General features: G+C 45.4%; 1 protein-coding gene across 1 annotated transcript; it reads right to left on the bottom strand.

Annotated features, from left to right (window-relative positions):
• Positions 1-20,707: 20,707 nt before the first annotated feature.
• PMEL (premelanosome protein) lies at positions 20,708-32,997 on the bottom strand. Its single transcript, XM_040422160.1, has 12 exons — positions 32,883-32,997; positions 29,149-29,280; positions 28,821-28,967; positions 28,598-28,738; positions 28,356-28,517; positions 27,705-28,082; positions 26,968-27,387; positions 26,512-26,664; positions 26,328-26,421; positions 25,993-26,198; positions 25,317-25,404; positions 20,708-21,060 (listed from the first exon to the last, which is right to left on the bottom strand). Exons 1-12 carry the CDS (start codon positions 32,944-32,946, stop codon positions 20,913-20,915), a joined length of 2,133 nt encoding a protein of 710 aa, XP_040278094.1. The 5' UTR covers positions 32,947-32,997; the 3' UTR covers positions 20,708-20,912.
• Between the last annotated feature and the right edge of the window lie 28,416 nt (positions 32,998-61,413).

The following is a 61,413-nucleotide window of genomic DNA, read 5'->3' as shown; positions in this document are numbered from 1 at the left end:
ATCGCCTAAATACGGTAATTGCGTCTCTCATACACCCTGACCAAGCTGGCTTTATGCCAAATATGTCCACAGCTGTGAATATTAGGCGCCTGTATTTAAATATCCAAGCAGGCCAGGTCCACACCTCGAATGCGGCCAAAGCATTTCACAGTGTAGAATGGCTGTATTTCTGGTCTGTACTCCGGAAAATGGGCTTCGGCCCTGAGTTCATAAAATGGATACAATTATTACCGTATATGCTAGTCCCAGAGCGTCAGTAAGAGTGAATGGTAATCTATCAGACCCATTCCACATTTATAGGGGGACTAGACAAGGGTGCCCTTTGTCACCATTATTATTTACGGTGGCAATAGAGCCACTAGCTGAAGCCCTTAGAACCGCGGGCCTAGTAAAAGGCTTTCAATATGGAAATCTTACTGAAAAAGTCGCACTGTATGCGGACGACTTACTGTTATTTATTTATTTTCTCAAATCTTTATTTTAAGTTTGACAATTTCATCATCAATCGACAAGACAATTGCAGAAATAAAAACAATGAACAGTAAAGATATACTCCATTATCCTAGGCAATCACATATTTTGTCAGATACAATTCAAATAAATTGCATAGTTAGCTGTAGACGCAACTCAAATATAAGATGTGCCATAGTCTTGGACCACTGGATAGCCCATGTTAATGTGTACTCCGATTCCCATGCGGATTGAATTCCATGAGATCCCGGTCAACTCCACTTCTGCTAACTCCTTTAAAACTCCAGTAAAAAGCATTCCCTTACCAGTCCCTCAACCGCTGTAATTCTTATACCATTCAGACCACCTTTCCCAGACTAAAATAAATTTGTCATGAGAGAGAGTCTCCCAACTAGTCAGTTCTTCTAACTGATAAATCTCCTGCACCTTAAACACCCACTCTCTCAGACTGGGAATCTCCTTGGATAACCAATACTTTGGAATGAGCAACTTTGCCGCTGCAATCAATTGAGCAGATAATGAATTTTTGGCTAACTTATAATGACTATTAGGAATATTGAGCAGGGCCACTAATGGATTGATGGGGGAGCTAATCTTACATATCTTCTGGACCTCCATCGACACTAAATCCCCAAATTTTTTTATTTGTGGGCATGACCACCATATGTGGTACATGGAGCCCGTAGTTTCCCCACATCTCCAGCAATCGGCTGATATTGATGGGGTAATGGAATGCATCCTATCCAGAGTTTTATACCATCTCGTGACTATTTTAAAAGCATTTTCCTGGATCTTAATACATCTTGAATAACCATGAGAATGGGCAAGTATTCTTTCAATGATGTCATCCTCTAGAGAAATTCCAAGATCTTTTTCCCACTGTACAACAAATGATGGTTTGGAGTCAGAATCAATCTCCAGTATTTTATTATAGAGTTTCGAGACAATGACCTTCGTGTGCATTGATTGACTCCATATTGCGTCATACCATGTAGGGGTATAACTACTCGTGGTGTGTAGCAAATACCAAGCACACACCTTCCGAAACTGAGAATAATGGGTTGCGGCCCATGGGATGTGCTTGAACCTGACTCTCAAAGTCTGGATGGTGGGAACTAATCTATTTTCTAAGATATCACCAATCGCCACATCTCCTAGTGCTGCCTATAGCCCCATATCATCTTGAAAATCGGCTTGATGTAAGTAGGGAATATACCCAATAGGAGTGAAGGGCGATAGGCAACTGGAGGGATGTAAATGTTTCTCCAGTCTAAGCCAGCTATCCATCATACCTCTTAAGGATAAGGGGAGATTATTCCAGTGTATGGACCTCTTACATGGATCCCATAGTATAGCTAAGTTACTCGGCCCCAATATCTTCCTAGCAATCTGACAACCTAATTTAGTGTTTCGGGGATTTGTTACCTCTGAGTGTAATCTCATTTGGATTGCCCCATAGTATCCACTAATATCAGGCAATCCAAAGCCTCCTTTGTATCTGGGCAAAATCAATCTCCTATATGCTAATCGGGGTTTCGCCTGATTCCAGACAAACATGGAAAACGTTTTCCGTACTTGAGCCAGATAGTGGCGAGGTAGGACTATAGGCAAAGTCTGCATCAAATACAGAAATTTAGGGAGAATATACGTTTTCAGCACATTCTTCCTCCCTAACCAAGTTAAAAATGGGACTTTCAGTTCCTTTAATTGGGCTTTAATGTCAGCTAATAACTTGGGATAGTTTTGTATGAACAAATGATCAGGGTTTCTAGTTATGTGTACTCCCAAGTAACATATACTATCTGGATGCCATTGAAAGGGGTAGTTAGCCTTAAGTTGAGCTATGGTGGTTTGGGAGATATTAATTCCTAATGCTACACACTTAGATAAATTAATTTTAAAATTGGAAAGATCCCCGAATACATCCAACTGTTTCAGTAAAGCTGGGAATGCTTCTAATGGATTGGATATTAATAAAAGCATATCATCGGCAAATGCCGCAACTTTGTGGATCTGAGAACCTATGCTAAGCCCCTAAATGTCCCCATCTTGTCTTATTGCCTGAAGGAAGGTCTCTAAACACAATATGAATAGAGTAGGTGACAATGGGCAACCTTGACGGGTTCCATTTCTTATTTCAAAATGTGGCGTGAGTTTCCCATTGATACGTATCCTTGCCGTGGGAGAGGAGTACAGAGACAGCACAGCGGCTACAAATTGAGGGGGGAAGCCAAATCTATATAATGTGGCTTCCATGAACTGCCAATCCACCCTATCAAAAGCCTTTTCGGCATCAGTGCTCAAGAAAGTGAGCCCCTTCCCATGTGACAGGGCATACTGCTGAGCTTGTAATACCCGAAATGTACTGTCTCTGCACTCTCTACCCCCCACAAAACCAGATTGTTCAGAGGAGACTAATTCCTTAAGCAAGGACGCGACCCTATGTGCTAAAATCTTAGCCCAAAGTTTGATGTCTGCATTAAGCAGTGATATTGGCCTATAGCTAGCAGGTAGGGCCGGATCCTTGCCTGGTTTGGGCAGCACCGTAATATGCGCTTCGAGAGATTGTCTGGGCAAAGGTATTCCTTGCAGAAGGGCATTGAAGAGGGAGACAAGATGAGGACCTAATATGGGGAGGAACTTCTTGTAATAAGCTACTGTTAGACCATCCGGTCCCGGGCTCTTACCTTTGGGAATAGTTTTTAGCACTTTCTCTACTTCACCTAATGTTATAGGAGCTGTCAACGCTTCCTTGTCCGCTCCAGACAACATGGGTAATTTAAGATTCTTCAAGTAGGTCGCCATCTTATTACAATTTTCCGTAGAAACTTCACTAGGCTCATCTTTTCTTATATTATATAAATCGTGATAGAAGGTTGTGAACACTTTATATATCTCGTTATCATCTGTAGTTAACGCACCGTCCGCAGTTCTCATTTGTTTAATAAATGACTGCTCTGTTCTCTTTTTAATCATTGCCGAGAGTATTCTACTACCCCTATTCCCATGTACATAATGCTTTTGTTTAATTCTTAAATATGCATTAGCGGATCTAATGTTGAGTAGAGATTTCAAGTCTTGTCTAAGGGTGACTAGTGACTCAAAATCTTTCACTGCCAATGACTTTTTGTGCGATTTTTCTAGCTGAGAGATTCTGGACAATAAATCCGTCAACCGTTGCGTGCGTTCTTTTTTAAGATGTGATCCCAAAGCTATAAACTCCCCTCTTATCACCGCCTTATGCGCTTCCCAGGTGATCGTGGGTGTTGTCTCAGAGTTCACATTTATTTCAAAATAATCTCTAAATTTTTTCGAGATATCATCTACTTGTGATTTTGTATCTAATAACGTATGGTTCAATCTCCATGACCACTCTTTCCCACTCACCTCAGGAAGCGCAATGGCGCATTGCATCATGGCATGGTCAGAAACCGTTATGTTATCGATATTTGCTGACTTGACTAGGGTTAGATGCTGTTCAGGAATAAAAAGATAGTCAAGTCTTTGATATGACTTGTGAGGATTTGAGTAAAAAGTATAATCCCGTCTGTCCCCTTGTAGTGAACGCCATACGTCTACAACATGTAAGTCTCTCAAACGGGTTTTCAGAGCTTTAAGTGCCCTGAACGAGACAGCTGACCTCTGTGACGAAGAATCTAGCAATGGGTTTAAGACTATGTTCAGATCACCTCCTATGAACACCCAACCAAAAGAGAACGCGGCTATCTTGTCCAGAATCTCTAAGAGCCAACTCACTGGTTTCACGTTTGGGGCGTACAAGTTGCACAATGTAATTTTTGTGTGCCCTATTTCACAATTCACTAGTAGATACCTGCCTTCCGGATCTATCAGTTGGGAATGGAACGTGAAAGGTAAACCTTTTTTTAGGCCAATACTAACTCCCTTGGAAGCTGATTTATCTGAGCATGCATGATACCAGTGGTGAAACGAGAAACTGCTTAAATTGGGTATACCGCGAGACGTAAAATGAGTCTCCTGTAACATTATTATGTCAATTGCGGCATTCTTAATTAATCGGAAAGTACGGCTCCTTTTGACAGGGCCATTACAACCATGCACGTTAAAGGTTGCTATATTAAGTACTAGAGGCGCCATTTTTATGACCTATAGGAAGAAATTGCGTTGCATGTGACACATGTGACCAGGAATGGAGTAAAACATTAAATACATGAAGAAAGTAAACCAACGGTAAACCAAATAGGAACCACATGACAAATACGATAACCGCCTCGTCTAGGACGTAATTCCTTTCGGTAGGTGGGGAAGGGGGTGATCAGTTGTCAATAGTATATCCTGATCGGCCTAGATCCCCTCTCAGCCCAATTGGATAAACTAAAATGACAATGACAATTAACCACCCAGTATCTATCTACGAACTCCTTTAAAATGGATGAATTAGATTCAATTGAAAATAGCAGTATTAACTTATGACTTTAGGACAGTATCTCCTGGCTTCAATAGAGTATTAAAGCCTAGCATATATATAGCGTAATACTAAACTAGTACAAAACAAGAAAAGCAATGCATCAGCATAGCGGTTATTCAAACAAGAGAATGAACGGCAGTAAAGCAAACCCGGCTGAACCCAACAGCCTGTACGTCCTGAGATCAGGTGTCCATTTCTCTGTTCACTGCCTTCTTGCTACGGCCTGATCTTTGCTGCTTTGGTTCCATCCAGGGCGATATTTTAGGTAAAGGTGGCAACTCTTCCTCAGATGCCACAGGTAACCATGATGGGACTTCAACAGGCGCTATGTCCGTCATTTCCCAGAACGGTGTCAGATCTGCAGGAGTACGGACAGTAAACCGACGGTTCCCTGCAGAAATCAGTAAGCCAAAAGGGAATAGCCACCGATAGAGAATCTTTGAAGCACGCAAAAGATCTGTCAACGGCTTCAGCAACCTTCTTTTTTGTAGTGTGGAGGCTGCCAAGTCCTGGAAGATCTGTATGTTCCTGCCCTGCAGTGTTAATTCTCCCTTCTCCCTCGCCTTATGCAGAACATCTTCCGTATCTCTGTAACTTAGTAAACCACATATAATGTCCCTGGGATTTTCAGATTCTCCTGGTTTGGGTCTCAGCGCCCGATGTACTCTTTTAATTGTAATGCCTTTAGCTCTATCTGGACCCAATAAAGAAGTGAATAGTGAGTCCATAACTGCGAACAAGTTCTCACTGGTATCGGCCTCAGGGAGACCTCTGATTCTTATGTTGCGCCTTCTATTCCTATTTTCCTGGTCCTCCATCTGGAGTAACAGGCTGTTCATGGCTTTGGTGTGTGAGCCTAATGAGCTTTTAACCGCAGTGTTAAAGACAATCATGGCTTCTTGGGTTTGCTCCAGGGATTCTACTCTATCCCCAATATGGCGAACCTCTTCCTTTATAGTGGTTAGATCGGCCGCGATCGGAGCCAAAGCCTTTTGAAGAGCACTCTCCAAAAAGTCTCTGTTAAGAGCCGCCGGGTCTCCCCCTGCGTGTGATCTGCTCACCTCACACGATCCATCAAGTGCTGCTTCGCCATAAGCGTCTCCGGCCTCTTCTTCCTCCTCGCTACGTTTCGGCGCCATTTTGCTTGAGCGTGCGAGCATCTGAGTAGTCGACTTCTGGAGATACTTCTCCATGTCGGTATGCTGCGGATGGTCTCTCCTCTGCTCTCCGGTGGATCTAGATGCGTCCTTCGGTTGAATCTTCATCTCTTTAGTCGGGTGGTGCTTAGAAAAGTGCTGAAACGGGATCTAGTGGCAGGAGCTCTGTTCTCAAGCAGCCGCCATCGAGCTCGGTCAGGCCACGCCCCCCCAGAGCCGACTTACTGTTATTTTTGGAGGATTGGGAGACATCCCTTCCGGAAGCCATTAAGGTTATAAATGATTTTGGCCAACTATCTAGATTAACCATAAATTGGTCGAAATCCGTCATAATGCCCTTGTCTAAAAAAGAGAATCCGACTCCGCTAGTGGCACCAGAACTCAAAGTCGTTGCATCTTTTAAATACTTGGGGTTGAAAATATCTACTGATACTCGAGAATATGGAGATCTAAATTTGGTACCTCTACTTGAAAAGTTCAGAAGTAAAATGCAAGCGTTAAAATGCAAGCCAATTGTTATATCTTGAGTGGCGGTGAGTGGCTTACTATGCTTTGGCCAAAATATAAACCAATGTCTCATCCAGCATGGAGGGCAGAGTGCTGGATGCAGTGTGCGATCACATTTGCATTTTCCGTTTGTGTATGTAGTTCGCCATAGTGATGTGCACCTGCAGGCAGGTTGTGCGGACTCAACCCCTTATATTTTTTTCTTTGTAGCATATATTGGAGGCGTGGCGATCTCCTTTGAGTCAAGCACACCTGACCAGTTAATCTGTCCTGGAGGCTGGTTTTAAAGTCAGTATAAAACTGAGTCTGCTTATATAGAACCTACCATTAGCCATCTGGCTCCAGGAGAAGTATATGGTGGGTTCAGCATGCATGTTGGTACTTGCATCCCTGGATCCGATGAAAGCTGTAATGGCACCGGACGGGGTTACAAGCAAACTGTACTTGGCTTGCATGCTGACCTGCATTCCCTGGATTTTATGTGGCTGTCATGGCCCATGAACAGGTAGGAACAAGAGTTAGGGACCACTCAATTGAGACGACCTTGACGCGGTGAGTGGCTTACTATGCTTTGGCCAAAATATAAACCAATGTCTCATCCAGCATGGAGGGCAGAGTGCTGGATGCAGTGTGCGATCACATTTGCATTTTCCAATTGTTATATCTTGTCCATAATGCACCAACATGGATCCCACTCACACATGGGGGATTAGCCTAAAACACATGGGGGATTAGCTATACCAGACCCATGGGTATATTATGTCGCGGCCCAACTGCAACATATCAGGAGTTGGGGAGATAGTGAAAACCTAAACAAGACGGGGAGAATTGTGAAACACCTTATAGGAAAACAATGTCTGCTATCAGCCTTAGAGGATGGTACCTTCTATGATAGAGGCACGCAATATCAGATATTAGGAGTGATACACAAAATATGGTGGAAAGCCAGGTCTATGGCCAAAATAACAGGATATACAACATATACACCAATATGGCCAAACTATATGTATAAAGAAATAGGTAAAGTATCAGAAACAAAGATTTGGGAGAGGTACGGTCTTAATAGGATGGCTCAGTTATTCTCTAATAATACCCTAAAAGAATTTGCACAACTACAACAGGAATTTAATATACCACATAGATCCTGTTATCTTTATTTACAGCTCAGACATGCAATACAATTGCAAGTAAAACAAGAAAGTATTGTTCAGGCACCAAAACATAGTATTATAGACCTCACCACAACACAGGGGAGCACAAATGGGGTGATATCTCTCCACTACAAGACCCTGATGGAAATGCAACATAAAAATAGGCCATTAGGATTGTATGGGAAATGGAAGTCTGACATTGGGGATCTGACTGAGGATTTATGGGATGAAGTAATGCAGAACTTTCAAACAATGGCAGTGAGCGAAGCACAAAGGGTATCACAATTGTACTTGATGCACAGGGTATACAGAACCCCGGTTCTGTTAAAAAAGATGGGATACAGAACAGATGACTGCTGCCCAAGATGTAATTGGCATAACGCAGACCTAATCCATCTAATGTGGAATTGTCCAAAACTTAGGAGATACTGGATAGATATTGTGGAATTGATAAATACTGTGTTCAAAACAAATATAGATGTTACACCACTTAGGCTATGTTCACATCAGCGTTCAGCCTTTCCGTTCTCCTGCTCCGTTATAGGAGAAGGAGAATGGAAAGGACGGATTCGGCACATAACTGAGCCGAGCAGAGCCTACGGACCCCATAGACTATAATGGGGTCCGTTATGTTTCCGCTCAAAAGATGATTTTGAAGCGGAGACAAAAGTTGTGCATGCAGGACTTTTGTCTCCGCTCCAAAATCATCTTCTGAGCGGAAACCTAACGGACCCCATTATAGTCTATGGGGTCTGTAGGCTCCGTTCGGCTCAGTTATGAGCCGAATCGGTCCTTTCCGTTCTCCTGCTCCTATAACGGAGCAGGAGAACGGAAAGGCTGAACGCTGATGTGAACAAGGCCTGACGTGTTTTAGGATGTGTTAAAGTACAGCCAGGAATGGCAAAGAAAAAAACGGCCATTATGCGTATTTTATATCAAGCCAGAAAAAGTATTGCACAGCACTGGATAGATCCACAACCGCCAACACTGCAAGAGCTAGTAAACAGGGTACATACCTTGGTAAAGTTAGAAAGATATGTCTATCAGAAGAGAGGATCGGTCAAAATTTTTTAGATAATATGGTTCTTGTGATTAAGATATTACAACACTATTTAAAAGTATAATGGGTAAAATGCACCAATACTACTGTATGCTAGATTAATCACTGCCTGTTCGGAAGTATGGATGCTAATTACATGTTTGATGGGTGAAATGTGATTATGAGGTCCGTTGATGACGGAGTGAAGACTGGTGGTCACATGAGACATACAGAAGAGGGCATGTTAATGATGTATGGTATTACAAAGAACACCACGGAGATGATTCTGGACTTTAATTGGTTGCAGGACTGAAAAAGGGGTTGTTATTGTAATAATATAATGTTTTTTTACAAAACCTTAATAAAAAATATCTGATTTAAAAAAATAAAAAAAACACTTTCAGTTTGTGGCCCTCCCGTTTGGAATTTCTTCGGCCCCACACACATTTACCAAGGTGGTGGTTTCCGTGGTGGCAGCTCTAAGACTTCAGGGTCTGAGCATTATTCCATACTTGGACGACTGGCTCTTCAGAGCCCCTTCCCAAGCGATCCTGTCCCAACACATTCAGCGAGCTGTAGCCTTCCTCCACCAGCTAGGATGGATAATCAACTGGGACAAGTCCCAGCTCCTACCAGCTACCTCAGTGAAGTTCCTAGGATTCCTGGTGGATTCAGTGGAAATGACTTCATCTTACTCCCGAAAGAAGGCTATCTGTTCAGAATTCAGATCGCTCTCTCTCAGTACTTCGAAAGGTAACCATTCGTACTGTGATGAGAATGTTGGGACTAATGTCATCAACCGCAGAGGTGGTTCCTTGGGCATTATGGCACCTACGTCCGCTACAATCGGAGGTACTAGCCAAGTGGAATCACAGTCCGTTGGGACTAAATTCCGTGCACTCCCTGTCTTATCGGGCCCGGTCCTCCCTAAGATGGTGGACCCATCTCGAGGACGGCAAGTCCCTGATCCAACCAACTTGGATCATACTTACCACAGATGCATCCCTAGTAGGCTGGGGAGCACATCTTCTAGACAAGACAGTCCAAGGAATCTGGACACCTCAAGAGAAGTTATTATCATAGAATCTCCTAGAAATCAGGGCGATCAAGCTAGCCCTTTTTCATTTCGCTCCATGCATTCAAGGCAAAGCGGTGAGAGTACAGTCAGACAGCATGACCGCTGTAATGTACATCAACAAGCAGGGAGGCACAAAGTCTCCTGAGAGAGATAGGTGTGATATTGGATTGGGCAGAATTGAACCTCACCCACTTATCAGCCGTCTACATTCTTGGAGTTCACAATATGATAGCAGATCGCCTGAGCCGAGGTCTTCCAACCGGGGAGTGGTCTCTCCATCCAGATATCTTCAAGGAGATAACGCTCATGTGGGGAATGCCAGAAATTGATCTCATGGCAACGAGGTTCAACACCAAGGTGGAGAGGTATTGCTCCCTTTACAGGGAGGACAACCCAGTAGCAATAGATGCACTGTCAATCCCATGGAGGTTCGGGCTGGTCTATATCTTCCCTCCAATTTCCTTGATTCTGAGGGTATTGATGAAAATCGGGCAGGACCAAGCGTCAGTCATCGCCATCATTCCATACTGGCCGAGAAGATCTTGGTTTACCCAACTCATTCAAATGAGTCGGGGGCAATTTTGGAGGCTTCCCCCAGAGAGAGTACTGGTGTACTCGGGGGACACTCAGACCTCCTCAAATCTTCAAATGTTCAACCTGACAGCCTGGAGGTTGATCAGTCCCTTCCAAGAATAGAAGGGCTATCAGGGTCTGTCTTGAGAACCCTAGAGCACTCCAAATCTGAGGCTACCAACAGATCTTATTCAAGAATTTGGAAGATTTTCTCAACTTGGTATTCCAGTCGTCAACTGTCATCCACTGATGTGTCCATACCTACCATCCTACAGTTCCTGCAAGATGGTCTGGATAAAGGGTTGTCACCTTCAACCCTCAGAGTGCAAGCTTCTGCGATCTCAGCCTGTCTCAATAGGTCCATTTCTCAAGGACCCCTTTATCAAGAGGTTCCTTAGGGGAGCTTCAAGGTTAAAGCCTACGATAATTAAACCTATCCCGGTATGGGATTTAACGGTCGTGCTCAGGGGATTATCATCTCCCCCCTTTGAGCCTTTAGAGGAAGTGGAGCTCAAGTTTCTAACCTGGAAAATGACCTTTTTATTAGCCATCACTTCTGCAAAACGAGTTAGGAAACTCCAAGCTTTTTCGGCTTTTGAGCCATATACCAAGTTCCTGCAAGACCGGGTGCTGCTCAAGTTTTTACCTACCTTTGTTCCAAAGGTGCCTTCATTCAGCAATATCAACCAGGTGATTTCTCTTCCAGTTTTGGCTCCTCTCCCCTCCTCAGAAGAAAGGGGGCTCCATACCCTCAATGTTTCGAGATGTCTCAGGATTTACCTGGAACGGTCCAAGGTATTTAGGAAGGATGAAAACCTCCTTATCCTTTTTTACGGTACCCACAAGGGTAAGAAGGCCTCTAAGTCCTCCACCAGTCGATATATTAAAGAGGCAATTCGGGAGTCTTATGTGTCTCAAAGTTTGGAGCCACCTGAGTTTGTGAAGGCCCACTCTGCACGAGCGGTGGCTACTTCCTTTGCAGAAAGAAGCTAGATTCCGCTGGATGTCATCTGTAAGTCGGCTTCTTGGAGTTCTCACTCCACTTTTATCTCACACTATAGAGTGGATTCTAGGAATAGATAGCTATTCCTGATTTGGCTGGACAGTATTCTCTCCTGCCAGGCATGAGAGCCCTCCCATGGGGGTTTCTACTTGCTAATCCCCATCTTTGCCACTGGTAAGGACGTAAGGGAATCATTAATATCTAATGATAATTTGTTTTCCCTTAGTCCTAACAGTGGCACACAAATCCCTCCCCCCCCCCCTTATTTGCTTTAGTGTTGCCTTTTTTTCTGCTTGTAACTACACAAGGGGACTGGGGTTTGATTCTCCTCTTTATTGGGGTGGGAGGGTCTTGGTAATTGCTTAATTACTTTAACTTGTCAATACAATTTTCACCTGTCCTAACCAGTCCACAGGGGCAGAATACCCCATCTGTTAGGACTAAGGGAAAATAAATTGTTAGAAATTTATGATTCTTATGAAAAGGCCCTGGGTTTGTGGAACTGGAATGTTTGTCAGAGGCCTTCACCAACAAGTCAGCCAGAGTGGCACCAAACAAAGTTACCTTCACAAGGCATGGCACAAAGTCTACTTTTTGACCCTTATAAAACAAGACTTTAGACCTCATGCCCACAACCGCATATTCTGTCCTTGCAGAGCGGATGAGGACCCCCAATGCCAGGAGCAGACTACATTGTGCCAACTGTAAAGTTTTGTGGAGAAGGAATAATGCTGTGGCCTAGGCCCCTTAATTCCAGTAAAGGAAAATCTTAATGCTTCAGTGTACATTTTGAAAATTATATGCTTCCAGCAATGTGGGAAAAGTTGGGGTAATGCCCTTTTGAATTCCAGTAGGTCTATGTCCCAGTGCACTAAGTGAAGGGTTAAATTGAATTAGCTGTATAATCTGTATTTAGGACAGGAGGTTGGGTGACATCATATTAAAGGGTGACTATATTTACATGTACCTCCTGTCTCTATAAGGAAAAGTTTCTAGTCAGCAGTATTATAACAAGAGCTGCCTGTCTGTATAAGGAACTGCTATTGTAATGAGAGCTGCAGCTATTCTTGTATGTATGCATGGATGTATACAAGACCCTGTACGACAAGCAATAAATAGAACTGTTAGTGACAAATGCAGTATGATGTCAGTGACAAGTTCTCCAGACGTCTGTCTTCAGGGACAAAGGAAGGAATCAAGGTGCATTGATAAGGAAATTACCCTTTCAGTTGGGAGCTCGTCCGTGGAATAGAAAATACAGGAATTCGGTAAGCAACGGAACATTCCTGTCTAACGACTGGGGACATTCGATACTTTCCGTAAAATTTTCTGTTGCTTCTATTTTGAATCTGCTTTAGACACTCTGAAAGCTATGGTAGCTATCTTTAGGCAAGATAGAATGAAAGGACTGGTGACTATCTTTAAGATAGACTGTAAATAGACTACTGGCCAAGTCTAATAGATAAATTCTTTGGGGAAGTATTTATCAAAGATATCCTTTTGGGAAGGATACACCAGAGGAATTTTTTTGGGAAGAATTCAAACAGATTCTGCACCTTGATTTCTCTTGTCACCCACTGTCTATTGCTTCTTTTCTGTCGCTTTATGTTATGAAGCATTAAGCACTTTTTATGCTGAAGGTAAGCAGCAATTGATACTGTGACAAATAGGTCCATAAAGGCATGATTGCACGAGTTTGGTGTGGAAGAACATGACTGGCCACACAGAGCCCTGACCTCAACCCCAAACACCTTTCAGATGAAATGGAACAGAGCCAAGACCTCATTTAGCATGTATCTGACCTCACAAATGTTCTTCTGGATAAAAGGGAAAAAATTCCCACAGACTGACAATGTTATAGAAAGTCTTCCCAGATGAGTGGATGCTGTTAAAGCGGACCAACCTCATAATAATGCCTATGGAGTTAGAGTTCCAATACTTTCGTCCATATATTGCATCTCCAGGGCTATTTATGAGGTGCTATTTTCTATGCAGGGATGGAAGGGGGTTAAACAAGGGCTGTCCAACCGGTGGCCCTCCAGCTGTTGCAAAACTACTACTCCTAGCATGCTATTAGGGCATGCTGGGAGTTATGGTTCGGCAACAGCTAGAGAGCCGCAGGTTGAGCATCCCTGGGTTAAATAGAGCTAATTGCAATGCATTCTGGGAGTTGCAAAAATTGTCTGTTACAGTAAGCTTTCTTCAGGCTAAAGCCGCCCTAAAAAGGGTTGACCACTTTTGATGAATGTGTATGTAAGATCACTATATTACACTAATACAGCCTTTGCTGAATTTGTGCCATTTTCTGTATAGATAGGCTCCATTCTTAGCCAAGTCTTTTGTGTTGTCCACACAGAGGTTTGTCCATAACATGGCTGCTGATGAATGGACGTGTGACCAGGCAAATTACTCAATTTTCTTCATTATAAATGCCTCTTGCACACAACCGTATGCCCTCCAGGATATGGCCTGCTCACAGACCGTATATGTCCCGGAGCGGCATTGATCATGTGCACAGGAGCACATAGCATCATAGATTACAATTATGCGGTGGACATCGGGTCGCTTGCGGGACAATAGTCCCATGGGCCGCCCGACGTGCACAGCATCATTGTAATCCATGATGCTGTGTGCTCCCGATCAATGCTGCTTCAGGACATGGGACATATACGGTTGTGTGCAAGAGGCCTTAGAATGGAGAAAATTAAGTGATTTGCATGGTCACATGCCTGCGCAGGATCAATGCTGCTCCGGTACCTATGGACCGCTAACGGACCGTATGTCTCAGAGGGCAAATGGTTGTGTGCAAGGGCCCTAAGGCCTAGTCCACACTACAATGATTTCCATCAGTGATTTTTAAACCAAAACCAGGCATGAAGACTCCATTGATAAGGTGGAATTGAAAGATCTGCACTTGTTCTGCGTTTTGGACCCACACCTTGTTTTGGCTTAAAAAAAATAATAATCACTGACCAGACACTGAAGTGTGAACTAGGTCTAAGGGTGCCTTCACACTATGCAGATTTTGTGGCAGAAAATTCCATGGACCATAACGCAATGCCTTTAGAGGCATTCTGTTATTCATTCCATCATAATAGAAGTCTATGGCCTGCATAACGGATCCGTCCTGTTATGCAGGAGAGGACTCTCCTGCATAACAGAAACGACAGATCCGTTTTGCAGCCCATAGGACTTCTATTATGACGGAATGAATAACAGAATGGCTCGAAAGGCATTCAGTCATAGAATTGCGTTATGAATTCCGTTACCACGGACCATAACGCAATTCTGCTTTTACCACCAAACAAAGCATAAACAAATGTCAAAATACTTCAATTACTCTTACCGGTAATATGTTTTCCATGAGCCCATGACAGCACCTGTGAGAGATCCTCCTCCTTCCGGACAGGAAACAGGAACTTCCCAGATCTTTAAATTGGTCCCATGCCTTCCACCTTCAGTATTTGACAAGATTCCTGGGACCAGCAACACACCTATATATAGTGAAAACTAACAACATAGGCGAGAAAACATAATAGAAAAAAACTCTGCGCCAAATATATGCCAGGCATATCTCTTCTTTGGCACCATACTAAAGAGTAAATTTCTCTCTTTTTTTTTTTTTTTTTCATCATCATTCTTTATAAAAAATATTATTATTTTATTTCTTTTTTTTTTATATTAAGGGAGGGAATTATGTAGGTGCTGTCATGGGCTCATGGAAAACATATTACCGGTAAGAGTAATTGAAGTATTTCCATTACGCCCCATGACAGCACCTGTGAGAGACTAGACTAGATAACTATTAGGGAGGGACTACAGCCTGCAGCACCTTTCTCCCAAAAGACATATCCTGCACAGATGAAAGGTCCAACCTGTAGTGCTTGTAAAACGTAGAGGGGGAACTCCACGTTGCAGCCCTGCAGATTTGTTCTATGGTAGCACACCCTTTTTCTGCCCAGGAAGAGGCTACTGCCCTGGTGGAATGGGCTGAAAAATCTGAAGGGACCTGACAATCTGATAGTGAATATGCCAAACCTATCGCTCTCTTGATCCATCTGGCTAAGGTACGGCTTGTAACCTTTGAGCCCCTGTTCTGACCCTGAAATTGAACAAAGAGTTGCGGGGTCTTTCTAAAGTCCTTCGTAGACTCTAAATACGCACAGACACACCTTCTAACGTCTAAAGTATGAAAGGATCTTTCTCCTTCATTCTTTGGGTCCTGACAAAAGGAAGGGAGAACTATCTCCTGAGACTTATGGAATACCGACACTACTTTGGGCAGGAATGCAGGGTCTGGTTTGAAAACAATCCTATCCTCCAGAATCTGAGTATATGGTGGGGAAGAGGACAAGGCGGACAGCTCTCCTACTCGTCTGGCAGATGTAATGGCCACTAAAAATACGGTCTTATAGGACAACATCTTTAAGGGGATGTCCCCCAGAGGCTCAAACGGAGCCTTGGTTAGAGCAGAAAGAACCAGGTTAAGGTCCCATGGGGCTGACTTAGATTTAACTATAGGACATAGTCTAGAGGACCCCCTAATGAACCTTTTGACCCAAGGATGAGTAGCCAATCGAAAGTCAAACAGGACACTCAGTGCTGAGACCTGCACCTTGAGAGTACTGGGTTTAAGCTTTTTGTTAAGGCCTTCCTGCAAAAAGTTCAAAATTAACGGGATGTTGGGTGAGTTCAAGTCTAAGCCTGGACCTGCAAACCGAAGGAAGGTTTTCCATACTCTCAGATAGATTTCGGAGGTGACTTTTTTCCTACTAGCCAGGAGAGTCCCAATGACTTGTTCTGATAGGCCTCTACACCTGAAGAATGTCCTCTCAAAATCCAAGCTGTCAGGTGGAGGTTCTTGACTTCCGGATGACGTAGAGGGGCCCGATATAATAGGTCCTGTCTTTCTGGAAGCACCCAGGGATCGACTATTGATAGTCTCCTCAACCAAGCAAACTAAACTCTTTTTGGCCAGAATGGTGCTATTAGTATCACTGTAGCCTGTTCCCCCCTGATCTTCTGGATCACTCTGGGCAATAGGGTGATGGGAGGGAAAGCATAGACTAGGCCCTTCAGATTTATCATCAGCCTGTTGGGCTTGGGGACCAGAAATGGGGTTGAATAAAAACCCTCTCCTTGTTCGTCCTTTGGGACTGGAACAAGGACTACCTTCTCCAGGAGGTTGTTTATTTCCTCCGAAGGTGTCACCTGTTTTGGAGGATTTTGGTTTAATAAAGTAATTTTGAATGTCCTGGGTGGTAGTCTCTTGAAGTCTAGGCGATAGCCTTCCCTTATAACATCCTTTATCCAGGCGCTTGCGGTAATATTTCGCCAGGCCGGAAAAAATAAGGAAAGACGACCGCCTAATTGGGGTCTGGCGTCATTGTTGAGTGGAACTTGATGTTTGAGGTCTGGATTTAAACAGCACACCTTTGGATTTATCAGAACTCCACTCCCTCCTTATCTTTTGATCCCCAAAACCTTTCCTTCTTTCATTGATGCGAAATGGCTTCCCCTGTTTAGGAAATGACGGTGCTGGAAATACTTTTTTCTTATCAGATGCCTTATCCAAAATATCATCTAAGGCTGACCCAAACAAAAAATCTCCTTGGCAAGGGAGGGCACAGAGCTTAGATTTTGAAGCTACATCGCCCTTCCACCCTTTCAACCATAACGACCTTCTGGCTGAATTGGACAATGCAGCCGCCCTAGCGGAAAGCCTCAATGCATCAGCAGAGGCATCAGAGATGAAATCCACTGCACTGGACATAGTTGGTATAGCCTCCAGCAGCTGATCCCTAGGAGTCTTGTTCTCTATATGAGACTCTAATTCCTCCAACCAGAGCTTTAATGACCTTGCCACCGAGGTAGTCGCTATATTTGGTTTAAAGGCAGAAGTGGAAGCTTCCCAATTCTTCCTTAAGTACGCATCAGCCCTTTTGTCCATGGGATCTGTAAGGGACCCTAAATCCTCAAACGGGAGAGCTGACTTCTTATTTATCTTAGCTACGGAAGCGTCTACCTTCGGTACCTCCTGCCAAGCTGATACTTCTTGATCGTCAAAGGGGTACTTTCTCCTGACCGCTCTAGGGATAAAGAATTTTTTATCAGGCTTCTCCCATTCGCGTCTAATCAGGTCCTTGATACAGTCCTGAATGGGGAACACCCTAGACCTTTTAGGCTTTAGGCTCTCAAACATCAGCTCTGGTCTAGACCTGGACTCCTTTTCTTCCTCAAGCTCCATCGTGGATCTAACTGCCTTCAATAGTAGATCTGTATTTTCCGCTCTAAATAACGGCTTCCCTGTCAAATCTTCAGAGGAGGAATCTGAGTCTGCAATAGCGCCCTCCTCAGACCCAGAGTCCATAGAATCCTCCACTATCGCCTTTTGGGCCCTCTTATGCCTGGATGAGCTAGGCAGGGATTTTTTAAACTCCTCCACAGAAGAACGTACTTCATTTTTAACTAAATCTTGGATACTTTGCAATAAAGATGGCGACTCCTCTGCCACTAACTTATCCAGACATGATTGACAACATGTTTTTGGGTAAGACTGATCCAACTTCCGCTTGCAAATTCCACACTCTTTAGCTCTTTTGTGGGAAGCTTTCTTTGGGGCTTCTTTAACCTGCATTTAATAAAACAGCCCAATCAGTCTAACCTGACCATAATAACTCCCCGAAGGGAGATGGTGGGGGTTAACCCCTCTTACCCCCAGGAGTACCATGCTTGGTTCCGAAAGCTGCTCCTGTCTGACGGTGCGCTGTTGTACTTCCCCCTCTTCTTGCATGATAATGCTGCCTCAAGGGGGGCCAAAGGAGGGCTGCAGGTGCCGCCTGGCGTCCGGTCAGTATCTGCCTGCTGCTGCTCCCTCCACGCTGGCTGGCCTGCGCTCCCTTTTTCAAATGGGCCGCGCAGCGCCCGCCATGTTTAAGCTCCTCCCCTTCCGGCCAGTGGAACGCACGCGTCACCTCCGGTGCGACGCGCACGCCCAGCCTCAATGAGAGGAGAAGACAAACCTCCCCCCTCACGCCGCAACTTCGCCGGCAGGCAGGGTCCCAAGGCAGCAACAGGATTCCCCCCATGGCACCGAAGAAGGGAAAAAAAACAGCAGACGCTAAATTCTCACAGTAAGGCTACATTCACACGTCAGTATTTTTCTACATCCCGATTTTCGGTCCGTTTTTTTGCGGATCCATTGTTCCTGAAAAGGTTTCCGTATGTCATACGTTTTTTGCGGATCCACAAAAAACGGAAACATGTGAAAACTCAAATCCGACAGTATATTCTAACAGAGGCGTTCCCATGGTGATGGACGCTTCTAGTTAGAATATACTGAGAACTGTGTACATGACTGCCCCCTCCTGCCTGGCAGCACCTGATCTCTCACAGGGGGCTGTGATCCGCACAATTATTGTGCGAATCATAGCCCCCTGTGAGAGATCAGGTGCTGCCAGGCAGGAGGGGGCAGACCCCCTCCCTCCCCTGTATTAAATGTGACTAGTGCGGGGCCCTCCCCCCTCTATATTCATTGGTGGCCAGTACGGCCTCACCTCTTTCCCCCCCCCCCCCCCCATCATTGGTGGCAGCGGAGAGTTCCGATCGGAGTCCCAGTTTAATCGCTGGGGCTCCGATCAGTTACCATGGCAGCCAAGACGCTATTGCAGTCTTGGCTGCCATGGTTACTTAGCAATAAATACAAGCATTATACTTACCTGCGATTGCGAGCTGCGATGTGTGTCCGGCCGGGAGCTCCTCCTACTGGTAAGTGAAAGGTCTGTGCGGCGCATTGCTTTTAGCACAGACCTGTCACTTACCAGTAGGAGGAGCTCCCGGCCGGACACACATCGCAGCTCGCAGGTAAGTATAATGCTTGTATTTATTGCTAAGTAACCATGGCAGCCAAGACTGCAATAGAGTCTTGGCTGCCATGGTAACTGATCGGAGCCCCAGCGATTAAACTGGGACTCCGATCGGAACTCTCCGCTGCCACCAATGATATGGGGGGGGGGGGGGGGAAGAGGTGAGGCCGCACTGGTCACATTTATTAATACTGGGAATCCGCACTGGTCACATTTAATACTGGGGAGGGGGGGGTCTGCCCGCTGCTGCCTGGCAGCCCCTGATCTCTTATAAGGGGCTATGATATGCACAATTAACCCCTCAGGCGCAGCACCTGAGGGGTTAATTGTGCAGATCACAGCCCCCTGTAAGAGATCGGGTGCTGCCAGGCAGCAGTCATGTACACCGTTCAGTATATTCTAACTAGAAGCGTCCCCATCACCATGGGAACGCCTCTGTTAGAATATACTGTCGGATCCGAGTTTTTCACGAAGTTAAAAATCTGATCTGTAGAAAACTTACTGGGAATCTGCACTGCTGCACTGGCCACCAATGAATATAGAGGGAGGGGGGCCGCACTGGTCACATTTAATACTGGGGAGGAAGCCTAATTTCCAGGAACGGAATCCGCATAAAACGGATGACATACGTAATGACATACGAATGTCTTCCGTTTTTTGCGGATCCATTGACTTTGCGGAAAATAGGACATGTTTTATATTTTTTCGGACATGCGGAACGGAACAACGGAAACGGACAGCACACATTGTGCTGTCCGATTTTTTTCCAGGACCCATTGAAAATGAATGGGTCCAGATCTGTTCCTGAAAAAACAGAACAGATCAGGAAAGAAAAAACGGACGTGTGAATGGACCCTAACCAGTAGATCAGTTTTATTCCAACTGTGCTTCCGGTGTTTGTAGTCAGTAAGGGGAGACAAGACAAACTGCCATGTAGAGGCAGCCAGCAAACCATAGGATTCCACGGTTGATTTGCATGTTAAAGTGGCCTAAATTATGTTTTTCACACTTTATTAGGGGGGGGGGGGGGGGTCTTTAATGCTAAGGAAAAACGTAAGATCCGTCACCACCCCTGACATGTCAGTTATGGTATTTCACCACAGTTCTGGAGCATGTATTCCTATGGTTATGTTGTGAAATTCCTCTAGTCATAAACCTCTAGCAGGAATGATGAAGGTACAAGTGGGTGTTACTAATAGGGGGGGGGGTCCCTGAACAGTGTTCAGTGCAGCAGGTGTCAGACTGCATGGTCACACCCCAACTTAAATGCTTTGGAACAGTGATGTGGTATACAATTACATGTCAGGAGTGGAGACAGGTCCTATAATTTGAAACCCCTCATTACACTTTCCATGCCGGTTACATGTGACTGCTGTGTTCGGAGATTTAGGAAGACCATGCACTGTACAGTTTGTTTTTATAAATTTATTAGAACAATTTCAGCCTTAGAATGAAGATTGTATCTCCTCACAACTTACATCGTGCTGGAAATGCATTGGACCAAAACATTTAATGCCACATATTTGCTTTAAGGGCTGCTTTTACAACAGATTTAAGAAGAACGGCTTTCCACCAGTCTGTACAATCTTCAAGAACAGATCATGTTTCTGCCACCTTTGTATCAAACCACTCGACCATTTAAGAGGGGGCTACTTTCCCCACTCATGGAGCGTCCAAGGGCATTTTGAAAAAAGAGGCGAAGAGATGTACGATCAGGGAACCAGTTAGAGGATTGCCCTGTTCTGAGAGGCGTGTAAGTCTTCATGTGTCTGAGGGTATAGAAAAGTAAAATAAATGCACAACATTACCACCTTTTAAAGGATCAGTTTATATAGAAGATGCAGTGGTATATATATATATATATTTTTTTTTTTATTTATACTCCAAGTACCAGCTATACCCATGGCAAGCTGAAGAGAACCAGCCACCACAAAATGCAGTCTATACTGCAGGCAGTATGTTATAGAGCAGATTGATAGTTTTATGGGAAAAGATTCAGCAAAAATTTAAATCTTTGCCCTATGTCCTTAAAGTGGTATTCCCATCGTGGCCATTGGGGGCACATCACTAGTATATGTCCCCAATGTCTGATAGAACAGTTCCCACAAAGTACCAAAGGGCGCACCATGCATGTGTAGCTTCATTCATTTCTATGGGAATGCCAAATAGAGTTGGCTCTGCAAGCCCCACAGAAGTGAACGGAGTGCTTCCAATTTCAAAGGGGCTTCCTAAATTAGCCGAGCATGCTGCTCAGCAGTTTGGCAGTCCCATAGAAATGAACTTAAAGGTGGCCGCACATGCAGTGTGTCCTCTGGCACTTTCCGGGCTCTGTTCTAAGTATAGGTCAACATCTGGCGATATGCCCCTAATGTCTAATATGAAATTGAAAGTGTAGTTTCCTTCTCAATGCACCTTGATTCCTTCCTTTGTCCCTGAAGACAGGCGCCTGGAGAACTATCAGTGACACATGCAGTATGACATCAGTAACAGTTCTATTTATTCCTTGCCATACAGGCCCTTATACATTCATGCATACATGAACAGCTGCAGCTCTCATTATAATAATGCTGACTAGGAACATTTCCATACAGACAGAAGGTCAATGTAAATATAGTCACCTTCTAATATGATGTCACCCAACCTCCTGTCCTTCATACAGCTAATTCTATTTAACCCTTCAGAAATAACCCTTTAAGATGACCCCGTGAACAGCTGACAGTGAATGAGCCATGTCTGTACACAATTACACAGAATGCTATAAAATCACTGATAACACCTCCCCCATGTACAACTGAATAAGAAAAAGCAGAGATCAAATGTATAAAATACAAGGTAGTGATTTTTTTCCCCCCCATAAAACTAGATCAGTCTGCTCAGCTCCTCTTGCTCTACAACATGCAGATTGTATTGAGTTTTGTGGTAACATGTCCTCTTAGTGCCTCCACAAATAATGAACGTGAACTTGCCTAATAGCCATAAAACTACATGGTAACAGGTGTGGCATCACTGAATATGTTTATACTGACTTCATTTGGAGCTGTATTAATGTATTTCTAACAAGGTCCTCTAGGGTTAAAGGGGTTTTCTGAGATTTTTATACTGATGACCTAGCCTCTGGATAGGTCACCAGTATATCATCGGGGGGGGGGGAGGAGGAGTCCAACACCTGCTGTGGCCTTCTCATAGCTTACCAAGCACAGTGCTGTACATTGTACTGTATAGTGGTTGTGCTTGGTATTGAGCTCAGCTCCATTCACTCCAGTGGGGACCGAGCTGCTCCTACGCCATGTGACCAATGAATGTAGTCAGTGGCCTAGGAAAAGCTGCGAGAAGGTTGCAGTGCTCACAGGAGTGCTGCTGCCTTCTCAAACAGCTGATCAGCAGGGGTCCTTGGTGTCAGATGTCCATCGATGAAATACTGATGACCCATCAGTATAAAAATCTCAGATAACCCCCTTTTAACCTCTTGTGGCAAATGGACATAGCCAAGGGCTCCCCCTCATCAGGCCACCACGCCATGATGGCAGCAGCTTTACGGTTACCATGGTATACAGATTCCTCCAGGCTTGGAGACTGAGGGTCCCATTAGGCTTAGTTAGTGTAAGGCCTCATGCACACAACCGCAAAAAAATAAAAATTGTGCATGAGGCCTAAAACTGACGTTACCCTGCCATACAAGAATATTGCAGAGTAGAATATAGCCATCAGCCCCACTGGCTCATCAAGATCAAAGTGGAATGTGATTCAAATAGCCTTTTCCCATAGCTGCTCATTTATAGTAGATAAATATATACCATATATAATTTTTATAATCAAACACAACGGCGGAATTGCCATTTGTCACTTCACAAAAATAATTAAAGTGATCAAGAGTCATATGTATCCCAAAATGATACCAATACAAACTACAGCCATCCCGCCAAAAACAAGCCCACAGTTACATTGGTGAAAAAAAAGTTAGATGTTATATGGAAATGCAAAATATATTTTTTTATAGTGATTTTATGCTGCAAAAAAAAAATTAAAAAACTAACTAAATTTGATATCACCATAACTTTAGACAGAATATAGTTCATACATACAGCATGGAGAACCCCCATATAAAAATTATTTTTTCACAGCCAAGGGGTGTTTCAAAATGGGGGGGGGGGGGGGTCACTTTTTGGGAGTTTCCACTCTTGTGGCATCTCAGGGTCTCTTCAAATGCAACATGGTGCCTAAAAATCATTCCAGCAAAACCTGCACTCCAAAAACAATATTGTGCACCTTCCCTAATGCGCCCTGCCCTCATACAGCCGTTTACAACCAGGGATGTTTCTGTAAACTGCAGAATCAGGGCAATCAATATTGGTTTCACTGTTGACCCTTGCTGTGCTACGGGGGGGGTGAGGATTAAAATAAAAAAAAACACATTTTTACATTTCATTTACATTTTCCTGTGGAACACCTAAAGCAGGCATCCTCAAACTGCAGCCCTCCAGCTGTTGTAAAAAAAATAAAAATAAAAAAAACAATGCCCTGCTGTAGGCTGTTTGGGCATGCTGGGAGTTGTAGTTGTGCAACAGCTGGAGGGCCGCAGTTTGAGGATGCCTGACCTAAAGGATTAACAAAAAAAATAATCTGAGGGGTGTAGTTTATAAAATTGGTTCATTTGGAGGCTAATATGTCAGCCCCTTATAGTGACTTCATAACTGATTTGGTCCTTAAGTCATTTAAAAAAAATTTATTAAAAGCTTCTAAAAAAAAAAAAAAAAAAATTCCGTATATACTCGAGTATAAGCCGACCCGAGTACAAGCCGAGCCCCTAATTTTACCCCAAAAAAAAAATGGGAAAAATTATTGACTCGAGTATAAGACTAGGGTGGGAAATGCAGCTATAATGCAGAGTGTATGTGTATGTGTATATAATGCACACTCTACATTATATACACACACACACACACACACATCTGCAAGAGGGTGACTCCCTGTATTTAATGCAGAGTGTGTGCATTATATACACACACACACACTCTGCATTAAATACAGGGAGCCATCCACAGATCTCCCCCCTAAACAGTGCCATCCACAGATCCCCCCCTAAACAGTGCCATCCACAGATCCCCCCTAAACAGTGCCATCCACAGATCCCCCTCCCCCCCTAAACAGTGCCATGATGGCACTGTTTAGGGGAGGGGGGGGGGGGGGATCTGTGGCTTAGTGCCAGCCACAGATCCCCCTACAGTGCCAGCCACAGATCCCCCTACAGTGCCAGCCACAGATCCCCCTACAGTGCCAGCCACAGATCCCCCTACAGTGCCAGCCACAGCAGTATGCTTACTTTGTCTTTGCTCCGGTAATACAGGCAGTGCGGGGAGCGGCGCTCACTCACTGACGTCACGCGCCTTCTCCCACTAGGCGGCGCAGGCGCGTGACGTGAGTGAGCGCCGCCCCCCGCACTGCCTGTATTACCGGAGCTAGACTAGACTCTAGTATAAGACGAGGAGGCTTTTTGAGCACAAAAATATGTGCCAAAAAACTCGTCTTATACTCGAGTATATACGGTAAGCTTTCTAGTGTCCCAAAAAAATAATTTAAAATTTAACAATGATGCCAACATAAAGTCGACATATGGAGAGTGTAAAGTAATTCTTGTATGAGGCACCACAGTATTGAAATTTAAATTGTGGCGGGGGACACTAGATTTTTTAAATCAAGTTTCCTGCAGGTTTTGGATTTAAATAAAGGTAAATTACAACTCAAGTTTTCCACCAACATGAAGTACAGCATATCACTAGAAAATTGTTTCAGGATGGCTTAGATAAGTGAAAGCATTCCTAAGTTATTACATAAAATGACACCTCTGCAGAGGCAAAGTGTTAACCAACTATCATTTTCCTAGTCTCCCAAAATGTGGAGGAATATGTTAGAGGTTAGACATCCTAGCTGCTAAGGCAAGATGTTGCCAAGGCGGCTATGATTGTTGTAAACATCATATGGGTAATGTCTTCACAAGCCCCCATCCACTTTAATATGAAATACTCACCTGTATGTGTAAGCAACAGTCGCTACAGCCAGTGCAACCAGGAGTACACCAATTGTTATAGCAATTCCACTGACAGAAGATGCTGCACCTATAATATATGGAGGCATACATCACAGCATTCAGTTATGTAGAAGAGCTGTGCACCATGTTCACATCAGTGACCCTCCCCCCACCCATATGAAGCATATGGTTTAATATCGCTACAGAGATTCAAATCAAGTTTCAGCTAAACCCTTCTGATACCATAGTATTAGTATGGAGAAAAAAAAAAAAAAAAAAATCAACACCCCAATGCAACAGCACTCTGCAAATACAATAGTGCCATACTCACTATAATAAGTAGACTAGTGCCAATACAGTCATGAATTCTTGGCAAATACATTTTGTACAAAGTGTGTTCCTGTCTGCCAACGACAAGGTGCTTTATTTAGGACAGGAACCTACACTAACTACCACCTCCTCTGGGGCCTCCATTAAATTCAGCGAATGCAGGTTCCACATGCATGCTGAGCACACACTGTATTGTACCTCTTACAATACCATGAGTATGGCACTATTGTATTTATTAGTTGTGTTAGCAGTGTATGTTTTTGCATAGTATTGTATTTATGGTTTTTAGACTGAGAAGAGACTAGTAGTTTTATAGCTTAATCTGGTATGCACTTTACCAACTTACCTGATGATACACTAACTTGTGCACTAGCAACAGCCAAGCTGACATCGTCAGCCAGGGACACATTAACACAAAAGACTCCAGTTTCATTGAAGACTTGCCGCAGTACTAGCTGGCAGTCAGAAGAGGGCTCCACTGGGTTACAGATAGTCTGCTGTGGATTCTCACAGTTTGAGTCAGAAATGACAGTACAAGCTTGTCTTGGTACACTGTAACGACAAAGCAATTATCAAAGGTCAAAAAAAAGTAGTGTAGCCTATAGCAACCACCATCATACCCAACCTGTACTGAACTTTAGGCAGTAGACATTGCTTTGCATGCTGCTCCATTATGCTCACCTTCCTTGGCATGTAACAGTGAGATCCACAGTGTTTTCAAGCCCAGCAGCCACAATTGGTTCCACTTGAACAATCTGTACACTTGCAATGCCAGCTGCAAAAAAAAAAAAAAAAAAAAAACCCATTAGGTTGGTGGAGTGGGAGGTCACACACCCACCTACCTCTTATAACACTAGGTACTTACAGACAATTTCCAGGTCACTGGCAAATGTTCCATATCTGTACAGTAGGCACCCAACAAATGGTCCCTCGGGAGCCTGGCGCTTGGCAAGTAATAAGACTTCTCCATTAGCTTCTGTGACTGGTACTGTTTCATTGGATGCAACCAGATCAGTTACTGTTGAGAAATATTTATACCATCATTAATAGGATGACCAATATCCTTCCTGTACCCAATATTACTTAAGGAAATTTAGTTGTAAAAAAAAATAATATTAGTCTTCCATTTTAATAGTGATGGGGGGGGGGGGGGGGGACATATGCAATTAAATGTTCCCATACAAAGAGGATAGTACAGCCATTACATGTTATATGAAGCTCAAGAACAATTTGTTGCCTACAAGACATGATTTTCTTGTTTGCATTAAGTAATTCAAATCCTTACCACCATATTGAAAGATACCAGAAGCCCTATACATACCTTCTGCTGGTGCTAGTGTAGAGGAAACTTCAGTGTCAGTACTTGGTGCAGCAGTTTCATCAATGCCCTCAGCAAGCGGTGTTTCAGTTTCTACAGACTGGGTAGGCACAGCCTCAGTTATAACTATTGCCAAACTACTAGCTTCTGTGCCAATTACTGCTGCACTACTAGGAATGGCTTCCTGTGTGGCTGGCAAGCCATCATCAGCAGGCATGACTTCAGTTACAGCATCTTCACCATTGACTATAACCACTTGTGAAGTTCCAGGAACAACAGTCTGTACAACTGTTTGATCTGTTGCCACAGGTTCAGAATCCATGTTAAGGTCATTTATTGAAGCCTCAGTTACAGACGAATCTGATTCATTGAGTGACAGTGTGGAGTTACTTGGAACTGGCACAACTGTACCACTGGGAACCACTGTGGGAGGAAGAAAAAAAAAAAAAAAAAAACATTCTTAACTTTCTAGCCACTACTGTTTATGGGTATAAAGTCCATAAGAAGTTGTCAGTGTTAAGCTTGCAAGTGCCCTGTCTGTTAGATTCAAAGTGCCTAATTAAAATAAATGCCAAGTGGTCAATAAGAATGCCTCAATATAAATGGCTGAGTAAGCTCAAATTATCTTTTTCTGCTTATGCCAGGAGATGTGATCATAGATACTGGGGTCAAATGCCTATATAAAGTAGGAGGGGGGGGGGGGGGGAAAAAAAAAAAAAAAGTTTGAGGGTGTAACATACCTGTCGATTGTTCACTGTTGGTTGTAGCAGCTTCAGTGGTGGGTGCTACTGGTATCTCTGTAGTCACTTCCCCCTGTGCAGTTGTTACCACAGGAGCAGCACTACCACATGGAGAGATCGGAATGGCAGCCTGGACAACAAGCTTTGGATTAAAGACACCAGGAGAAACATATGTGTGAGTAACACCTGTATTCCGAGTTATAAGTGTACCACTCTCATCTCCAAAATCCCAGGAGAAAGATATGTCAGATGTCTGGAGATAGTTGCTAGGATCATGAACTGCTACAGAGAAGGACACCGCTCTGTTCTGGATGAAGCGCTTGTCCTCCTGGTCCAGATCAAGAACTTGGGATATGGAAACAGAGACTGGTATCTGATCTGTAACATACAAGGTTCATTTATATCAAAAACAGGAACTTAAAGCTACTGGGAGCATGTAGGATAGCACAAGCCTTAGATGCCACCAGACTCTAGGAAACCTTGATCAATATGGTCAACATTAAAAGTTAGTCTCCTGAACTAACAAGGCAATACTCTACAACATTCACTTCAAATGTTGAGCAGCTTAGTACCCCATCCAAATTAATTGAAATAGCAGGTTCTGATGGTTCACAAGCTGTTTCCAACTCAATATGGAATTAAATTTCATACCAGTTATGGCAAATTGAGAGGATGTGCTGCCAATAGGGATGAATTTCTGCCGTCCTCGATAATGGTAGACCACAACATCCATTGTGTATGAGCCAAGTGGAACGCCATCAGTCTCCACTGTTAGATTGGAAGTGGGACCATCTATTACCTGCCAGTACTTCCCTAGAATAAACCACAGCTTAAATTATTCATATGTCAACTCTTAAAATGACCAGTCAAAGTTTTTTGGTAAAGAAACCAACCCCATGCTTGCCAGACATAGACAAATTTGCTGCGTTTCTTCTCAGCCTCACGTGGGAATGGACGGCCATCTGGAAAGGTACATTTAGAACCTTCTGACCACTCATCAGGGTAGACTGGTTCACCAGCTGACACCCAGGTACCTTCATAGAAAAGTTAAACATTTAGTTTAGTGTTCAAACTCACTTTAATTCAGTATAGAACTTTGGCAGAAATACTACTTACTGTTATTAGTGCAGTTTTGACTCCATACAACCTGCCCATCAGGCAACAGAGTTTGATTACGGGGAAAGTTCAACTGGATGAAGAATGAAACCTTTGCACCAGTCAATGTTGGGGCATCATTTTGGATATTGAAAGTCACTTGGCCTCCTGCATGGGAGGATATTGTAACACAAGACTAGTATTAATGGATGATCCCATAGTACAATTTTTTTTTTGCATTATACCAGCCATGTATAAAATAACCAGTTCTTTTAAACAGAATATGAATGTACTTAGATCATTATCCCATTTGAGTACAAGAAATTGTAAGACAACTCAATTTTCTGACCTCTCCAACAGTCCCTCTTCTGTGCTTCACTTCCTTTCCATACAGGGTACATCTGGCTGTTCCATGACTTAAAAGGCAGACGTTTCTTACTTTGCACCTCTATATTGTTCTGCTGAAGTCTATTTCGTGACCCTACAATATAAAAATTGAAATGACCAATATGAAAGCTGTTCCATTTTAAATGTACCAAATGCCATCATAAGTTTCACTGAAGTGTGAGGAATTTATAAGGTCACATGAGATGGATTAAAACAAAACGGATGTTAACACAGAGGTTCCTCTGCAGTATGACCCCCACATTCTCAAGCAGGCTTCTTGGCTTAGAGCCCCTTTGTATCAGCATGTGATGCATGATCTGGAGTCATGCTGAGGGGCTCTAGGCAGAGATGGGTCACATGGGAATTCAATCCTTTTTGGAATCCTACATGTGATTCTCAGCTGAGGTGTCTAACCTGAGGCTTTATGGGAGTATGGTTAATAATAATGTTCAACCTCCAGCCATTAAGTGGGCAATAATTTTAGGCTACAATGTGCATACCTTTATAGTGTAGTATCAAATGATATACTAAAGACCTTGGACAACTTTACTTTTTTGATGAGCGCTTGTTAAGGAGTCAGTCTTTAGTGTACATCTTGCTAAAACACATTAAAACTGTTAAGAGAATATTTTTCAAGAGAATCTGGCAGCTTCAAGACTAGAGACAGCAGGGTATACTCTGCATCCTATAGAGTCCGATTATATCATTTTTATCTTTTATTTCACTTGTGTTCAGACACTGCTCAAACAAACCAGCAGTAAAATGCATTTAGAAGACAGTCTTCTCCATTATGTGCATGAGCTCAGGAGTCCTCTCAATGCATTGTACTGACAGTTTGTAGGAGCACAGAGTCAGAACACGAGTATGGAGATAAGAGTTACATAATTGGACTCACTTGTTTCGGAGCAGATAGAGTCAAACCCCAAAATAAGCTACATCTCCAGAGTAAAAGATGGCAGGAAGGTGGGTCCAGGGAACAAGACACTGTACTAGAGTAGTTGATACTGGATTACAGCACTGTACAACAGGGCTGTAATTTTCTAAGAGAAGGTCTCCAATATGGTACTGTATAAAGACATAGTATGTAGAGCAACACAGACAGTGTGCCTCCATTGACCTAGTTATTCAAAAGCTTATAGTTACGTGCCCATAGGTTTCTATGGGCCAAACATGCCAAGAGTTTCAAAAATAACTTCTGTACCCCATGTGTATTCTATAGAAAAAAGTGCCAGTATGCCTATAAAAATAAAAGCCACCTCATCCAGTTTAAATCTGGCATTGTACTACACTGTGCCTTTGCTTTGTTTACTGGATATATCGTTCAGTGCCTGGCATCCTGTCCGTTAAACACAAAGGTTTCTCTGCAACACCAGGCATGCACATGGACATGGGGCCACAATGCTGGACAGTGGTCTATACTTCATAGAAGTCATACAGTGGTTCTCAGGCTGAATTGTTGGGGGGGGAAATACAGCACTAATCAGGTTATATGTTTCTAGTCTGGGTTCTTCTAAGCACTTGTGCACACCAGAGATTTACAGCTCTGCAAAACATGAGGTGTAAAATGGTGCCTTAGGCCTCTTTCACACGAGCGTGACGGATTAGGTCTGGATGCGTTCAGTGAAACGCACACCATTTTGCAAGCAAGTTCAGTCAGTTTTGTCTGCGATTGAGTTCAGTTTTTTCTGCGTGGGTGCAATGTGTGCAAAATTATGGACAGACCTGTTGAAATGAATGGGTGAGGATTCAGTGCGGGTGCTATGTGTTCACGTCACACATTACACCCGCGTGGAAAACTCGCTTTCGTGAAAAAGGCCTTACTGTAGTTCCAAAAAGTCCTTGTGTAATGTTCCATTAGATGCTTTATTACAGAGCTATTCTCTAGAAACACAGCTAGACTGAAAGCTGAGGTCTCAGATACATCCTATCCGGGCAAGTATTGGCAATGTGGAAATGCCACTTCAGATGTATAACCATCCTCCAGAAATGCAACAGTTAAGACTCATGCACACAACCGTTCCTTTTTTTGCAGTTTGCAAACCCCGGATCCGCAAAAACGGAAGCTGCCCGTGTGCCTTCCGCAATTTGTGGAATGGGCGGCCCATTGTAGAAATGCCTATTCTTGTCTGCAAGACGGACAAGAATAGGACATGCTATATTTTTTTGCGGGGCCACGGAACGGAGCAAAGGATGCGGACAGCACATGGAGTGCTATCCGCATAGTTTGCGGCCCCATTGAAGTCAATGGGTCTGCACCCGAGCCGCGAAAAGTGCGAGTCGGATGCGGACCCGAAAAACGGTCGTGTGCATGAGGCCTTACTCATTGGCTAAGTGATCAGTGCTCAATCATGGAGGGGCGCGAGCCCTTGGGACCCAACAGGATTGCCCTAGTTTCAGGGCCACAGTTACGAGGAGATTTCATGGAGGGGCAGGGTACATGCTTGATTTAATCCAAGCTTCTACTAGTTGTAGCTGGGGAGTGTGCATCAAGGGGATTTAAACTCCTGGACAAACTTCCTGTGTCTGGATTTTTATTTTTAAATACTGGAGGAGCTTTTACAGATATCAATGAACACATTTACAGCATTTAATATGATCTATATAATTATTCTGACATAGGCAAATACCATAAAATCTATTAATTATGGTTTTCCGTTTGTCCATAACTGTCAAAGAAAAAAAAACTCCTCTATGAAAGATTGGAATATAGAGCACTGGTCAAGCATGCACAGCGCCACTCTATTCAATAGCTATGGGACTGACAGTCAAGCAGGCCGACGACAGGCAGCATGCACGCTCATCTAGAGCTCCATTCAGAGTACCTGCTATGACTACTACCCTTATGCTGACATATGTGCGACTACGTATACAAGTAACAACAACTTCAGTTTTACAGACAACTTCTAATTTGCTATGTAAATCAGTTTGGAATCCGTAGGTTCCACAGCAAAATGGCTTTGGCACCAAATGGTTCAGCTCTGAATATGATAGATTGAATTAAGTGGCCAAGTGTCACAGCTGAAAAGTAACCCAAACAATTTATAGACCACATCTTCCTATACATGTTAAACCAACTGCATGATGACTGGAGAAAGGTTTTTCCCTTTTAGGAATGTACAGGTCACAATGAATCAGATATACTTCATCCAGTGGTAAAACCTCAAGTAATCAGGAAAAAAAAAAATATATAATTTTTTTATGTAGACCAAGGACAATTTCACAAGAGTGAGTTTTCTGTTAGCATCTGAACAGAACATACACCCATTCATATCAATGGGTATATGCACTGTTTGTTTATCTGGTAGTTCAGGAAAAATCTCAGCAGGTTCTCTCCTAACATTTCCCCACACAACAAAAAAATTAAAAAAATAAAAACACTGAAGGACTGTCCACTTTTCACTGTTTATAGAAGATGTACATGAAGAATCACTCAACATACATGTAAAACATCAGGCATTGATTGCATCAGCACAAAATAAATGTACCAGCTCCATATCACTCTTAGGAAATAAGCCTAAAATGTATCCCAGCAGGTTTCCTGCACTCATATGGATTACTACATGTCACTGCCACCAACCCTGTACAACCAGTACACTAGCAATGAAGTATTATTGAGACCTTAAATTAGGAAATATCAATGCCCAGAAGCTCCTGGTTGATCTAGCTTCCAGGACATAAAGTTCTTTTGGTACTCACCATTCTGAGCCTCTATCCCAGCACACAGCAGCCACAAAACAGCGAGGTACCAGATTCCACTCATGCCTTCTGCTGCCTTGTTCTACCAAAACAGGACTCCGGCACAATGGAAGAGATGAACTGGGAAGCCTCCTATTAAAATAACCATTAGAAGTTCATTAGCATAACCATACCTCCACCACATGACTTCACATGGATTAATACATTCCTGTTCATCTCACAAGGCTCTCTGGCCACAGTGGACACAGTCAATGTTAGAGACCTCAGGCAAGGTATTTCATGTGATCGCCTTCAGACTTCTCATAAGATGGCAACCGTGTGAAGAAACTGTTCCATTACATAAACTGCAGAGATCGTAATCACAATTATTTGCACAAGTTCTCAGTTTAGAAGCTTCAGCAATGTCGCACTTTGGGGGCAATTAAAAGGTGTTTTCCAGGAATGGATAATGATGACCTACCTTCAGCATAGGTCATCATTATCATATTGGCGAGGATCTGAGTCCCAGCAATCCCATTGATCAGCTGTTTAAGTGAGCCACCACGCACACAGGAGCTCAGGTGAGCCCAGCCAGCTCTTCAAGCACAGCACCAGGTGACTGATGTATGGCATAGGCCTAGGAAGAAGGCACAGCGCACCAGCTGATCGGCCGGGGTCCCAGGTGTCGAACCCCTGCCAATCTGATATTGATGACCTATTCTGAATAGGTCATCAATATTGATTACGAGAACCCCTTCAAGGGACTTGCAACTATTTTAATAAAAAAAAAATTATATAGTCACAAGTCCCTTTTTAACAAGCTGTGCAACATTATTCAGTCGGACAGCTAACAATGGTGGAAGGTGGTGAAAAACTACAGTACGTCGTCCAGGCTCTGGGGTAGTTTTTTTTCGCCAGGCACAAAGGGGCACATTTTTTAGGCCCTGCACTGGCAGTAGTTCCGCCAAAATTATGAAGAGGCGCAGGCCTCTCCATAACTTCAGCGTATCCAGCGCTGGTCTAAATGTAAGACAGCTTTTCCTGAACGAAAAAAATAACACATGAAAAAAGAAACAACGCTCATGTGCACAGACCCATTGAAATGAATGGATCAGGATTTAGTCCTGATGCTATGTGTTTGCTTCACACATTGCACCCTGACAGAAAACTCACTTGTGTGCACTCATATGCTGTGGATTTTGTTGAAGGAATTTCTTCAACTGAGCAAGTTCAATTAACTTTAAAAAGATCACTATTTATTGTGGCTTTTTTGGGGACATCTTACCCATCCATTGAAAAAGGGTGAAGTCCTCACAAAAAAAAAAAAAAATATTTATATAAATCATGCTCCAAAGCAAATCATCAAACACAAGTTGTGCTCTTTAGAATGCTCATATGACAAGACTGGTCTGACCAGGCATGGGGGCATATGCATTTTAACAATTTAGCATAAAAGATTTTTATACTGAGGATTAGGGGATGAGCAAACTTGTTTCAAGTTCAGCATATCTAAGAATTCCACTACCATGAACCACAACTTATGGTCTGTAGTAGCAGAATCCATAACAGAATTCTTATATAAGCCAAACATGAAAACAGAAGTTCATTCAACACTAGTCATCAGTATCTTATTGTTGGGGAGCCTTAACACCCAGGACCTCCAGCAGCAGCACCTCCTGTGAGTGCCACAGCCTTCTCACAGCACCATACATTGTATAGCGGCTGTGCTTGGTATTGCACTCAGCCTCATTCACTTCTATGGGGCAGAGCTGCTCTTAGGCCACATGACAGATGAACACTGCAGCACTACTACCTCCTAAAACAGCTGATCTGCAGGGGTCCCAAGTGTCAGACCCCCACCGATCAGATACTGATTACCTATTCTGAGGATAGGTAATCAGTAATAAAGTCTCAGAAAACCCCTTTAAACACTGAAAACTGTCAGATATTTGGAAAATAAACTTCAGAACAGCCACCACCTCTTCCCAGTTACCTGCTCACACAAACACTTACCTACCTGTTCCACTAGAATGCACTACTATGAGCCTCTCCTTTATACCGAGGCCCCTTGAGCTCAGCCCTACTTCACCTGCTGATTTACACCTCATTAGCTTCCCTGCTAATGAAAGACTATTGCCCTGATTTGAGGTCATAAGATCCTTTGATGCCACTGAACTGTGACCTGCTGTCAGTATAATCCCTCTGCTACATTCTTTTTATCTTTCAGAAGAGTTACCAAAACTGGAATACAAAAAATGCCTATGTAGCAAGCAGTCACAGCGAGGTTTTATGCCATCTCAGGAACTCGAACTGCAGAATGAAGAGATCACACAACATCATAATTGATTTTATGTGTCCGCGATATCGCGACAGCAGCGCAACACATGGATTATACTTCACAGTAGAGCCCCAGCATAAAACAATGTCTCCAATCAGGACAGCTGATCATAGAATATGTTAGGGAGAGTTCACATCACCGTTTTTTTTCCGTTCTTCTGATCCATCCAAATAAAGAAAAAAAATGGATCCTGTAAAAAAAAAAAATGGATCCTGTGCATCAGTTATGCACATATGGCATCTGTTTGAGTCATTTCCATCAGAGATCTGTTATTTTAGATGGAAAAAAAAAGTACTGCATGAATGGATGCCAAATGTGCATAAGAGCTCATGCACACGACCGTATGTATTTTGCGGTCCTCAAAACATGTATCCGCAAAAAATACGGATGACATCAGTGTGCATTCTACATTTTGCGTAACAGAACAGCTTGGCCATAATAGAACAGTCCTATCCTTGTCTTTTATGTGAACAATAATAGGACAAGTTCTATTTTTTTGTGGAACGGACATGTGGACATACAGAAACTACTGTTGTTTTTGCGGACCCTTTGAAATGAATAGTTCTGCATATGGTCCACAAAAGAGGTTTGTGTGCATGAGCCCTAAGCCCTATGCTGAGTTCACACTTAAGTTAGGGTGCATTCACATCACAAAAAACGGATCCTGTTGCATCAATTGTCATCCGTTTAAGCCATTTCCGTCTGAGATCCGTTTTTTAGACAGGAAAAAAGTCCTGCATGCAGTACTTTTGTTTCCATCTAAAAAAACGGATCTCAGACTGAAATGGCTCAAACTGATGACAACTGATGCAACCGGATCCGTTTTTTACTGGATCCTGTAAAAAACAGATCCTATGCAATTCTATGCATAAGGGCTTGTTTACACGACCGTGTGAAGCCTGTGTCCATGCCGTGGACCGCAAATTAAATGGGTCCGCGATCCGTTCATTCCGCAAAAAGATAGAGCATGTTCTATCTTTTTGCGGTGCGGAGACACGGAATGGAACCCCAGGAAGCACTCCGTAGTGTTCCGTTCCGTGCTTCCGTCCCGCATTTCCGGATTTGCGGACCCATTGGAGTGAATGGGTCCACATCCGTGATGCGGAATGCACACAGAACGGTGCCCGTGTATTGCGGATCCGTTTGTGTGAATGAGCCCTAACTGATGCAACAGGATCTGTTTTTTTATCTCTCTCTCTTCTTCTGACGGAACAGAAGAACGGAAAGCTAAACGGTGATGTGAATGCACCCTTAGGCTACTTTCACACTTGCGGCAAAGTGATCCAGAAATCAGTTCCGTCCTTCCGGCAATCTGCATGCAAACGGACAGCATTTGTAGACGGATCGGGATGCGGATCCGTCTCACAAATGCATTGCAAGAACGGATCCGTCTGTCCGTTTGTCATACGGACAAATGGATCCGTTTCTATTTTTTTCACATTTTTAAAGGTCTGCGCATGCGGATTGTAACAATGCCTAAAACGGACAAGAATAGGACCTATTTGTTTTTTTGCGGGGCTACGGAACGGACATACCGATGCGGACAGCACACGGTGTGCTGTCTGCATTTTTTGCATACCCATTAAAATAAATGGGTCCGCATCCTATCCGCAAAAAAAACGGAAAGGACATGGAAACAAACAACGTTCGTGTGCATGAGGCCTAAAAAAGATCTTCAGCCACATGAACTGAAACCAATGGATGGTGTTTTCAGGGAATTTGGGGCGGTTTCTGGCACTGAATCCACGCTAAAACTTGTGCCAAAAATCCATCTTGTGAACCTACTCTTAGGGCTCTTTCACACGAGCGGATGCGGTGTGTGGAATCCGCTGCGTGAAAGAATGCCAAACCCCGCTCCGGACAGCAGAAACACAGAGCATTACCATAATTAATAATGCTCCGTGCCTCTCTGTGATCTTTTTACTACAAAATCACAGTGAGATAAAGTTGTCACCTTGATTTTGTAGTAAAAAGATCACAGAGAGGCACGGAGCATTATCAATCATGTTAATGCTCTGAGTCTCTGCTGTCCGGAGCGAAGTTTGACATTCTTTCACGCAGCGGATTCCACGCATGGCATCCGCTTGTTTGAAAGAGCCCTAGGGGCAGGCATGGCCAACCTGCGGCTCTCCAGCTGTTCCAAAACTACAACTCCCACCATGCCCTGCTGTAGGCTCATAGCTGTAGGCAGTCTGGGCATGCTGGGAGTTATAGTTTTGGAACAGCTGGAAAGCCTCAGGTTGGCCGTCCCTGCCTTAGGGTATGGCTACATGGAGTGGCCGTGGTATGGTAAGGTTGTGGCCATGCTGCAGTCAAGAGCTGCCTGGCCAATTAGCTGCAGCTGCCTTTCATTTAAAGGGAACCTGTCATGTTGACTGTGGTGTCTTAGCAGCAGGAGGAGCTGAGCAGATTGATGCATAGTTTTGTGGGGAAGGATTCAGTAAAATGTATTAACTTATTAACTTATATTCCTGCTCATTCTGGGCTGTGAAGTCAAGGAGACGGTCCTAACAGAGATAGACAGCTCTGTATACACAGTCATAGAGGGAAGGATGTCAATCACTGATAGGACCGTCTCCTGGACTTTCAAGCCCAGAATAAGGACTCATTCACACGACCATGCCGCAAAACACGGATGCCGCCCGTGTGCCTTCCACAATTTGCGAAACGGAACAGGAGTCCCATTATAGAAATGCATATTCTTGCCCACAAAATGGACAAGAATCGTATGAGTCGTCAACACAGTGGTGAGGGTGGGAATGGTATGAGGATTCACATGAGTCGTCAACACAGTGGCCCAGTCACAGAGTGGTGAGTTAGCAGCAGCATGAGGAGACCATAGAGTGTTGAGGTGGCAACAGCTTGGGGACACCCTGTATATTTAAGTCTAAATTGAAATGTTTCTTAGGGGATTTGAACTCACAACTATCTACATTAAAGGCAAGAACTTAAACCACTGAGCTTTAGAGCGCAACGCTAAACTATTGCTGAAAAACCTCATAGAAGTTTCTGTTGCATTAGGTATTCATATACAGCAGAAGTATTTTATTTAAAAAAAAATTTGTAATTTAAAAAAAAAATGTATGGCACAAAATAAATATGGAATTACTAAAAAAAATATATAAAATGATACCTCTGATATATATGAATGCATAATTCAGGGGAAACTAATAATCAGGTTTTTACCCAAAATATATTTGCAATAGTTTAACATTGAGCTTTATACCTCAGTGGTTAAGATTCTTGCCTTTAATGTAGATGGTAGTGAGTTCAAATCCTCACAGAAACATTTTAAAAATAATGACTTAATAAAACTTAAATACACAGGGTGTCCCCAACAGTGAAAAAGTTTGATGTTATTGAGAAAAAAATGGAGCAAAACCTAAAATATGATCAAATAACACCCATATTAACCCACACCAACCTTTTAAACTTGTGTAACCATTTTTTTTTTGCTGGGAAAAATTGTAGAGAGGAGGGGTTAGGGACGGGATTAGCTTTACTTGAAGCAAGGAGGCCGCTGCCCCCTTGACTTCAAGCCTGACTCGGAGACAGCGCCAACCGACATTAAAACACCGTTTTTAAGTATGAAGAAACACAAAGAGGAAAGAAAAACATGATTAGCAACACACTGGGGGATACTGTAAGGTACTGTGGTCGGTTTAATATGCGTTTTGCAGGTGACAGGTTCCCTTTAAAGAGTACAATTTTGTCCCGAAACATGGCCGTGGAATATTCCATTGTTCGGACCTCTGTCACCCTAGCATACAAATCAGAAACCCGTGGCGGTTCAGGGATTTTCCAAGCTCGAGAGATTAGACAACGAGCTGCTGTTAGTATCAATAGTAATAACTTGAGTGAGTGTTTTTTAACTTGAATGGGGACCACATTAAGCAGGAAGGACATAGGATCAGGTTGGATTTCTACTGCAAAAATATCACTCAGGAGGGTGCTCACTCCGGTCCAATAGGGGCGTATCTTGGGGCAGTCCCAGAAAATATGAGGCAATGTACCCCTATGTAAGCTGCATCTCCAGCAGTCTCCCGGGACTGCTGGGTTCATTCTATGGAGGAGGTCAGGAGTGTGGTACCAGTACATTAAGATTTTATATTGGTTCTCCTGATGAAGTACCGACATAGAGGAGTCCGGTAAGGCCCTCCCCAGATACTCCTCCCACCGCACCATGTAGGAATGCCTTTGAACCCGATCGGGGAAGGGGGTCTGCAATATGGAGTAAATCTCAGAAATTAGACCTTTCGCCTCTACCCCTTCCCTGCAAAGGCGTTCAAAGGGAGTCGGGAGGGAAACTGTGATCCCTGAAAAAATGGACTGTGCGAAGTGACTAATCTGGATATAAATTAAATTGGAGGAGGGGGGAGATCATATTTGGTCTGGAGGGTAGAAAACGGCAAAAGGTCCCTAGTGAAGGGGTCCACAATATCTGCAAACCGAAACACCCCGTGCTGAAACTATGGTCTGGTTGTGGACGTGGTAAGACTAGCAGGAAGCGTAGGGTGATACAAAAAGGAGGTCATGGCGGAGTGGTTAGAAACCAGAGGAAATTTGCCACTGCACTGCTGCCATATGAGTCTGGTACAAGCCATGGGCCCTAAGAGATCCTTAGCTGGTATAGTCTTGTGAGATCCTGACCATAGCATGGAGTTAGGATGTATAGGAGCTAGCCAGAGTCTTTCTACTTGCATCCAGACAGAGTATGGGTGCAAGGAAGCCCAGGCCGTGACAGAACGTAGCTGGGCTGCCCAGTAATATTTGGACAGATCCGGTACCCCTAGTCCACCCTGATGCCTACTAGATAGAAGGACCGACCGTGGGATTCTATGACTCCTTCCCACCCATATGAATCTAAGGAGGTGAGATTGAATGGATCTCAGATCTTTGAGGGGAACTATAATCGGTAAGGTCTCAAAAATATACAGAAGCTTGGGCAAGATCGTCATTTTAGTCGCAGCAATACGTACCATGAGAGAGAGTGGGAGAGCGTGCCACTTGTTCAGGAGACCCCTGATCTCTGCATATATGCATGGGAAGTTAGCTTTATAAAGCTCCCCATATTGGGGAGTGAGGTCAACACCCAAATATCGCAGGGATTCTGTCTTCCAATGGAAAGGGAAGTTATCCCTAAGAGAGCCCAGGGCCATCTGAGAAAGATTAAGAGGGAGGGCCTCAGTTTTATGGGTGTTGACCTTATACCCCGAGAGTCGACCAAACTCCTGCAGGATAAAGTGGAGGTTTGGTAGGGAAATATGAAGCTTGGTAAGGGTAAGAAGGATGTCGTCTGCATATAGCGATAGCTTAAACTGCCTGTCCCTGACCATAACACCTCTGATGTCTTGACATGCCCTGATTTTGGCCGCCAGGGGCTCGATACACATGGCAAATAATAGCAGAGATAGGGGGCAGCTTTGTCTCGTCCCGTTAGCAATGCATATGGGTCGAGATTGAGCATGAGGTAGTTTGATTGTCGCTGTGGGGGAGGAGTATAGGCTACGAATGGCTCTAATAAAAGGACCAGAAAGGCCATATGCCTGCAAGGTAGCAAAAAGGAAAGGCCAACCTAAACGGTCAAATGCCTTTTCAGCATCTAAACTAAGAAGTAGTGCCTCCTCACCCGAGCGAGATATGACATCTATCAAGTCAATGTTTCTTCGTGTGTTGTCGGCCCCCTGATGGCCCGGGACAAATCCCACCTGGTCTTTGTGGATCAGGGAGGGGAGAAAAACATTTAGTCGGGAGGCTAGGGCTTTGGTGTAAGGTCTGAATTAAGAAGGGCAATGGGCCTGTGATTATGACATTCGTGAGGATCTTTCCCAGGTTTCGGAATCATCGTGAGATAAGAGTGAGACATTGGGGCAGGTACTGCGTTGCCAGCTAGAAAATGATTAAAAAGGGTTACTAAGTGAGGGATTAGTTCAGTCTTAAAAGTCTTATAATATTTATATGAAAAGCCATCAGGCCCTGGGGATTTACCCTCAGATAGATGGTCCACCACTTCCCCTATCTCCTCTGGCGTGATCGGACTATTAAGGGTGGCAAGGTCGGAAGTCGATAGGGTAGGAAGGTGACAGGATGCCAAATAAGACCGGAGTGTACTATCTCTAAGTCTCTCATATGAGGGGAGGTCGGAGGGTAAATTGTACAGGGAAGAGTAGTAGGTCGAGAACCTCTCTGCTATCCCTCTGGGGTCATAGTGGATTGTTCTGTCAGTCCCCCTAATAGCACTCTGACCCGTTTGGGAATTGCGATTCCTGAGTTGTTGTCATGCCCTGCTCAGGCTATGTGCGGAGGTCTGCCAGATTAGCAGCACGTGTCTAGCCTTTTGTTTTGTTTTGGAGTCAAGCTAGATCCGCCTCCCTTCAGGTGCACTGGGTGGGGTCATTGGTTTCAGTTTAAATCACACCCACTCCCAGTGTTCCCTGTGGGTAATAGCTTCTGTCTGGCTCTGTGTTTGCAAGGAAGGAAGGATTAGCTGTTCCTGCTCAAAAGATAAGTTGGTTTTTGTTCTCTTGTGGTTTGCTGTCTAGGCTGTTAGAGAGACGTCTGCCCCTCCAGGTTTGGAGGGAGCAGGCTGCCTCTATTCCCCCTTTCATCATCTTAGGGATTTTTAGGGTATTCTCAGCCCAGGCACGAGGACACGTTATTCCCACCTTAAGGGTCTGAACGTGGGTTTAGCAGTACAGGGAGAGCTGGTAGGGATTTATCAGGAGGGGACCTTGATCCCCAGGTTCTCGCCTAGAAACTTGTTTGTTTATTTATCTGTGTTTCTATATCATGTCCGCCGTGACATTATAACCCGCCAATACGTTGACTGCCATTGCTCAGCGGTTTTGAGATGGAGTCAATTGATGCGCTAGTTGATCGCATGCAGGGATTATCCCTAGAGGTTGCGGATCTGCGTAATTCGGTCACACGGTGTCAGAATGCTCTGGCATCAGGTGCAAGTCAAATTTATGGGGAGCCTAAAGTCGCGCTCCCTGATAGATTTGCAGGGGGTGTGGATGACTTTATCCGCTTTAAAGAATCATGCAAGTTGTATTTTCGGCTGCGTCCATCTTCATCTGGTGATGAAAAGTCAGAGGGTTGGTATAATCATTTCTCTGCTAAAAGGGGACGCGCAATCCTGGGCCTTTTCTCTGCCGCCCGGTTCTCTGGCCCACCGGTCGGCGGAAGAATTTTTTAAAGCCTTGGGATTAATATATGATGATCCAGATCGAGTCTCGATGGCAGAATCTAAATTGCGCAATTTATTACAAGGTGAACATACTGCAGAGGCTTATTGCGTTGAGTTTAGGAGATGGGCTACCGAGTCAGAGTGGAATGACCCCGCGTTATGTAGTCAGTTTTGTCAGGAGTTATCTGAGAGATTGAAAGATGCCCTTGCCTTTCATGAGTACCCGGATACATTGGAGAATACAATGTCTTTGGCAGTACGGTTAGATAGACGTATTAGAGAGAGGTGTAAGGTTCCCTCCGCGCAAGGGATCCCTTCTGTGAGTGGTTTCATCTCACCTGCTCCCCAGGGTGATATTACATGTAACTCTGGGGTAGGGGAGGAACCCATGCAGCTGGGTCAGGTATCTTTCCGTTCTGGTCGTAGAGACTTTAGGAGGTTGCATAAACTATGTTATTACTGTGGAAAAAGTGGTCATTTTATTTTTGCTTGTCCTTTCGTTAAACCGCATGTTGATGAGAAAGAATCACCAAGAGGTTTACTTAAAGAAAAAAAAAAAACATTTCTGACACTTGGTAGTGTGAATTGAGTGGTGGAGCAAGCAGGTATGCAAGCTCCCTGTAGTACTCGTTTTCTCCTTCCAGCTATGGTGGCGCTAGACTCAAGACATTTTTTTGTTGAAGTATTCATTGACTGTGGTGCTGGGGTAAACCTTATTGATTTTCTTTTTCTTCAAAATCTGGGTCTAAGTACTTGCACTTTAGAAAGAGAGATTCCGGTTTTCGCAATTTATTCTTCCCCTCTTTCTCAAAGGAGTCTCACTCATATTGCTCATGGTATTTTGTTAAGGGTGGGTGATTCACATGTTGAGATTATGTCTTGTTTTGTCATGAAGGACTTACCCGCTCCTATAGTCTTAGGGTTACCATGGTTGACAAAACATAACCCAATTATTGATTGGCAAGCAAGACAGATCATTGGTTGGAGTGAGTTTTGTTCAGATAATTGTCTTGGCACATCTATCTCTGGTGTGTCTACTACGGCTCTACCTCTGTATCTCTCAGATTTTGCGGATGTCTTTTCGGAGGGTGGGGCTCAGGAATTGCCCCCTCATCGTGACTATGATTGTCCAGTTAATCTCATCCCAGGGGCTAAGTTGCCAAAGTCTCGGCTTTTCAATCTTTCTCAACCTGAAAGAGAGGTCATGCGGAAGTAAATTGCCGACAGTTTGGCAAAAGGTCATATTAGGCCATCTAAGTCTCCAGTGGCAGTGGGTTTATTCTTTGTAAAGAAAAAGGATGGATCTCTGAGACCTTGTTTGGATTTCCGGAAATTGAACCGTATTACGGTCCGTGATCCGTATCACCTTCCTTTGATCTCCGATCTTTTTGATCAGATTGTTGGAGCCAAGGTGTTCTCCAAGTTGGATTTAAGAGGGGCCTACACTCTGATCAGAATCAAGGAAGGGGATAAGTGGAAAACGGCCTTTAACACACATGAGGGTCATTTCAAGAATCTGGTTATGCCTTTTGGGTTAACGAACGCGCCAGCGGTATTTCAGCGATTCGTCAATGACATTTTCCATCCTTTTGTGGGGAGGTTCGTAGTAGTTTACTTGGAGGACATTTTAATTTACTCTCCTGATCTGAAGACCCATCAGGATCACGTGAGACAGGTTCTGACGATCCTTCGGGAGAATAAATTATATGCCAAATTGGAGAAATGTGTGTTTTCTGTGCAGGAGTTTCCGTTTCTGGGTTATCTGCTTTCTGATTCTGTCTTTCGTATGGACCCCGAAAAGGTCCGGGCGGTTCTGGAATGGGACCGACCGGAGAATCAGAAAGCTTTGATGCGGTTTCTGGGGTTTACTAATTATTATAGAAAATTTGTTTTTAACTATTCTACCATTGTAAAACCTCTAACCAATATGACTAAGAAGGGCGCCAACGTCTCTGTCTGGTCGGATGAGGCATTGCAGGCCTTTTCAACTATTAAAGAATGTTTTCTGTCTGCTCCCATTCTGGTGCAGCCGGATGTGTCTCAGCCATTCGTGGTGGAGGTTGATGCATCAGAGGTGGGGGTTGGAGCAGTGCTGTCTCAGGGTTCATCTCCTGGCAAATGGGTTCCGTGTGCTTTTTTTTCCAAGAAGCTCTCGGTCGCCGAGAGGAATTATGATGTAGGAGATAGAGAATTGCTGGCCATCAAATTGGCCTTTGAGGAATGGCATCACTGGTTGGAGGGGGCGTCTCACCCCGTTACTGTATATACGGATCATAAGAATTTGGCTTACCTGCAATCTGCCAAGCGTTTGAACCCTAGACAGGCCAAATGGTCACAGTTTTTTACCAGGTTCAATTTTGTAGTTACTTTTCGCCCGGGGGTTAAAAACGTTAAGGCAGAAGTGTTGTCTCGCAGTTTTCCTGGGGGATGTGATTCAGAGGATCCTGCTCCGATTTTGACTGATGGGGTGGTGGTCTCCGCTCTGTATCCCGAATTGGAGATGAAGGTGTTGGGAGCCCAGGAGGGGAACATCACGATACTGTCCTTGCTGGACATCCTGGTGGTAAGTCCACCTGTGATCTTGTGTCCCGGAGGTTCTGGTGGCCCGGGTTACGTAAGAGCGTTGAGGATTACGTGGCAGCCTGTGAAACCTGTGCACGGTCAAAGGTTGCTCATACTCGACCTGCTGGTTCACTTCTTCCTTTGTCTATTCCGTCTCATCCTTGGACGCACTTGTCTATGGACTTTATTACGGATCTGCCGAGTTCCTCCGGGAAGACAGTAATTTTGGTGGTTGTTGACCGTTTTAGTAAAATGCCTCACTTTATATCGTTAGCTAGTCTGCCCAATGCCAAGACTCTTGCGCAGATTTTTGTGGATAATATCGTGAAATTGCATGGCATTCCTTCTGATGTGGTTTCTGATAGGGGCACACAGTTTGTCTCCAGGTTTTGGAGGACGTTCTGCTCTCGGCTTGGCATTCAACTTTCGTTCTCTTCGGCTTTTCATTCTGCAGTCGAATGGGCAGACAGAGCGTACTAATCAAAACCTGGAGACCTACTTGAGGTGCTTTGTGGCTGAGAATCAGGAGGACTCTTCCTCATTCTTGTCCCTAGCAGAGTTTGCTTTGAATAACCGTAGGCAGGAGTCCACGGGTAAGTCTCCATTTTTTGGCGCATACGGTTTTCATCCTCAGTTTGGTACCTTTTCTGGGACTAGTTCCTCTGGGATGCCAGAGGAGGAGAGATTTTCTTCTGCCTTGTCTTCTATCTGGCAGAGGATCCAAGTGAATTTGGAGAAGATGGGTGAGAGGTATAAGCGAATGGCGGACAAGAGACGTATGACTGGTCCGGACCTGTGTGTGGGTGATCTGGTGTGGTTGTCTACTAAAAATATTAAACTGAGAGTATCATCTTGGAAACTGGGTCCAAGATTTATTGGACCGTACAAAATATTTGCGGTGGTCAATCCAGTGGCGTTTCGTATGGATCTTCCGCAGACTTGGAGGATCCATGATGTGTTCCACAGGTCTTTACTGAAAAAATATGTGAAACCGGTGGAACCATCGCCTTTGCCTCCTCCTCCTGTTCTGGTTGATGGAAATTTTGAGTTTGAGATCTCCAGGGTTCTTGACTCAAGAGTTATTCGGGGTTCCCTTCAGTACCTGGTACACTGGAGGGGATACGGTCCTGAGGAAAGGATGTGGGTTCCGGCTCGGGATGTTAGTGCCAGCCGTCTGGTGAAGGCTTTTCACAGATCCCACCCGGATAAGGTTGGGCCAGGGTGTCCGGAGGTCACCCGTAGAAGGGGGGTACTGTCATTCCCTGCTCAGGCTATGTGCGGAGGTCTGCCAGATTAGCAGCATGTGTCTAGCCTTTTGTTTTGTTTTGGAGTCAAGCTAGATCCGCCTCCCTTCAGGTGCACTGGGTGGGGTCATTGGTTTCAGTTTAAATCACACCCACTCCCAGTGTTCCCTGCGGGTTATAGCTTCTGTCTGGCTCTGTGTTTTCAAGGAAGGAAGGATTGGCTGTTCCTGCTCAAAAGATAAGTTGGTTTTTGTTCTCTTGTGGTTTGCTGTCTAGGCTGTTAGAGAGACGCCTGCCCCTCCAGGTTTGGAGGGAGCAGGCTGCCTCTATTCCCCCTTTCATCATCTTAGGGATTTTTAGGGTATTCTCAGCCCAGGCACGTGGACACGTTATTCCCACCTTAAGGGTCTGAACGTGGGCTTAGCAGTACAGGGAGAGCTGGTAGGGATTTATCAGGAGGGTCTTGACCAAAGCAGTCGAGTCCTTCTTTAATTTTGAGCTTATTGCAATACAATGTCCCCTCATGACCGCCTTATGCGCTTCCCACAAAGGATGGACATCCCCTACCGATCCCTCATTTAGTTCAAAATACGTTTTCAGGTGTTCGCGGAGTTCCTCCCTGGTGATAGGCTGCTTCAAGAGGGAGTCATTAAGTCTCCAGTGGCATTGGTGAACATGGCCCGAATCACTATTAATGTCAACTAGTACAGGAGCATGGTCAGTCCAGGTGATTCGGCCCATGTCCGCTCCTTCCAATATCCTGAGGGTCGAGATGGTACCAAAGAGGTAATCAATATGGGTGTGGGAACCATGTGGGGCAGAGTAAAAGGAGAAGGACCTATCAGTGGGATAAGTGAGACGCCAGAGGTCATACAGGGAGTATTTCCGCACCAGTTTACGAAAGTCCCTGGCTAAACGCTGCTGTGTTGAATGTATTGGTCTGCCTGGAAGGGCCAGGTGATCCATCGATTCAGAAAACATCGCATTAAAGTCCCCACCTAGGAGGACCAGGGGCTCCGAAGAGTCTACTCCCTCAACAAAAACCTTGCGGAAGATTCCGCCGAGAAAGCGGATCTGGGAAGTTTTTGGGGCATAAATGTTACATAAGGTGATGAGTTTATCTGCTAAATGGCCATGGAGAATAATATAACGCCCCTGTGGGTCTAGAATTGAGGATTAAATTTTGAGGGGACATCGTGCAGATACCAAGATGGCAACCCCCGCCTTCCGACGGCTATGAGTAGCCGAATAAGTAATAGGATACAGGTGAGAGGCAAAACAAAAGGAGGAGTTGCCATCAAAATGTGTTTCTTGTAGGAACACAATGTCCGCTTTAAGGGATTTCAGCTCCATTTCTAGCTGCTGCTGGTGAGTAGTTTCTTCACTAGGTGGGTATGGAAAACTGCTCATCAGCGACTCTAGACTTAAGTTGCTGCTGATGGAGCTGGTACTGCTCCTGCCCCCCCAGCAGCCATGGCAGAGGAACGTGAGCGCAGAGGGCCCTGCGTGAGGCTGGGCGATGGCGCACATAGGTAGCGGTCAATTGACTACATAGGATGTCTTGATAGTAGTTCAGTTTGTCCTCCCTACCAGCGGGTGGAAAAAAAAGTCCCCATTTTGGACCGGTAGTGAGGGTCTAACATGGTGGAGAGCCAGTAGTCACCCCTCTGCTGAATGGTGACAATTTGGCTGTCACTACAAAAGCAACTGAGCATGCATAGGGCCATTTGCGCAAGTGACTCAGAGGGACTCCCTGCCTCCATTTCCACTGCATACTGCCATGGTGTGTCTGGGTCATCTGCCTGGTCTTCCTCAATTCCCTGTAGCTCCTCCGGCTGCTGCAGCTCCTCCTCTTCTGTCACCTGTGTAGAAAAACCACCCATTTCTCTACACATTGCTTGTGCTCAAATGTCCTCCTCCTCCTCTAGTTCAGCTCCCACAGGGCTCATGTGGCCTTGAGATGTAGTCGCCACTTCTCCTGTTTCCTGGCCAGCCAGATTTAGCAGCATCTGTTCTAGGACATAAAGCAGTGGAATGACGTTGTTCATCACGTAGTCCTGGTGACTGACAAATAAAGTGGCCTCCTCAAAGGGCCCGAACAAATGGCAGGTGTCATGCATGAGCTGCCACTGACTAACATCGAAGATACACAGGGGACTACCTCTGTTCGCCTGTATCATCAAGAAATCGTTTATGGCCTTTCTCTGTTTATATAGTCAGTCCAACATATGAAGAGTAGAGTTCCAACGGGTGGAAATGTCGCATATCAGCCGATGTTGGGGAACGCCATTCTGCCTTTGCAGCTCAAGGAGGGAGGAGGGTGTGCTTTGCAGTGTAAGAGTAACTGAAGTGCATGCACAGTTTCCTGGCCATTTTCAGGATGTCTTGCAGATGGGTGGAAGATTTTAAGAACCTCTTTACAATCAGATTCAACACGTGTGCCATGCAGGGCGCATGGATCAGACCTCCTTGACGCAGTGCAGACGCAGCGCAGTGCGATTTTGAGATGTCGAGGAGAAAGCCAGGATTCAATTTCTTGATGAAGGACGCGGAGCAGTTCCTTCCCTGTGTGACTCCGTTCACCGAGGCAAACGAGGTGCAGAACGGCGTGACACTGCCGTACCCTGCACATGTGGTATGCTAGAGGGGCACTATAAATTGTCCCCGCAGTGGAGGCTGAGGACAAAGTGGAGGATTAGGAGTCAGAGGCGGACATTGTCACAGGACCAATGGCGTGAGAAGGTGGAGGCAGCAGCGGCGTCACCTGACCAAGTTGCTGGTGTGGCTGGGCAGGAACCACATTTACCCAGTGGGCCATAAAGGACATATATTGTCCTTGACCGTAGTTACAGCTCTGCACGTCTGCGCTACCGTGCACTTTGGCGGACACCGACAGGCTCAAGGACTGGCCCACTTTCTGTTCAACATAGGTTGCATTCTGAGGGTGCCGTTTTTCCCCATTAACACGACTGTATTTTTGATCCAATCTGCATATTTTGTGGATAGGATGTGGACCCATTCAATGGGTCCGCCAAAAATGCACCCATGTGTTGTTCACATCCGTATGTCCATTCCGTAGCCCCGGAAAAATTAAAAAACATGTTCTATGGCTATGGATAGGCATTGTGTCAATGGATCCGCAAAAAAAAACAGATGAAACACAGACGTCACACGGACATCATTCGTATTATTTTGTGGATCTGTGTTTTGAAGAAAATATACAGTCATGTGAATGGGCCTTAATACGATACCAGCAAAGTGTATGGGATTAGACAAATGTCATGTACATTTATTTTTATTTTTTTCATTCAGAAATTGACCACAGTATGCCAAAAATTTTTGTGCGGATTTCACACTTTCCAATAGAAGCAACATGTGGCAAAACCACATCAAGCCACACCAAAAACTGCAAGTAACACTTTTTGGTGTGGTTTTGCACAGAAAACTTCACTATGTGGATTTTCTTTTAGTAAACCTATACCCGTGTGCAGGTTTACGAAAATCTGTGTAAAATCCACACCTAAGGCCTCATGCACACAACCGTGCCGTTTTTTGCGGTTCGCAAACCGCGGATCCGCAAAAAAACGAAAGCCGTCCTTGTGCTAATTGCAATTTGCGGAACGGAACGGGCGGCCCATTGTAGACATGCCTATTCTTGTCCACAAAACGGACAAGAATAGGACATGCTATATTTTTCTTGCGGGGCCTCGGAACGGAGCAACGAATGCGGACGGCACACGGAGTGCTGTCCGCATCTTTTGCGGCCCCATTGAAGTGAATGGGTCCGCATCCGAGCCGCGAAAAAACTGCGGCTCGGATGCGGACCATAACTACGGTGGTGTGCATGAGGCCTAAAGCCTCATGCACACGTCCCTGAAAAACGGACCGTGTGATACCAGCCTGGATTTCTTCTGAGTGCAGGAGCGCACGCCGTCATTGGTTGATATGACGCCGTGCGCTTCCTGCTGCCGCCGCAGTACAGTAATACACTGGTATAGATCTCACGGACGTGTGCATGAGGCTTAAATCTGGATAATTTAACACAGTTTGGCTACATTCACATTCACAGTTTGGATTTTCATGTGGATTTTCTGTTTATGTTAACAACCCCTTTGAAATCTTTTCTTTTCAATTGTCTTTTTATTAAAAAGTATATAGGAAAATCCATTACATACAACATGAGCAGGGCCGGTGCAAGGATTTTTGCCAACACAAGCGAAGCTACATTTTGGCGCCCCCCGCCCCAGAAGTTTAACTCTATGGTTTACAGTTGACCCATCGTTGTCCGTTTGTTGCAGCCGTAATACAGACGCTAAAATGCTCTAATATTTCGGCCATGTGAAAGCAGAGAGGTTTTCATGTTTTATGTAAATGTGGCATTAAAATAAGCAAGAAAAAAAAGGCACAATTAAAAAACAAACTAACCAAAATCAATGAAGAACCACAAGAAGGCAAATAGCGCATGCACACAACCGCCATTTTCTGACCCATTCATTTCTATGGGGCTGAATTTTTGCAACTGTTCTGCATATTACAGAGCAAGTCCTATTCTTGTTCATACTTTCAGACGATAACAGCCCTTGCAATTGATGAGTGTGAGAAAAATACAGAACGCACGCAGAAGGACCCCCTTCCCCCTCGCAGCTCACCTGGCCCTGGTCCCGTCTGCAGCAGCTGGCTTCTCCTCTGTGTGGTCCTGGTATCTTCTCTCTGCTTTAGACAATCGCTGGTTTGAGGACCGTATTTTACGCCCTCTAAGACGCACCTAGGTTTTAGAGGAGGATAATAAGAAAAAAATATTTTCCAATACACCTCAGGTCAGACCCCCAATGCCTCAGATCAGACCCCCATGTCAGCCATCAGCCCATGTCAGCCATCATGCCCCCCATGTCAGCCACCATGCCCCCCATGTCAGCCATTAGCCCCCATATTAGCCATCAGCCCCCCATGTCAGCCATCATGCCCCCATGTCAGCCATCATGCCCCCATGTCAGCCATCATGCCCCCATGTCAGCCATTAGCCCCCCATGTCAGCCATTAGCCCCCCATGTCAGCTATCAGCCCCCATCCATCAGCCCCCCATGTAAGCCATCATGCCCCCCATGTCACATTTCTCCCCCTCCATGTCACATTCCCCCCCTCCATTTTACATAATCCCCTCTGTCACATCACCCCCATGTCACATTTCTCCCCCATGTCAGATTTCTCCCCCTCAATCCATGTCACATTTCTCCCCTCCAAACCATGTCACATCACCCCCTTTGTGTCACATCATGATCACATCATTACCCCCTATTGTGTCACATTTCTCCCCCATGGCACATCATCCCCCCACCCCCGGCCAGCCCTGGCCTCATCCCCATGTCACAGACTACAAGACTACAGACACTGTCCCCCCTCCCATCATGTCACGGTCACCACCCCCCCCCCCCAACCCATTGTTTAAAAACACATTTATGCCGTGCACTCTGGTGCTAGTGCGCTCATCACCTACCCACCTGTCCTGCTGCTACGGCAATCTGGCTGTGTGTGAGTCAGACCTGCCGCCACTGCGCCACTCGCCAGTCACACCCCCCTGGCCTGACCCTGTGACCTTGTTGCCGTGCTGCCGGGCCCGTGCCGCTCTGTGAGTGAGGGCCAGGGCCGCACGGCGCATGCAGGCTGGGGCGGGTGGCCGGCGGCGCTGCGGCGCAAATCACAAGTAAGTGAGACAAAAAAAAAATGAAGATTCATTTTTCCGCCCTCCCCCAGGGTGCGCCCTAAGGCAGCCGCTTGGTCTGCCTTATGGTAGCACCGGCCCTGCTTGTCCATAGCAACCAATCAGATTCCACCTTTCATTTTTTTTAAAGCTCCTTTGGAAACTTAAAGGTGGAATCTGATTGGTTTCCATGGGCAGCTAAACCAGTTTTCCTTTACAGTTTGATAAATCACCCCCAAAGACCGGCAAAAAAGAAAAAAAGCCAGTCTCTGTAAATGCCCCCCTGTGTGTGAATCTACCATTAGAAATCTGTAGAGGTTCAAGATATTGGATTTTGACTAATGGCTCTTTTTGACTCTTGATTTTAGTTTCAATAAAGGAATTTTTGACATAAGAACAATTGTGGTAACCAAGCAGTCAAATCATAATAGTATCATTACAAGTGCTTTATGCCCCACATTAGAACAATACAAACTGAAACTGATTTCAAAGAGGTTTTCCAGGATTTTACTATTGATGACCTATCCTCAAGATAGGTCATCAATATCAGATCAGTGAGGGTCCGACACCTGGCACCCTCACCGATCAGCTGGTTGAAGAGCGCTGCCTTCCCTTCATTGTTTACCTACTTGTTGTCTACATCACAGTGGCGAGCAGGTGTAATTACAAGTCATCCCATTCATTTCAATAGGGCGGCTCATTCCTATTTAAGTATATACTACAGAGCCGTCCAATAGAACTGAATGGGACGGCTTCCTGTAATTACACCTGCTCACTGCTGCGCTGTTGATGGTAAGCAGATAAACAATGAAGGGAAGGCAGCGCTTGCACAGAGCATGGCCTTCTCTTCAACCAGCTAATCTGCAGGGGTGCCGGGTGTCGGACCACCACCGATCTGATATTAATAACCTATCCCTGAGGATAGGTCATCGATATTAAAATCACGGAAAACCCCTTTAATAGAATCTTATGGAATTTGTATATGATTTGCCATCATTATAAAAAAAAAATTATGTATTTTTGTGATAACCATATCATGATCACATGAAACCGTTTACATGCATGCAATGTCATGTCACACTATCGAAATACATTATCTGCGATTATCACACTGCTATCTAATATGAACATGCAGCAGGCCCCTGAGGAGCTGGTGCAGTGGATGGGAGTAGTAGTGGCTCTGATGAGATCTTTTGTCATGATGTACTCCCTCAGGCTGTTTCTCCCTGGGATTAATGCAGTGGAAAGTTAGTTTGAAAAATCAGCCCAGAAGGAGACGTATAAAAGTCTCTCTTTACTTGTGGCACATCCAGCAGTACTAAGTACAAAGTGCAGTTTCAGGCACCAGATGAACAGGTATGGTGGCTTGTTAGATGGTAATTTTAATAGCACGAGCAAGGACTTGTGAATATAGGTGTCCGCTGTGATTCAGGCTTGATGTTAATCTGGCCTGGAGGTGGTTTGGGTAATGGATGTCTGAGCTATAGTCCCTCACCTGGCAGCAGTGTCTATAAAGCTATAATTTCTCTCTGCTGTCTTGTCAAACTGATGCTTTCTGGAAGGTGTTTTTTTGATTTTGATGATCTTTCTGGAGTCTTGATTTCACTGGAGAATAAGATCTGGTTCAGAGGAGTATAATCCGTTCTCTGTCTAAGGGCTCATGCACACAACCGTTGACTGTTTTGCGGTCGGAAAATTGTGGATCAGCAAAACACAGACACTGGCCGTGTGCATTCCGCACTTTGTGGAACAGAATGACCAGCCCCTAATAGAACATTCCTATCCTTGTTCATAATGCGAACAAGAATAGGACATGTTCTATAATTTTGTGGATGGCACAGAACGGACGTGCAGATGCGGACAGCACACGGAGTGCTGTCCATATCTTTTTCAGCCCCACTGACGTGAATAGGTCCGCCTCTGACCCACAAAAAATGCAGATCTGATGGAGACCCTAACCATGGTTGAGTGCATGAGCCCTAAAGCTTACAAAGGAAGCTGTCTTACATTTAGAACTGGCGCTGGATGCGCTGAAGTTATGGAGAGGACGGCGCCTCTTCATAACTTCGGGGGATCCTCCGCTAGCTTAGGACTGTATTAGGACCAGCGTCTAAAACGCCGGTCTGAAGAAATGTGCCCCATGGTGTCTTACAATGCTCTTTAAAATTACTGTACTTGTGGGGGTGTGTCATGGTCTTACCTGCTTGCTGCTCTCCTTCGTTTGACATGTGCTGGCGGCCATCTTGGTTTCTGGGTTTCTTGTAGCCTTCCACCCTGCGGCTCCTCCTTCCCCTGGGAGGAGCTGGATGCCTAGCTCATATATATAGGAGGTCTGTGGCTTCAGTTCCTTGCTTGGTCCTCTTGTGTTCACATGCTTCTAAGACTGCTGCTGCTTCTGGTTCCTGATCCTGGCTTCGTCTGACTACCCTGCTGGTTCCTGATCCTGGCTTCGTCTGACTACCCTGCTGGTTCCTGATCCTGGCTTCGTCTGACTACCCTGCTGGTTCCTGATCCTGGCTTCGTCTGACTACCCTGCTGGTTCCTGATCCTGGCTTCGTCTGACTACCCTTCTGGTTCCTGACCTCTGGCTTCGCAAAGACTCTGCTCGGTTTCACCATCCATTTGGACTTTTGCTTTACAGCTTTATTTTCAATAAAGCCTTCTTATTTTCACTTATCTCTTGTTGTACGTCTGGTTCACGGTTCCGTGACATTAGGACCAAGCCATGAATTCTGACGGTACAGGGCCATCCTCGCTACCCACGCTGGTTGCCAGACTTGATCAGCAGGATCACCTGTTGGGTCGGTTCGCTGTGGCGTTGCAAACCCTGCTTGAACGCACGGCTCATTTCGCTCCCGTTGCCGATGGGTCGGTTGTCGCTCCTGGGCTCGCTCCTACTGCCGCTCCGGTTGTTGCGCCAGAGTCTACCCCGACACCTGTTGTTGCGCCTGCGGTGTTTCGGGGTATGACCGGTTCTGCCCCTCTTCCACAGCGCTTTGGGGGAGAGCCAACTCAGTGCCGAGGTTTCCTTAACCAGGTGGGCATTTATTTCGAGTTGCTGCCACATGCCTTTCCTACTGAGAGATCAAAGGTGGGCTTCTTGATCTCGCTGCTCTCGGACAAGGCCTTGGCCTGGACCAGCCCTTTATGGGAGAACAACAATCCGGTGGTTGCCGAGTTTTCCGGTTTTGTTGCTTCTCTTCGGAAGGTATTCGATGTGCCGGCTCGTGCTGCCTCTGCTGCGAAGCTCCTTATGTCCATCAGACAGGGTTCACGATCCGTAGCTGAATACGCCATTGAGTTTCGTACCCTGGCAGCAGAGGTGGGCTGGAATAATGAGGCTCTGGTCGCTGATTTCTCTCATGGTCTCTCGGATGCCTTGAAGGATGAGGTTGCAGCTAAGGACCTACCAGTTGAGCTCGAGTCTCTTATTTCTTTCCTGATTCCCGTGTTGACAAACCACTGATCACTGTTGTCCTCTCCTGGGTCGGGGGCTCGGTGACGACCCAGGCGTTGGTGGACTCTGGTGCTGGTGGTTTGTTCATTGATAGTGTGTTCGCTGCCGCCAATTCCATTCCTCTGCAGGCTCGAGGTTCCCCACTGGCTCTTGAGGCGATAGACGGCAGACCCCTTCTGCCGCCACACGTGACTCATGAGACCCTTCCAGTGGGGATAGCCATTGGTGCCGTTCACAGAGAGTCGGTCTGCCTCCAGGTTATTTCGTCTCCACACTACTCGGTGGTCTTGGGGTACCCCTGGCTCCAGAAGCATAATCCGACTTTCGATTGGAGATCGGTCGAGATCCTCTCGTGGTCACCGCAGTGTGGGGCTAGTTGCATCCATGGGTCTGTCAAGTTGCTGTGTACTTCCTCGGACTCTCTGTTGCCTCCTGAATACGAGGAGTACCGGGATGTATTCGATAAGGTGCGCGCGGTTGCCCTACCTCCGCACCGCCCATACGATTGTGCCATAGAGTTACAATCTGGTGCCGTTCCTCCTCGTGGCAAAGTCTATCCACTGTCGGTAGCGGAGAATGAGGCCATGGAGGAGTACGTGAGGGAGGCGCTTTCACGCGGACACATTCGCAAATCTTCGTCCCCGGCAGGGGCTGGATTTTTCTTTGTGAAAAAGAAGGGCGGTGAGTTGAGGCCTTGCATCGATTACAGGGGTCTCAATCGCATCACGATCAAGAACGCTTACCCGATACCCTTGATTTCCGAGCTGTTCGATCGCCTTAAAGGGGCCACGGTCTTTACCAAACTCGACCTGAGGGCGGCATATAACCTGGTAAGGATCAAGGCGGGCGATGAGTGGAAGACCGCGTTTAACACCAGGACCGGTCATTACGAATCCTTGGTTATGCCTTTTGGGTTGTGCAATGCGCCCGCAGTCTTTCAGGAATTCATCAACTATGTTTTCCGTGACCTGTTGCAGCAGTGTGTGGTAGTCTATTTGGATGACATCTTGGTATATTCTGAATCCATGGAGGCCCACATTCTGGATGTCAGACGAGTGTTGCAACGGTTACGAGAGAACAAGCTGTTCGGTAAGCTTGAGAAATGCGAATTTCACCGATCCCAGGTAACCTTCTTAGGTTACATCATTTCCGCTGAGGGGTTCTCCATGGATCCTGAGAAGGTTTCGGCTGTCTTACAGTGGCCCCAGCCCAGTGGTCTTCGTTCCCTGCAGCGCTTTTTGGGCTTCGCCAATTATTATCGGAAGTTCATCAGGGACTTTTCCATGCTGGCCAAGCCTCTCACGGATCTGACCAGGAAGGGCAGTAATTCCCAGGTCTGGCCGCTCGAGGCCATCCGAGCTTTTGAGGCCCTAAAGTCCGCCTTTGTGTCGGCTCCGATTCTGTCGCATCCCAACCCTGGGTTGCCCTTTGTCCTCGAGGTGGACGCGTCTGAGACGGGAGTAGGCGCCCTTCTGTCTCAGCGTAGAACACCAGAGGGTCCTCTGCTTCCTTGTGGGTTTTACTCCCGGAAACTGTCTTCCGCGGAGTGCAACTATCAGATTGGTGACAGGGAGTTATTGGCCATCGTGCAGGCCCTTAAAGAATGGAGGCACTTGCTCGAGGGTTCGGTGGTTCCGGTTCTCATCCTGACGGACCACAAGAATCTGACCTACCTTTCTGAGGCCAAGAGATTGACACCACGTCAGGCCAGATGGGCTCTGTTCTTGTCACGTTTTAATTACGTGGTCTCTTACCTACCCGGTTCCAAGAACATCAGGGCGGATGCCTTATCACGGCAGTACTCCGAGCTGTCCAGGGAGGAGTCGATTCCGACTTCGGTCATACCTCCGAATCAGATCCTGGCCGCCATTCGCACCAGCCTGACCTCTCCCCTGGGTGAGCAGATTTTGGCGGCTCAATCTGGTGCTCCCTCTGGGAGACCCAACGGCAGATGTTTTGTGCCTGAGGAGTTGCGCACTCGGTTGTTGCGAACCTACCATAACTCCAAGACCGCGGGGCATCCTGGAAAGAATCAGCTGTCCTGGGCTGTTTCACGTCTGTTCTGGTGGCCTTCCCTACGTTCCGACATCGCCGCATATGTAGCGGCATGCTCCGTTTGTGCCCAGAGTAAGTCCCCTCGGCACCTTCCGTTGGGCCTTCTGCAACCCATAGCCACCGGGGAGCGCCCATGGTCACACCTGGGGATGGATTTCATTGTGGACCTCCCTGCATCCCGAGGCCATACGGTCATTCTCATGATTGTGGATCGGTTTTCCAAAATGTGCCACTGTGTTCCTCTCAAGAAGTTACCCTCTGCACAAGAGTTGGCCACGATTTTTGCCAGGGAGGTCTTCCGGTTGCACGGTTTGCCTAAGGAGATTGTGTCGGATCGGGGGAGTCAGTTTGTGTCCAGGTTCTGGCGCGCCTTTTGCTCCCAGTTGGGGATTCATCTCTCCTTCTCCTCGGCCTACCACCCTCAGTCCAATGGGGCCGCAGAACGATCCAATCAGGCCTTGGAGCAATTCCTTCGTTGCTATGTCTCCGATCACCAAGACAATTGGGTTGACCTCCTGCCTTGGGCTGAGTTTGCCAGGAACACGGCGGTGAACTCTTCCTCTGGGACGTCTCCCTTCATGGCCAATTATGGGTTCCAACCTGCCGTGTTACCGGAGGTATTCTCTCCCCAGGATATTCCGGCTGTGGAGGATCACCTTTCCGTCCTACGTGCTTCTTGGGTACAGATCCAGAAGTCCCTTGAGGTCTCTGCGCAGCGCCAGAGACTCCAGGCTGATCGCAGACGAGCGCCTGCTCCTTCCTACCAGGTCGGAGACCGTGTATGGTTGTCCACCCGCAACCTCAACCTTCGAGTGCCCACTCCCAAGCTGGCGCCTCGCTTTGTTGGTCCCTTCCGAGTGCTTCGCAGGGTAAACCCGGTAGCCTATGCCCTTGCGCTTCCTCCTGGCATGCGGATCTCCAACGTGTTTCATGTCTCCCTGTTGAAGCCTCTGGTGTGTAATCGTTTCACTTCCTCGGTTCCTCGGCCTCGTCCGGTCCAAGTGGGCAATCGTGAGGAATATGAGGTGAGCAATATCCTGGACTCACGCCTGGTCCGCGGTCGGTTGCAGTTTTTGGTCCATTGGCGTGGTTATGGTCCAGAGGAGCGTTCCTGGGTTCCCTCCGCAGATGTCCATGCTCCTGCCTTGCTCCGAGCCTTCCACGCACGCTTCCCTCAGAAACCGTTTTGTGCTCCGCGGAGGAGGGGCCCTTGAGGGGGAGGTACTGTCATGGTCTTACCTGCTTGCTGCTCTCCTTCGTTTGACATGTGCTGGCGGCCATCTTGGTTTCTGGGTTTCTTGTAGCCTTCCACCCTGCGGCTCCTCCTTCCCCTGGGAGGAGCTGGATGCCTAGCTCATATATATAGGAGGTCTGTGGCTTCAGTTCCTTGCTTGGTCCTCTTGTGTTCACATGCTTCTAAGACTGCTGCTGCTTCTGGTTCCTGATCCTGGCTTCGTCTGACTACCCTGCTGGTTCCTGATCCTGGCTTCGTCTGACTACCCTGCTGGTTCCTGATCCTGGCTTCGTCTGACTACCCTGCTGGTTCCTGATCCTGGCTTCGTCTGACTACCCTGCTGGTTCCTGATCCTGGCTTCGTCTGACTACCCTTCTGGTTCCTGACCTCTGGCTTCGCAAAGACTCTGCTCGGTTTCACCATCCATTTGGACTTTTGCTTTACAGCTTTATTTTCAATAAAGCCTTCTTATTTTCACTTATCTCTTGTTGTACGTCTGGTTCACGGTTCCGTGACAGGGCGTGACCGGAAGTCGATGAGAGCGGTTGGCTTTCTGCAGTGCTCTGTCTGGGAAATTAAATCCACCGCCATTCATCCACCAGCAGAATATTGGTGGCCACCAAACACCTCAGAGCCAGCTAACTTTACTCCGGGCTACATTTTGAACCCAATATCGGGTGAATCGGATCATCCAGACCGGAGCTATCGTTTGGGCCTAGCGCTAACAGAAAACTGCGACCTATAGTACAACGCGAATCCAGCCTGCAAACAAACGGACTACCCCTGGTGCCGTCTAGTCCTGCTCACTCCTCTGGACCACAGGTAGGAAACTCTTCGGAACCTGTCCGGATCGTCACAAGCCCTGCGGTCTCCTGCCGGTGCTTTGGCAGCTCCGCCATCTTGCCAAGACCGGGTTGCACGCCTCTAACGGCTGAGGACTTGCCTGGAGATATTCGGAGACTGCGTAGCCTGGGGACCTGCTACACCAAACTGACAACACTTGGGTACCTGATTTACTGCTGTGCGGACTTTGAGTCCTATCAATCGGCAACTCTCAAGCCGAAGAAACGAGTGTGAGTGCCCTTCTGCAACACGCCTGGACCTGGCCTATTTGAAATCACTGACACCACCGGACGAATCGCCCGGATGATCACTACGTGGTCGGTCTCTGGGACACCTCGACTATTATTTACTGCTACTCGTCACTCTAGCTGTTCCGGTGTCGGGTGTTCCGACGCCTGGAGCTGGGAGGATCCAGTGAATTAAGATCGCACAGGCCTCAGTAAGTCATATACCTCTATATGCCACTATTGAAGGCGCTTCCTTGTCTGCAGACCATTTAGGTCGCGGAGATTGATTCTTGCTTCCAACCCCCCCACCATTTATTGTAGGAGCTAAGCTCCAATTTTTTCTGGACTGTGCTACAGACCTACCTACTGCCACTAATTCAGAATCACTTCTTCGCTAATTGCGGGATTTAGACCTAATTTTTCCTGTGGCGACCTCTTGCTACAATTTTTTAGCAGAGTGATTACAGATACCTGATGTGATCTTCAAATAGGCTATTAAGAGACCCAACACCTCTATAGCCTTCATTCTGAGATAACATGGTGAAAATTGGGAACACTACATCCAAAGAACCGAATAACTCCCAAAAATGTACCTCCTCACATGGAGAGATGAACATATACATGACAAAAAAGAATACTAACTCCGCTGTCCAGAAGACACCATCCAAAGAAGCCTTTCCTAGAGCTCATACAGATATAGGAGAAGAGTCAGACAGTGAAATAGATGTCCCAAGTAGCCAAGACTCCCTCCTTATCTCTCGTCCCTTTTTACAAAAGTCCTTAGACAAAGCACTTGCCAAAGCTCTAGACTAGAAATTGCCTTGTGGTTCGTCCGGCTGTCGTTTCTTGGCGAATTCGCCAAACATGCGAACATATGGTGATGTCCGCGCGCCATATTCTTTTGCATTGCGCCAAACTTTGACCCATCACACATCCATCAGGTGAGACAGGACAGCCAATTGAGACGTTTCAGCACATGGACACACCCCCAACCCTATAACAGAACCCGATCTGGCAGGCATTTTACATTATGTGTTTTGCCAGTGTAGGGAGAGGTTGCATTTTGGAGCAGGGACAGGCTATTAGGAACTTAGGGACACCAAACGCTAGCAAATAGGGCCACAAAAGTCCTTTTAAAGGGAGTCTTTCACCAAATATGACCATTACAGACCACTCAGATCAGGTTCTCCATTACTTTTCCCAGATTACTATGGTACCTTTCATATTGCAGTCCATCACCGATTTGCTCCAAAAAACACTTTTATACCATATGGGAATTAGGTTCTAAAGAGCTGAGTTTTATGGGAACAAGAGGCCAAAATAGGTAGTTAAAACAGTTATATAATGTTCATATTGTTCGTATTGTGTTTAGAACTGTATACTGAACTAGATATATATGTGTTTACTTACTGTTCCACCAATTGCAACCATACAAATTGAAAATACAAATTGCAGATACAAATTGCAAGCATACAAACCAGATTCCATACAAATTTCATACAAACTGCTAACTGCATACTGCAAGTAGAACTATTAATTAGACCTCAGATATACCTCTCAGAGAGATGATAAAGTGCTTAAATAACTTAAAGTGACAGTACAGATACTGAAGAGAGAAATATATCCACCATTGTATGTTGAATGACAAGATTGAACAGTTGAACACCATCTTATGCATACTGCCATTTTGTGATATCTTTTCAAC

The sequence above is a fragment of the Bufo bufo genome, chromosome 3, assembly GCF_905171765.1.
Source record: "Bufo bufo chromosome 3, aBufBuf1.1, whole genome shotgun sequence".
Taxonomy (NCBI): Eukaryota; Metazoa; Chordata; class Amphibia; order Anura; family Bufonidae; genus Bufo; species Bufo bufo.
Note: the sequence above shows the minus strand (reverse complement) of the source record. Positions and strands in the feature narration are given on the sequence as shown.

Coding starts and splice junctions, on each gene's coding strand:
- PMEL (XM_040422160.1), bottom strand. CDS start 32,946: ATGAGTGGAATCTGGTACCTCGCTGTTTTGTGGCTGCTGTGTGCTGGG. Junction 28,083..28,355: donor CTCTCAATTTGCCATAACTG/GTATGAAATTTA, acceptor TGTATGTTACAG/ATCAGATACCAGTCTCTGTT. Junction 26,665..26,967: donor TACACTAGCACCAGCAGAAG/GTATGTATAGGG, acceptor ATTTCTCAACAG/TAACTGATCTGGTTGCATCC.